The following is a 72,089-nucleotide window of genomic DNA, read 5'->3' as shown; positions in this document are numbered from 1 at the left end:
CTTGAAGAGAACCTCATCTTTTAGCACCTACTGCTTATAATCCTGTAGTAAATTTGGAGAGATTAGATATTGACAAGGCTAGGGAAGCACGAGAAGATAGAATGCTTAAGGCCATAGAAACTTTGGGAGAACAGATTTCATGCTTGATGAAGGATGGAGGAAGGCCTCTATCATTTCAATATGAATCGAGAGCTCATACAACATGATTATGATGTCTAAGTTGTAGACAACAAGGTCATTCAATGCAAAATTGTTCCTATGCTCGACAATCTTAAGATGTAAGGCAAGCTAGTCAATTACTACTACCTTATAGGCCTCTACATCTTCACTAAGGCAAAGAGGCTTCTCAACTACAAAAATAAAGATATCTACTATATAGAACATGTGGAAAATCTCATATTTCTAGTACATGGTGGATAGAAAATGGAGTTAAGTATTCTAATTGAGGAGGAATTCATCCATCAGACTGATGCACAAGACTTGATAAGGTCATTCTATTGTAATCACCAACGGGAGATTATATAAGGCAAGCGGCAGAAAATTTACAAGGTATAAGACAATTGGGGCCTGAATTACAACCAAAAAGACCACCTAATCTATATTATGATAGAAAGAGTGATAAACAAATACATCATCTACCAATGGCTATACAAACTTTATAAGGTGTGATTCCTTTATCACATGGACAAAACTCTCAAGATAATTGTTATATGGAGCCTCAAAAATTGCCAGTACAAGGTGCCAATTTGATATTTGCAGTACCAATTGAAAACTTATTATCCAAGTTACATTTACTAACTTTGGTGGTTACACGAGGAGGTACTAGAATCACTCCTTTAGAACCAAGGAAAGAAGAAGTGGAAGACGTGGAATCCCCATCTTCATCAGAAGAATCACTTCAGTTCTAAGAATTCAATAAGACCACTAAAGAAACAGTAAAAGATGTGTAATTTGAAGATGCATATGAGATGAAGCTATCTGATCATGATGAATTTTAATTTATAAATAACAATGATTTCCAAGCATCCCTCCAATCAAAGACTAAAGCCAAAAAATCCAAGGTGAACAATTCAGTAGACCCTTGTAATTTGTGGAAAGACCTAGCTTGTGTAAAGACAAATATATCTTTTGGGCAACTCATCCAACTAACGCCTTTATTGCGAAAACAATTGAAGGAAGGTGCCACAGTGCCAAGGCAATTTAAGAAGTTTAGAGAATCTCGAAGGATTGAAGAGGAAGAGTTGGATTGGCTTAATTCAAAAGAGAATTATGATGCAGTTGAAATAGAATTGGACATTGTAGATAAATTCATATCAAGTACTATTGTAGATGATGGTAGTAACGTCAATATCATGCTCCTATCTACAATGCAGAAGTTGGGACTCCAAGTCACACACCCTTCCATTTTCAATCTGAAGACCATAGACCAAGGAAGTTGCAAGCCACTGGGTATGATTAAAAACTTAAGGGTTAGGACCGGTGGAGTTGATTATATCCTCAATTTTGAAGTAGTGAGGATGAAAGAAGAAGAAGGCAGTTATCCACTATTACTAGGCTGGAGGTTTTTGAAAAAATATAGAGGTATTATAAACTAATTATCAAAAAGACCATATTTTATTTACGGACATCAAGAAAATAGAATAATTATATTAATTAATCTTACATTCTTCATAAAGAGAGGTAAAGAAAAGGTATTAAGACAAAAAGACTCTCGATCCTTATTGGTGAGATCTTCCAAAGACTTAGGACCTATTAAGTATATTGGACCGAGTTTATATGATTATGAAGATAATGGAATTTTTGCACAATGGTTGGCAAAGAATCCCTATTTGGAAGAAGAACAATTAGTACACTTTTTAGAAGCAATACCAATCATAGAAGAGCCCTCAGATTCTTTTTGTTAGAATATGGCCACGTTGGTTGAGGAGGTCGAAGAAAAAGAAGCCTTTTGATTTGAAACAAATGGTACACAATTAGAAGAATTTAAAACTTTAATGCAAGAAGAAGACATTCAACCCCCTTTGCACTTCAAAAAGACTTCAAGTGGTGTCCAAGTAGGCCATAATCTTTCAATCTATCCTCCGATATCCAAGGATTGGTACCATGGACCTATAAAACCTATGTATGTATGTTCTTCTAATTGGCAAGAGATAAACGTGGCACTAAAAGGAGAAGAGCCCAAATTAATTAAGATTGGCTCTCATTTAATACATGAAGAGGTGTCTCAGTACAAATATTTAATTATGGAATTTAGAGATGTCTTTGCATGGTCTTATTTAGTTTTAAGAGGGATTCTAGCTTACATTGTGTAATATCACATTCTTTTATTTCGTGGTACTATTCCCATGAGACAAAAAGAATGGAGGATGAATCCAAAGTTGCAACTTATAGTAAAAGCGGAATTGAAGCAACTTTTGTAAGTTGGATTCATTAAACTAGTAAAAATCATGGATTGGATGTCTCCAATGGTATTGATAAAGAAAAAAATAGAAAATTCCATATATGCATTGATTATAGAATCTTGAACAAGTATACTTACAAAGATCACTTCCTTCTCCCATTCATTAATACCATTCTAGATGAAGTGGCTGGACATGAGTTCTATACTTTTATGGATGGCTACTCAAGCTATAATCAAATTTTAATAACACTAGAAGATTATCATAAAATAGTCTTTACCATGCCATGGGGAACATTCATTTATGTAGTCGTGCCTTTTGGTCTTTGCAATGCACCATCTGCATTTCAACGAGCAATAACATATGCATTCTCTAACTTCTTATACAATTCAATGACGATATTTATTAATGACTTTAATATTCAATCTAAGGCTATAGACCACTTAAGTTGGATAAAAGAGGCATTAACTCGATGTCGTCAAATTGATATAGCGATTAATCCTGAAAAATTTTATTTGGCAATACGACGGAGTGCATTACTTGGTCATATTGTATCTCAAGTAGAAAAAGAACTAGACCCTGAGAAAATTAAGGTGATAGTAGAATTACATCCACTAAAAGATGTGAGTGGAATACGAAAGGTTTTAGATCATATGGATTGGTATAGTAATACCATGAAGGACTATGCAACTTGAGTAGCCCCGATCACTAACCTAATGAAGAAGAGGAATAAATTCCAATGGACAGAGGAGTGTCAAAGAGGATTTGATGAGTTGAAAGATAAACTCACTAGTTTTCCAGTTCTGAGACCTCTAGATTGGTCCAAATCATTTCATATATATTGTGATGTATCAGCAGTAGCATTAGGAAGCGCATTATGTCAATCAACTAATGGAAAAAAGATAAACTATCCCATAGCATTTGCCAGTAGGTAATTATCAGCAGTAGAGAAAAATTATACTACTATAGAATGAGAATGTTTGGTAATGGTATTCTTGGCAAAGAAATTTCGACAATACTTGTTAATGAATCATGTAGTCTTTTTTGTAGACTACATGGCTATCAAATATTTGGTGGATAAGCCAGACTTAAATGGAAGACTTGCACGACGAGTACTACTGCTAGTAGAGTTGGATTATACAATTCATTACAAGCTAGGAAAGATGCATCTCCAAGCGGATCATTTGTCAAGAATTTCTAACAAATTGGGAATGAAGGATGTAGATGATGAGTTTCCAGATAGTAAATTATTCATGATAAAGGCCATTTCTACATGGTACAACTACTTGGCAAATTTTTTATCATCTCAAACTTATCCTGAAAGATTAAACAAAGAAGAGAGGCAAAAGATTAGGGTGAACAGTACAAATTTCATCTTATTAGGTAGAAAGCTCTACAGGAGGGACATTGATGGAATTTTAAGAAGATGCGTGACATATGAAGAAGTCCCTGCTATCCTAGAAGCTTGCCATGATAGTGCTTGTCGTGGTCATTTTTCAGGAAGACTCACATCACAAAAAATCTTAAGAGTAGGATATTTCTGGTCTACTCTCTTTACAAATACAGAGGCCCATGCTCGACGTTGTAATGCATGCTAAAGATATGTACGTAATGATCTACATATGCAATTGCCTTTGCATCCACTACTACCATTAGCACCTTTAGAACAATGGACAATTGACTATGTTGGACCTATAGTGTACACTTCTTCAAAGAGAAACTAATTTATTATAGTCGCCACAGAATACTTAACCAAATGGGCTGAAGCTAAGGCAGTGAAGTGTGCAGATAGCAAACAAACTACAATTTTTTTATATAAAAATATCATTGTAAGATTTGGAAGTCTAAAAATCTTAATAAGTGATAGAGGAACTCATTTCCTCAATGAGACTGTCAAAGAAATCACATCTATTTTTACCATCCAACATCCAAAAATTACACTTTATCACCCTCAAACCAATGGAGCAGCAGAACGAGTGAATCAAACATTAGTAAGGATTTTATGCAAAATTGTAGTAGACAACAAGAGGGATTGGGATGTGAAGCTCACAGCAGCTCTTAGGCATATAGAACCACATATAAGGTAACTACAAGGACATCACCATTTCCATTGATGTATGAAATAGAAGCCATTTTATCCATTGAGCTTGAAATACCTTCACTACGAATTGCAATCCAGGAAGGTTGGACTGGTCGAGATCAGTGAAAGATAGGATGGAGCAATTAGAAGCTTTGGATGAGTTTAGAAAAATGGCAATCCAAAATATTGAGGCCATTCAATGCCAAAGAAAGGTAACTTTTGATAAAAAGATTAAAAAGAGGGCATTAGCGCCTGGTATGTAGGTCATGCTTCAAGATGCACAAAAATGGAATTCTCAGGAAAATTTGATGCTATATGGACTGGCCTTTATATTGTGGTGGATGTCTCTACCAACAACTCTATACAATTGAAGACCTTAGATGGCTCATTATTTCCTACACAAACAACAGGAGAACATTGTAAGGAATACAAAGTGTGACAATAGGAACAAATTTTTTTTGTGGATTATATTTTTCTAATGTCAAATAGTATGTTGGAGAGCAAAATGGAAGATATAAAAGATCAATATTAATCAACCCTCAAAGGCGGTTGATTGGGGATTTATTAGCAACCACAAAGTTGAAATACTAGCTAAGTGCCTCTTTTTATAATATTCTTATTATATCTCAAATTTTTCTTCTTCTCTTATTCTTTTCTTTTTCTTTATAGTTCCAAGAGAGAATGTTAATATTATGAAGTTAAGCGTGATAGTATGATTTATAGGCCATTCACATATTTATTAAAAATATATAAAATTAAAATATAATATGAATATTCTTCCATGTATTAGGCCCAAGACATAGTGTGGAGGACATTGAGTGAGTAATTTTCATCTTTTGCTCTTACTATTCAATCTTATCTCACTTCTTGAACTTGTCTTAGATGATTTAGATAAGTTAGGTCCAAATTGCTAAGAAAAAGATATTATTTCTCATGTAATAATTAACATCTTTCTATTCTATTATTCTTCCTCTGTTTTCACTTCTTTTTTTTTAATCCAAATCCACTTTGATGGAGGAGGAAGGCCGGTTGAATTAATTTATTATTTATAGGTTAGAATTTGCTCTAAGAAGGGAAGACATAGTTATTTTTATTTTCAACTTTTTAACTTTTAATTATTTTTCTATAGTGCTCCAAATTGACATTACTTTAGGAGAAAGGATGAGTTCAAATATTTTAATTTATAATATTAATAAATAGATATTAGAGTAGAGAGGATTTGATATTTGATTCTATATTATGATTTTATTGTTTTTAAGAACCTTATTCTTCAAATTTCTATTGACCATGTGCCCTTGAAAAAGACACTACCTTCGTTTGCAAGAGTCTCAAGGATCCATTCTATTTGCATGGCAAATAGCCCACGGATGATGCACCACATGTCACCCCTCAATTATACTCTAAAATTTAAATTTTTATTATTTTCCTATTTTACGATAATTAAACATATTAGATTAGGATTATATAAGTAGAATTGAGTTTTATAGAATTTTTAGGATTACAATCTCTCATGGTATAAATCATAGCCTAATTCCTTGAATTAGGTTAATTAGGACTAAAGTGACAAGAGTTAGAAAATTAGAATAGCAACTTAGTTAGTTTAATAATTTAGAGGTTGTTAGTCATTACTATAAGGATTGACTAAAAGCCAATGAGTACGTCTATAATCATTCACATAATTTAGGGGTTGGAATTATAATTCTTTAAAAGATTTAGGGAAGTTAGCAATGGTAATTTTGGATTTTTCCTCCAAATTTGGCAAATTTAAGTGGCATGGTGGTTCTTCTACTTAATGGGAGTCTCTTTAATGCAATGGTGGCACCTAATTTACCTCGTGGAGTGAAGAAAATAAGATTAGCAACCTCTCCTTCAAAATACAAGAGAAGCAATGAAATTCTTATTTTGAAGAATTTCACAAAAAAATTGCCAAGATTCTTGTAAGTAAAAACTTCCATAGAAATTATAATTGAGCATGGATTGGGACATGTGAGTAGTCGAACTTAGCTTAAAAAGGTGTTTTAAACACAATAGTGAAGTTAGATTTACAAAAAAATGCCTTCTTGACCACTTACAAGGGCCATCAGCCTTGATAACGAGATTGGCTCTTGGATGAATGAAGTCCGTAGATCTAGATTAGGGATCTGAAAAATCAAGGGTGGAGATGCAGCCACCCTTCTACGAGCCTCTACTCAATTTTGTAAGAAAGGCTTGGTTTTCCAAGCCCTCTCTGTCTCCTCTTTTGGTGAAGGGCGAAGCCATGCTAAAATTTGGCCAAAAACCCTAATTTTAATTTTATTTAGATTTTAAATCTCATTGTGAATTTTGTGGGTGGGTTTGCATGGATTTTGAGTTGTGAATGATAGTCATTGGGTCTTAAAACACGTTTCATTGTGGTGAATAGCTCCCTTGGCCTCCCAATTATTCCAAGGGTTTCAAGAGCCTCAGATTTCCCTCCATCAGTCATTCAATTGTTTTAGTTCCAATGTGATTTTGTTTTTTGGTTGTAGCTTTTGTTGTTACCTTTCCAAAAAGGTAAGGTTTGCTCCATTTGGAGTTGAACTGAATTTTTGGTGAAATTTTGAGTGTGAGGGGGTCGACTGCCTTCGCAGTTTGGATTAATCAAGTTTGGGAAGCCATTTCTCAATGCTTGATAACTGGATTCGTTGGAAATTTTAGGAGCATCAAGATTTGTAAGCTAAGCTTTGAAAAGCTCAAGTTTTGCTAGATTTGAAGAAAATTTTAATTTTTAGCGAATTTCTAAGTGAAGGGGGTTGGTATCACGGACACAGAAATACAGGCTCGAGATCTAACAAGAAGTTTAAGAAGAACTGGCAAGAACTAGATTAATCAGATGAATATAAGAACAATACCAGAGAGGTGAATTAGAACTCCAAGAGATGTGTTGTCGAGACTGAAAAACTCTTCAGCCTCGATTCCAATATATACTCCTATTTAGGAAGCGTCTCAAGCAACTTCTACCAACTAGGAAGCTTCTAGAAGGTTCCAAAGACTTGCTTCTAGAAGGTTCTAGAAACTTGTCTCTAGAAGGTTCTAGAATCTTATCTCTAGAAGGTTCTAGAAACTTATCTCTAGAAGGTTATAAGAACTATGTCCCTAACATCACCCCCTCCTTTAGCTTTGAGGTCTCTGAGAAGCAATGTTGTTGTTAATCAGTACCAATGCAAGAAAATGAAGATCTGTCACATAATGTCTGTTATAAAATCCAACTGTTGTTCACGAGGTAAGTGGTTTATCGGCCCTTGAAGCCAACGGTAGTGGCCCACTCCTTCAACTTCTGACCAAGCATGAACTTCCGTTGTCGTATTACGTGCTTTCCTGCTCGAGAACGCGCTGGGCGTCTAGCTATAGAAGGTAGTATGGAGATTCGTTAATATTCAAGCAGTCTATCGGTTTTTGATTGTTGAAATATAAACAACTGCAAAAATATACCGTAAATCTATACAGATGTCCTTCGACTGCTCGCCAAAATCCTTTTCTGCCCCAGCCGGTAGGTCTCTAGACGTTACAGAGAACCCCGAACAACTCAAACTGCTAATCTTTGATACCGCTTTATACTCACGATCTTGTATCCACTGACTGTCTCGTTAGATTAATCCAATAAATTTCATTCACTCCGCATACTCAATCCTATAGACACCCTTTTAATTCTTCAATCACAGAGGTAACTTCGATTTCACAAAACAGTCAAGAGTAATCACACCCACTTCATTAAAATCTCGATTCACCAGTACAACTCTGACTTTAGCAACGATTGCCTCAGTCTTCCCAAAACCCTATGAAGAAAAAAAAACCCCAATTCTCTGTCTTTTTTTTCCGCCGAAGCATGAAGCTAGCTCTCCGACCCTTCTTCCCAAAACCTATTCTCTCCCCTCCATTTCTTAACCTATCCTCCTCTTTTTCAAATCCTAGCCTCTGAATTTCTTCAATCTTTCATCTTAGATCCGGAATTGGCTCCACCGTCAAAGCCTTCTCCTCCATTTTTTGCCTTTTAAAAGTTTTTTTTTTTTTTTTCGGAAACAACGTTTCCTGAAATGGCACAGAGAACAGGACAGCCTGAAATGGAATCGAAACCCCCGTAATCGGGAACACATTGAGTCGTCCGACCAATTCAGGTCTCATATTGGCTAAGAGGCCCGTAGTAAGACCTGGATGTTCCCGTAATTGGGTCAAATTGGTCCTTTACGTCAGATTGGCTAAGAGGCCCGTAGTAAGACCTGGATGTTCCCGTAATTAGGTCAAATTGGTCCTTTGCGTCAGATTGGCTAAGAGGCCCATAGTAAGACCTGAATTGGATGTCTTGAAATTGGATCCAATTGGCTCTTCGAACCAGGCTCACCCATCGTGTGAATTGGTCCTTTTTTTTTTTGCTGACTCTCGTTATTGGAATCGAATGGAGCAATTTAGTATGCCCCGGTTGAGTGTAACGGGGTGACCGAACTTGGCCTCTCAGTATTTGCACTGGAATTGGTCATTGCTCCTAATATTCGAGGTAACTGAATATTAATAAAAGTCCCCTTTCTTTATATTTTCACGGTATAGTCGTATTACAACACGACATCCACCCCCTCTGAACCTATGCATCCTCCGGTATGTACTAATTTACCCAATTGCTATTTGATTTAGAATATATTCTCTACGTCTTTGTCTAGTTCGTCTTGGTCACCTTCATTATCCAAATCACTTTCATCTTCTTACTGCGGAATCTCTATACCTTCATTAAGGTCTTCCATATTCATCTCCACGTGTCTTCGTTTAAATATTTTTACTCGCTTCCCTGCAATTAGTATTTTCAATTTTGTACCATCTAACTCCCGTAATGAGTAAGTCACATTATCATGAACAGTTGTTACTACATATGGTCCAAACCAACGTTTTAAAAATTTCCGCAAAGTACTATGTTGATTATCCAAACTATTGTCATAAATAAGTACCCAGTCACCTTCCTCGATTGCTTTAGGTCTCAATCGATGTTACTTATCGAATCGTGCCTTGTTTTGTAACCTTGCGCTTTTTAACCTTTCCAATACTATCTGCACATCTTCTGATCTTTGCTCCAATTGTCAAATTCTAATAGTTTGAAGTTCTTCTCTTGTCAATCCATCTTTCCATGGTAGCATACTCCAAGTAAGTACCTTTTTTTCAATCGGCATAATTGGCTTTTGACCTATCATAAGTTCTACTGGCATATATCCTGTCACATCTTTCAAAAAATTTACGAGCTTCTTGTGCATTTAATTCTCCACGATCTGTAGTGATTTTTCCTACGCATCTGTAGCGGCAAACGACATCTTCAAGCAAAAACCTACAAATTCCCTTTGTAGATTTTATCCTCAATGCTCTTCCTTCTACTTGATTTGATAAATCTTCACGAGCTAAAATCAAATATCTCATCTACCATAACCCAACCGGCATAATAACCAAATCAACAACCCATTTAAAATGAATAGCCAGAGGATACGTAGGATGAAGACCATCTCGATGTCGGATATTAGAATACGATTGACAGATTTCACATGACTCTACAAATGAGAGCAAATCTCGATACATATTTTTCCACCAATATCGTTCCTTGAGTTTAGCAAAAGTAGCCCATATTCCTCTATGCCCTGTCCATAAACTATCATGAAACTCCTTTAATAATTTTAGTTTTTCTTCCTTTTTGCCCATTACTCGTTGTGGCATCCCAATTCCTTTCTTCGGTCTCTTCCATAAGAATCCATCTCGAAGTAAAAATCCATATGTTTTTTTTCTTATTTGTTTGAATTTTTCTGTAGACCAATTCCCCTGCTTAGTCAAGGTATTCAAGTAATGACCAATATCCAATAATTCTCCTTCATTAGATTCTTCAAGAAATAGCTCGTCTTCCCTGTTGAGATTTGATATTGAATAAAATTTCAATCCGACGTCATCAATGTCTTCAACCATTTCGTCCTCCCTCTCGTATCTTGCTCGAGATAGCATGTCTGCTACTAAATTGTCCTTCCTAGTAACATGCTTAAATTTTGGATTTAGTGTCTTAATATAAGCAATCCATCTCAACATTGCAATATCTGTCGTTGAATAGTTAATAATTATTCCAAGCAATGTCAAGCAATCTGTTTCAATTACTACTACTGCCCTAATCAAATAGTCCTTTTCAGCTTTCATAACCGAAACAACTCCCCAAAGTTCTCTTTTGACTTGCGAATATGCACGCTGTCGTGTTGTAACATGATTATACTGTGAAAATATAAAGAAAGAGGACTTTTATTAATATTCAGTTACCTTGAATATTGGGAGCAACGACCAATTCCAGTGTAAATACTGAGAGGCCAGGTTCAGTCACCCCGTTACAGTCAGCCGGGGCATACTGAAATGCTCCATTCGATTCCAATAACGCTAGTCAGCAGAAAAAAAAAGGACCAATTCAACGACGGGTGAGCCTGGTTCGAAGAGCCAATTGGATCGAATTTCAAGACATCCAATCCAGATCCTATTACGGGCCTTTTATCCAATATGAGACCTGACTTGGTCGGGCAACCCAATGCGGTCCAATTACGAGAACATCCTGGTCTTACTATAGGCTTCTTAGCCAATATGAGACCTGAATTGGTCGGGCGACTCAATGTGGTCCCCATTATGGGGCTTCGATTTCGTTTCAGGCTGTTCCATCCTTTGTGCCATTTCGGGAACGTTCTTTCAGTAAAAAGATCTCTTAAAGGTAAAAATGGAGGAGAAAACTCTGACGGCGGGAGCCAATTCTGGATCCAAGACAAAAGATTGAAGAAATTCAGAGGCTAGGGTTTGAAAGAGGAGGGAATAAGAGTTAAAGGGGAGGATAGGTTAAAAAATGAAGGGGAGAGAAGAAGTTTTTTAGAAGAGTTAGAGAACTAGCTTCATGCTTCGGAGCGGGGAAAAAAGACAGAGAATTGGGTTTTTTTTTCTTCATAGGGTTTTGGAAAGACTGAGGCAATCGTTGCTGAAGTCAGTGTTCTACTAGTGAATCGGGATTTTAATGAAGTGGATGTGATTACTCTTGACTGTTTTGTGAAATCGAATTACGTCTGTGATGAAGAATTAAAAGGATGTCTAAAGGATTGAGTATGCGGAGTGAATGAAAATTTTTGGATTAATCTAACAAGAGAGTCAGTGGATACAAGGTCATGAATATAAAGCAGTATCAGAGATTAGCAGATTGGATTGTTCGGGGTTCTTTGTAACGTCTAGAGACCTACCAGCTGGGGCAAAAAGGATTTCGGCGAGTAGTCGAAGGACATCCGTATAGATTCATAATATATTCTTCTAATCGTTAATATTCCAACAGTCAAAAATTGATCGATTGCTTGAATATTAGCGAATCTCCATACTACCTCCTACAGCCAGACGCCCAATGCGTTCTCCAGGAAGAAAGCACGTAACATGACAATGCTGACAAATACTTAAAACTTTAACTCCAAATCGAACTGCAAATCTATTCCCACTTAAATCATCTTGACCCACAGTCCATCCAATGGCAATTGGACTAGCGTCCATAGTAAGAATCACTAGTCTATTGCACTTATAATCAACCTTCTTCAATATTGGAGGTGACATCAATAATTTCTTCAATCTTTACATTGCCTGAATATGCCTTTCTTTCCATTTAAATCGGTAGCCCTTGCGTAACAGTTTATATAATGGATCCGCTATGTGAGCATAATGAGGGATCCAGATTCGATAAAATACACATGCACCTAAAAACCTACGAACCTCTGTTAAAGAATCACAATCTTCTTTCATCCTTTCAATTGCATTAACTTTAGTCGGATCTGATTTTCTTCCATAAGATCCACATAAATGTCTATTAATCACAACCTCTCGTACTCCAAATATGGACTTCATACCAGATAATGTAAGATGAACTTCTCTAAGCCGAGTTAAAACCTTTTCACAATCTTGTATATGATCAACAACATATTTGTGACATCCCCTCTTATCTAAAGTTTCATCCTTGTCTCCTTCTCTGCACCCTTTTATAGGAACATCATCTAGAAAAGGCATAGTCTTTTTCGGAATAAAATCTCTCAATACCTTATTCATCCCATTCATCATATACGCAACTGAGTTGGTCACGCCTTGAAGAAGAGTGCACATTCTAACCAATCCAAGTGGTGTCCTCATCGTTGTCATATCTCTACTTCTTTCGGCAAGTTGAAATTGATCGTAACCTGAATACAAGTCACCCATTGAATAGATCGCCCTTCCAGCAAACACCTCAGCAAATTCATCCACAATAGGTCTAATTCCTACATTCCTGACAGTTACTGCATTCACCGGTTGCATATCTTGAATAAACCCTAGTGACCCATTCTTCTTAGGTATCGTAAAGCATCGACTAAAATACGGCACAAATGAGGGTTCCAATATTTTCATCTTTATCTTTTCTTTTAATAGTTCCACCAATTTAGGTAAATGTGCCCTTAGTACTGGAATGAGTCTTAGATTCTAAGGTACATGCGGTACAGTGAAGATAACCATAGGTGTTATAATATTCGGATCTACACACCCAATTTCATGAGATTCAAAGGCAAACGATCTACCTTGTTTAGCCAACATCTTTTTGAAGCAAGTAATTTCCTCCGACAATAAAGAACCATCAGAACCAATCTTCAATTCTTCAAAAGTCTCTTTAGTAAACTGATGTCCAATACTCATTGGATTTCTTAAACTTGCTTCTTTTGATGCTTCTTCCATTTGTTCTTTAGAATCTTTTGATAATGGTCGGGCAATAGGCTTTACCTTCTTATCTGCCATTTTATATCTCGTCTCTACTGTGACTTCTGGTGCTTGAAAAGATTCAAGTATGGTATAAACCTCTCTTGAATGAATCTCAACAATCTTATCATTATCCCCCAACCCAATAGATGTAATCAATTCCAATGAATCTTCCAGTCTATTTTCTTCATAAACACCTAAAATCCTCTCATCATCTTGCAATGTACCTAACTTACGTAATTCTCCTTCAATATTATATAATCTTTTTTTTTCTTTTCTTTTAAAATCATCAACTTTCTTATACATAATATTTCCATTCTCCAAAATACCAATAAAACTCGCATCAAAGGCATCTTCATCTCGCGAGAGTACCTCCTCTTTTGTACCTCCATAATCTTGCTTTATAGTGGTACCTCCCTAAAATCCTTAAATCCTTCAGCAATCTTTGGCAATGGTTTCTCCCTCAATCTATCTCGATTCTGTTTATGGTTAGGAGGTACTGTTAGAAATTATACAGCTTTCCTCCCATCTTCGCTACGTATCGTTGCATAAGCAAAACCATCGTCAAGTACTTTTGTTTCAATCCGTGTTGCCGTAATATAAGGTTGTCCTAAAATCAACGGATAAGACGTTGTATCTTGAACAAAGAAATGTTGCTCCGTCGCAACATCCCCAATCCGAATTTTGACATCTTGACAAGCTCCATATAATTCACCCCGTATGTTATTAGCTGCTCATATTGCCTATCCATGTTCCATATCAATTGGCCATTTTTGCTTCTTATAAAGATCTTTAGACATGAGATTTATTTCAGAACCATGGTCGACTAAAGCAACAATTGGTTCTTCTATATCTCTTACTTTCACCAATACCTCTGTAGTTGCCCTTGCCCAATGCTTTCGAGTATAATGGCTCAAAGTTTCCATTTCCTTATCACTATAATCTTCGAAACGTACTCGTTGATTATACCCATTCTTTTCATTTGTTGGTTGCTTGTAACCAATATCAACCTCTTCTTCATGTTTATATATTCTTGCATCAATAGCATGACTCATTCCAGTTTCACCTATTAATTATCTCTTTCGCTTAATGTTGTCAATGATAATATCATGAAACTCTTTCTTTGCAATTCCTAAGACTTCTTTTAATGTGAATTCCACCTTAGCGTTTAATATACGTTCTTCCAACACCCCTTTCAAATTTGTTGCCACTTCAATGTCAGAAAGTAGCTTATAAGCAATTGATTTACCCTTATCTTTTGTCTCCCTTGTTTTTTCTTCCAATGATGCTGAGGTATCCTTTATAGGCAATTCTTGTGAAGCTGCCTCTTGAGCCTTGTCTCCTCAAGTTTGCCTCTTAGAAGAATTCCCTTCTCTAGTATCATCAAAATTTCCTCGTCTCTTTTCTTCCATCAAAGCTTCATATTGGCTCTTAGCAATATATGCATGAACTGAAAGAGACTCAACAGGATCCTCCCAACCTGTTGCAGCTCATATTGTAGCTGCAGTCCTCAATAACGCTTCTCGAGATAATTTTCCTTCTTGCATTGTAGGAACGGCAGAAGCCCAAAACTCACTAGTTTCCGTACTTCCACCAAGGTCATCATCTACTCTAGCACCATAACTTGCACTTTTTTGTGCTGCTGTTTCATGCTCTTTTAAGTAATCTTGAACTAATGCTCTCATTCTTCCCTTACCAAAATTGGTTTGAAGAAGATCCTCCCTATCTTTTAATGCTATCTTCCCATCTTTCCATCAAATAATTCTTTGCCGTATCATATTATTAAATTCATTGCAATCTTTTCTAGTGTGTGAAGCGTCATCACACCAAATGCATCTTTGTACATATCCTTGTTTTGAAACATTCTTCGAATTGTTTGTAGAAGTATTTTCTTGAAGTCTTACCAATTTGATTTGAAGATTTTGCATTCCTCGTATAATTTCTTCAATCTCCATATCTGCTTTCTTTGATAAGGATGTCGAAGGTTGAACTGTAGGCATTGTTGGTGGTGTTGTACGTATTGGAGCTTTGGGTGCTTGTATTGTTTTTGGAATATTACTCCTATCCTTCTTCCTTTCTCTTTTTGTAAGCAAAGCCACTGCATCTTCAACATTCTTCCACTTTGTTGTCAATCCTTCATCTTCTTCTTTATCTTTAAGAAGGAATTCTAATTTCCCTTGCAATTCTCCATCAGCACCTTGAAGAAATAGATCAACTTTGTTCAGCTCCAATGTCAATTTTTCTACCTTCGACAATTGAGAATACTGCCTCTCAAATTCCCTTAATAGCTTTGTTGCTTGCAAATTCTTATTGGGCCATTCAATCCATTCCAAAAATGACTTCTTAGTAAGGCAATCAACATCTTCCAAGAAATATTCGTCTTTCAATGTATGTGAAAAAACCTTCCATGAATTTCCATACCAATCTGTAATCAATGTAATATGGTCTCTTATCTCTGGTATTGTGGCAAGTTCAAATAATTCAACCATTTTCTTCTCAGAAACTTGATTTAATTCCATTTCACGAACATAACATCTTAAATACCTTGAAATATTCCTTCCATCAAATTAATCAATTTTATTGACCATTGCTTGCAATCCTTTGGTTGCCAAAGCTTCCTTTCAATCATTACTTTGCTGTTACTGCATTGATAATGAGAAGGCTTGAAACATACTAGCAATAGATGGATCCATGTGCATACCTTGTCCTTTAGAAGAACCTCCACCAGAAACTCCTCCCAAAGATCCTTCAAAATTTTCATTTTAGTTTTCCATAAAATAAAAATAAAACCAAACAAAATCCAATACCTTCCACCTCAAGCTTTCACGTTGGGTTCACCACTTTATATTGTATTACGTGCTCTCTTGCACGAGAATGTGCCAGGCATCTAGCTGTAGAAGGTAGTATGGAGATTCGCTAATATTCAAGCAGTCTATCAGTTTTTGACTGTTGGAATATTAACAACTACAAGAATATACCGTAAATCTATACGGATGTCCTTCGACTGCTCGCCGAAATCCTTTTTTGTCCCAGTCGGTAGGTCTCTAGACGTTACAGAGAATCCCGAACAATCCAAACTACTACTCTTCAATATCGCTTTATACTCACGATCTTGTATCCACTGACTGTCTCGTTAGATTAATCCAATAAATTTCATTCACTCCGCATACTCAATCCTATAGACACCCTTTTAATTCTTCAATCACAGACGTAATTTCGATTTCACAAAACAGTCAAGAGTAATCACACCCACTTCCTTAAAATCTCGATTCACCAGTACAACTCTGACTTTAGCAATGATTGCCTCAATCTTCCCAAAACCCTATGAAAAAAAAAAAACCCCAATTCTCTATCTTTTTTTCCCGCTGAAGCATGAAGCTAGCTCTCCGACCCTTCTTCCCAAAACCTATTCTCTCCCCTCCATTTCTTAACCTATCCTCCCTTTTTTCAAACCCTAGCCTCTGAATTTCTTCAATCTTTCATCTTAGATCCAGAATTGGCTCCGCCATCAAAGCTTTCTCCTCCGTTTTTTGCCTTTTAAAAGGTTTTTTTATTTTTTCGGAAACAACATTCCCTAAAATGGCACAGAGAACAGGACAGCCTGAAACGGAATCAAAACCCTCGTAATCGGAAAGACATTGAGTCGTCCGACCAATTTAGGTCTCATATTGGCTAAGAGGCCTGTAGTAAGACATGGATTGGATGTCTTGAAATTGGATCGAATTGGCTCTTCGAACTAGGCTCATCCGTCGTGTGAATTGGTCATTTTCCTTCTTGCTGACTCCCGTTACTGGAAACGAATGGAGAAATTCAGTATGCCTCGGCTGACTGAAACGGGGTGACTGAACTTGGCCTCTCAGTATTTGCACTAGAATTGGTCATTGCTCCCAATATTCGAGGTAACTGTATATTAATAAAAGTCCCCTTTCTTTATATTTTCACGATATAGTCGTGTTACAAAACGACACCATATCCTCATTGTGAAATTGTCCTGCAACTATGCCTTCTGGCTGACCATGATAAGCAGGCTCGAACTCAAATACAATCACCAGTGATCGGTTACTCGGTATCCTCCGTTGTCATCATGGTGTACGCAGTTCTTCATCTCGGGGTCGCCTTTGTGGGCTAGTCGGTTGAGATAATCTGACTGGCATAGTATCTATCTCTTGGCTATCCATATTAGAAGACCAAACTATGGCTACTGAAAAAATTCTATTTTATCTTGGAAAAAATAACTACATCAACTTCGAATTTTGGTGGTGCTCTCCCCCTTTCTTATATTCTTGGTTAAGCAAGCTTTAGAAGGAAGCTATCGTCAAACCAGCTTAGGTTTATGAAGATGTTGTTGATGAAACTACTGTACCTTTTACGACGCATTGACAAGATTTTCAGCTGGCTCCCACATTTGCTCATTAATATAGTAGCCGCACCAATGAACAAGATACTCCAACTTGCCCCACCTTCGCCATCAATCCAGTACCTTATCAACCTCGTATTCCTTATGGTTCTCGATCTCAATACTAGATGGCAGACATTGCACTCTTCCAGAAAAAGACGACTCTCAATAAGGCTCCAACAGAGAAACATGAAAGACTGGATGTACCTTCATAGAAGCCGATAATTCCAGACGGTACGCCATTGGATTGATTTGCTTCTGGATGATAAATGGTCCCAATCTTCGATAGTCCAACTTATCACATGGTCGCTTGGTCTTGATATTCCATCAAAGAAGCCATGCTTTATCTCCAATTTTGAAAGTATGTGCTTGATTCCGAAATCTATCTCCAGACGCCTTATAGGATTCTTGAGCGGATTATAATTGAAGCTTCAACATATTTTGAAGCTCTGATAGTTGTTTCGCAAATCCTTCAACTGTTGGATTGTTATTTATTGACGGACTCAATAAATCAAGCTTCGGATGATATCCATAGTTGGAAAAGGATGGTGTGTATTGAGTTGACGCATGGAGGGTGTTGTTATATGCAAACTCGGCTAGCGGTAGATATGCAGTCCAATCGTCATGCTAATAGTTGATGTTGCATCGTAAGTATTGTTCCAAGACTTAGTTCACCTGTTCTCTTTGGCCGTCAGTTTGAGGATGAAAAGCCGAAGAAAGCTTGATATCCACCTTCAGTATCTCAAAGAGAGATCTCCAAAACTTTGATACGAATTGGGTTCCTCGATCTGATATGATATCATCTGATAGTCCATGATATTGATACACATTATTGAGAAAGAGTCTTGCTGTGACTTCACTGGACAATGTCTTTTTACAAGGGACAAAGTGTGCCATCTTTGTAAGCCGATCTACCACGACAAAGATGCTGTCAAATGAGTTTGATGATGGCAGGTCCATGATGAAGTCCATGGAAACTGAAGACCATGGTCGACGTAGAATCAGCAATGGCTGTAGGAGTCCATAAGGGCAATGCCAAGGATTCTTGGATCTTGAACAGATGTCGCAGGAGAGGACAAAATCTTTCACATCCTTCCACATTTGGAGCCACCAAAAATCTCGAGAAATAAACTCGAAGGTCTTGTTAATTCCAAAATATCCCGCAGCTGGAAAATCGTGGCGAGATTGAAGAACTCGGAGTCGTGCTGGTCCTTTTGGGATATACAACCACTCTTCAAAGTATAAAAGATCTCCCTCCACCTTGAACTTGTCGTCATTGGCACACTGCTTAATATCAATGGCTACTGAATCTTCAATGGTCACGGTACGTACCTGATTGAAGAAATCAACATCAATTGGTACAATAATAGCACAAAGCTAAAATTGCTCTGGCTTCAATAATGTCGTACATTCTTGATCAAACGCTGCTTTTCTAGCCTTTGGTATAAGATACGATCTCCTTGATAAGGCATCAGATAGTCCTTGTTGCTTTCTAGGTCGATAAGTGTTAACAAAATCAAACCTAGATAGCTACATATTAGATCGAGCTTGACGTTGATGTAGAACTCGAGCCGACATGAAATACTCCAAATTCTTGTGATCTGTATATACGATCACTGAGTGTGCAGCTCCTTCAAGAAAGTAATGCTATTCTTGGAAAGAATCCACTATAGCAAGAAGTTTCTTATCGTGGATCTCATAATTGATTTCAGTAGTAGAGAACTTTCGAGAATAGAATGTAACAGGATGGAGCTTCTTGTCTTCCACCAGTTGTGAAAGTACAGCTCTCAAAGCAAAATCCGAAGCATCAGTTTTCAAATAAAAGGCCTTTGTAAAGTCTGGATGTACCAAGATTAAAGCCATAGTAAATGCGGTCTTCAGGTCTTGAAACACCTTCTCCGCTAGAGGTCTCCATTCCAGCTTATTCTTGCATGTCAACCGAGTGAGAGGAGCAGCAACTTGAGAGTAATTCTTGATGAAGATTCGAAAGAAGTTAGCATAACTAAGAAAGCATTGTACGTCTCTAACCATCTTTGGAACCTCCCAGAACACGATTTCTTCTACCTTCTTGGGGTCCATCTTCAAGTCTTTCGTAGTCACAACGAATCCCAAAAACTCTATCTCTATTTGGTGAAATAAACACTTCTCTAACTTGGCATATAGTCCTCGCTCGCATAGTTTCTCCAAGACCAAACGAACGTGCTTTTCATGCTCTTCCTCGTTTTTGGAGAATATCAAAATATCATCCAAATAGATGACAACAAAATCATCAAGGCACTCTCGAAAAATGTCATTCACCATATGTTGAAAGACCGCTAGAGCATTGATAAGACCAAAGGGCATGACATTATACTCAAAATAGCCATACCTTATATGGAACGCTGTCTTCTACTCATCTCCTTCTTTGATTCGTACGAGATTGTAAGGTCCCCTTAGATCAATTTTTATAATGATCCTTGCACATCCAAGTTGTTCTAAGAGACCAGAAATCAAGGATAATGGATAACAATTCTTCTTTGTTACCTTGTTGAGGCCTCGATAGTCCACGCATATCCGCAACAAGCCATCTTTCTTCTTCACAAATAAGATGGATGCTCCAATTGATGATTTTGAATGATGGATGAAGTTCTTGGCTAGATTCTAGTCGATGTACTTCCGCAACTCCGCCAACTCTATCTACGATAGATTGTAGATTGGGCGAAAAGGCGATTGTGCTCCTTCTTGCAAGTCTATGGCACAATCATATGGTCAGTGTTCCGGTAACATGTTGGCATTCTTCTTTTGAAATACGTCTTTAAAATCCTTATATTGCTCATGTATACTTGCTGTCGAGATCTTCTCTCCGGTAGTTGGAGCCGCATAAATGACAAACGGTGTACCTTCCTTGTACAATCTTATAAACGCTCTTGCTCTAATTAATAAAGATTTCTCTATTTGGGATTATCTACTAGGCTTGCTCTTGGGTGGTTTTGTGGGAAAGATCATCTTTCCCAACCTCCAATCTATGGATGGGTTATGCTTTTCCAACCAGGAAAGACCAAGAATAACAGGATTTGATGGGGTTCCAATAATATTGAAAATAATATGACTACTATGGCCTTTAAACATCACTTCTATAGGTTTTGATTCATGGATGACACTACCAGATAATAAAGGTCATCCATCTATGACCTCAACGTGAATAGGTTTGGATTTTTGTACTAAAGGGATCTTATGACACTTCACAAATTCTTCATCTAAGAAACAAACAGATGCTCCTGAATCTAATAATGCTAAGGTTCTCAGTTTTTAAGGGCCAATAAGCAAAGGGATTGTAAAGCAAAGGACAGGTTGAGCGAAAAGAAAGGAACCTGGTTGTTGTTGCAATATTTTACTGTCCAGTCGCACGGTTCCTATTGTGGTTGGGCATCTTCGTTTTTCTGAACAAACGTGCCTCTAAAACTGACAATATGTCGATTTTGCTTCTTGGAGCAGTTTTTAACTTTGTGGCCTTCTTCACCGCAATACAAGCATAGACCTTCTTCCATGCGCCGCTTTTTTTCTTCTAGAGTAAGGGATTTGACACGTATCGCATCAATTTGCATGTCTTCTACCTCTAAATGTGAATTCACCCTGCTTGCCGACATAGTTGAGGCGTGGCAAACCATATATTGTCTTGAACGTTGGTCTTGGCAATGTTGGAATAGGCGATTATCACACTTCACAACTTGGCTAATAGCTTCGTTGAGCATTTGCGGATCAGGAAGAGTTAACAGCAAATCCTTCACATCATCCCTTAAACTCCAATAGAATTGACTCATCAACACTTCTTCATCTCAATTGATGTCACATGCTAATTGCCTGAAGTCCGATGCATAGACTGATGTAGAGCGCATCCCTTATCGTAATGACCGGATCTTTGTTGTAGCCCATCGAACCTTGTCATGTTCACCAAATGCTTCCGCAAATGCATCTAAAAAGGTTTCAAAGTTGTTTAGTATGGACGATCATTTTTCAAACAAAGGAGCAAACCATGATAGACCTTGCCCTATAAGTGAGGTTCCAACAAGCCCAACACATGACTCCTCCGTTGGATAGTGTTCGGGCTGTAAAACTATTATCAACCTGATTTGATTGACGAATCCTTGAAACTTGGAATGCATACCATCGAACTTGTCCGGAAGGCTAATTCGGGGCTCCTTATGTTGTAGAACCAGCGGTGCTTGTCGAACCTGAGGTAAAGTTGCTTCTCCAAGTGCAGAAGTTTGAGGCTGGTGCAACCTAGATTGTGCCATCCCAGATGCTCCATCATTATGAAGCCTTGCCACGACTCCTTCAATCTCTGCAGTTCTTTTCCATAACGTTACGAGGGCATTCATGATAGCATCCAACTTGGACTCCGAACTTTCTGTCATACTAATGTCTTGGCCTCCGGCCATTCTAAGAGAAGGACAGAAATGATTCTACAAGAATACAATATTGGTTTAGAGGAGGGTACTCCACAACCTCTAAAATGCCTTAAGAGCTTCAAGAAAAGGGGTAATCCACTCTCTCCAAGAAGAATAAGACTCCAATATTATAACAAAAGAAGTATCAATTTAGAGGAGGGTAATCCGCAACCTCTAAAATGCTAGTACACTTCCAAGCAGAGTTGTAATCCACACTCTAAGAAGAAAGTAACTAACTCTAATATCTAAGGTGAGTGAGTTTTGACAAACTGTCTCGGACACAGAAATATAGGCTCGAGATCTAACAAGAAGTTCAAGAAGAACTGGCAAGAACTAGATTAATCAGATGAATACAAGAACAATACCAGAGAGGTGAGCTAGAGCTCTAAGAGATGCATTGTGAAGACTGAAGAACTTTTTAGCCTCGATTCTAATATATACTTCTATTTAGGAAGCTTCTCAAGCAACTTTTATCAATTAGGAATCTTCTAGAAGGTTCTAGAGACTTATTTCTAGAAGGTTTTAGAAACTTGTCTCTAGAAGGTTTTAAGGACTATTTTCCTAACATCTTCTATTAACTAAGAAGCTTCTAGAAGGTTCCAGAGACTTGCTTTTAGAAGGTTCTAGAAACATGTCTCTAGAAGGTTCTAAGGACTATGTTCCTAACAGTTGGTCGCTGCGGCAGTTTGGATCACTCAAATTCAAAGGAGCAATTCTCACGATTGGATCACTAGATTGCAATGAGATTTGTTGGAGCAAGAGCGTCTTTAAGTTAACCTTGCAAAAACTTATGAATCATTCAATTTGGAGCTAATGAAAATTTTTGGCGAATTTTGGAGTAGAAGGAGATCGCTGCCTTCAATCCTTGGCATTGTCAAGGCACCTTCGCTTTTACCCCTCTTATTTTATTTTCACTTTTATCTTCATAATAACTCGTAATCTCCACATTTCAACTTTTGACTAATAAATTTTAAATTTTAACTTTTAACTTTTAATATTCTCACTTAAATTTTTAAACTTTGAACTTTAACTTTTGAATTTAAGATTTAACTTTAATTTTTAACTTTTAACTTTAAATTTTAACTTTAATGTTGAATTTAAACTTAATTTTTTATTCCTATTGTGAATTAATAAGAAAAATTTAATTAATTACTTTTATCATTTTTTTTGTGAGGTGAATTTCATCTGATATTTTAATTTAATATCGGTAACCATTGCTTGGAAGGCGTTAATTTTAATTGAATTACAAATACCCACATTTTAATTAACCTAAAAATTTCACAATTGGGAGTTCTTCCATTCTACCTCTTGAGCTCGTTGTGGAGTACTAAATCCATAGAGTGGTGGATTTTAGGCTCAAAGTTGCCCAAGGGCTTATTAGAGATTAGGGTTTCTCTTCCGAGGTTATTCAAACTTTGGAGTCTAGGATCAATAATTTTAGATTTTTAATAACAGATTGGGTGCAAATTTTGTGTGATTTGGAGTTTTTATGAAGGAGTTATTGGCACTCAAAGTTAAGGTATTAATTTTGTACCTACTATCACTCTTTGGCACATAACATATGCTTACAAAAAGAAACAAAAGATTGGCAATTAGGATTGGAGAAATCACTTTTTTGGCTATATTTTTTATATATTATTTGATAAATTTGGAGTTCAAATAAAGATATTATAAAGAGTTGAAGTCAATACATCTAAATCAAATGCAATAAGTGAGTGATTTTATTTATAGTAATAGTTGGAACCATATCTTAAGTTTCTAGACAAATTTTTGGCTCAAATCTTTTGGAAATGATAAATTATTGTATTAAGAAGTTATATATATAAATTTTATGATATTTAAGTACTTAATTTATGAAACATGAAGAAAATTACATATAGGTGTATAAAAACTAGGGTTTGAAGCTATTGTTAGGATTTTAGTGATATCTTAAGATATGCAATGAATTTGTAATTAAAATTTGTTGTTATAGTTGGTAGAAATATATTAGTACTTTATATAAAATTTGAATGTATTTAAATATTCCAATTTAAAGATATAAATTTTTGAAGTTTAGAAATAATACCCTATAAGGATATATAAGGATTTAGAGTTCTTTTATCATATTTTGGGTATTTTTGGGAACTTAAGACTTATATATCAAGGCTTGATTGATCAATCAATGACAACCAAGAGCCCAATGCTTTCTTGAGGTAAATTCTCTCTATTATGACATCATTTCCTTGCTTTATTTCATTATTGATTTGGTGAGTCTTAAGATTATGAATCCACCTTATTTTGTTAATGATTAAATTTTAAAGTTTTGGATGATCTCCGATCTGACAATCTAATTCCCGACAATAAAAATATAATTTCTTTTGTTTCAATATTTGTCATCTTTGTAGTATCAATGATCCTTATAGGGCATCAATCTCTATTAGCATTTATTATTGTGCCATAGTATTAGATAGTGGCAAAGGACTTCATGTTATAGGTCGTACTCCATAATTTTTAAAATCTATAGCATCGACCTTCTCTGCAAACTTAATTGTCTCTTCAAATATTTGTAGATTCTTTAGTTCCACTTCTTGCTAGATCCCAGGTTTCAAACACCATAAAAATCAATCCATCATTTTTGCCTCTAAAACATTGCAAATTTGGAGACATAATCATGCACCAAACTAGATTGTGTAAGATTTGTTAAGTGATCATGTGCTATCTTTTTTGCATTGATGGACTAAAATTGATTCATAAACTCGGTCTCAAACTCCTTTCAATCACAAAATCTATCTTGAGGTCGATAGCTTTGAACTTGATGTTGCCACCAAATGGCTGCCGCATCTCTCAAATAGCTAGTTGTATACATAATTCTTTCATTAATATTTGTTCCAAATATTAGAAGGTATTATTGTATTTTGAAGAGCCATTGATACACATCTTCTTATTTTAAAGTCTTAAAGTATATACTAGGTGTAATTATCATTTTACTTATTCTAAAAATTCCTTTCAGAATAAACCTGTAGAGAGGGATTTGAACTCAAGGAAAGACTAAGCATATGAGCTTACAAGTTAGGGTCACTCAATTAACCATAATCCAAATTATTAAAATACCAAGAATCACAACAATGCTTTCTTCTAATAACAATATTCATTCATCAACTTATAACCACAATGTGTAACCTTGCATTCTTAAAAGACCGCTCAAAACACATAAATTCCATCTAACACCAGAAATAACAGACTTCACTCCAATCAATTTGGATTCACACAATTTCTATAATCACAAACTTCTTTTGTCAAAACACACACACAACTCTCAATAAACAACAATCATAATCTTCCATCCATAATCAATCTTCCAATAACTTCTCATATAATTCAATCACACAATACTCCAATTACATAATCGATAACTCATAAATCAATCTCTGATTTATTCCATAGACTCACTTCTCAATATTCAAAAACTATCCATTATTCTTCAACAACAAAGAAACAAAGAGGTAGCACCAAGCTTACCCTGGCTCATGACTATCACAGTCTAGCCTCCAGACTAACTTCTATAACTCCTATATACTTACTCCCTATTCCCGGATTCTAATCGTAATCTTTTAATTAACTACTTTTAATAACTAAGTTAACCATCTGTCTTCCTGAATTGACTATTCTATGGACTATTAGTCTATTTTACCAATATCTTACAAAAATGAACTAATATCTATTCTACATAGCTCTACTCATGTTTGTGCAGCGTCCTCGCAAACACACAATTGTTACCTTCCTAAAAACTACTTAATCAAACTCTACAAAATTACTATTTCTTCTGGTCCAACTGCGTATTCTAAAAGTCTCTTATTCTTCTCGGCGTCCAACAGATAACTAACTTTATCGGCTCCATATTGGTAACGATTATCACGGAAGGTGGTTTTGATGTGCATTTAGCTTTCACATTTTGGCCACTGTCCTCTTTGTCCATAGCTCACTTTGCACTTTCAATTGCTATGACGCTCCCTCTGTCAAGCACTTAACTGGAACTACTACTCTTGAAAATGCAAGGAACACAAGAAAATGGCAATCCAACCAACCCAAAATAACACCACAGAATGACTTTAATTGATGCCCCACTCCTATTCTTTTACTACCTGGTCATAATGACAACATATTACCCATACTGTCCATAAAAGGTAATAGAAAGTAATCTTTTTTGGTGGCCACATTAAGTTTCCGAAAATCCAAACAAATTCAGATTTTCTTATTCTTTTTTGATACCATTATGATTGAAGAAACCCACTTACTATTCGGTATCGGGTAAATAAAACCAATCGCAAGAAGCTTGTCTAATTCCTCCTTCACCATGAGGGAATATTTAAGATTAAGGCAATGTTGCCTCTACCGTATCAGTTTAGCGTTCTCCTCTAAAATGATACAATGCTCACAGACTTCAGTGAGAATACCTTTTAAATCAGCATAAGTCCAAGCAAAAGCAGACTTATGATGCAAGATAAATTCTCTCTAACAGGTCAACTCCTGCTCGTTAATACTTCGTAGACCTTAATTGTCCGAGGTTCTACAGTGGTCGCCAAGTTGATAGTTTGACATAAAGGTACAACAGCGATGTTCTCTTTCAATCTCCGTGCTAGTTGAAAAATAGTTGATAAGTCTGATATGTGCAAAGTACTAAATTCTGTGTCGAAGGCACTAACATGGTGCACATCATACTTGGTCATCCAATCAATACTAACATAATCAGAGTTTTTTGAGTCCGTCGGGTATATCAAATATTCCATCGGACCTCTACATTGGTACACCACTCCATTGTTAGGAACATAGTCCTAAGAACCTTCTACAAACAAGTTTCTAGAATCTTCTAGAGACAAGTTTCTAGAACCTTCTCGAAGCAAGTCTCTGGAACCTTCTAGAAGCTTCTTAGTTGGTAGAAGATATTAGGGACATAGTCTTTAGAACCTTCTAGAGACAAGTTTCTAGAACCTTCTAAAGACAAGTCTCTAAAACCTTCTAGAAGCAAGTCTTTGGAACCTTCTAGAAGCTTCTTAGTTGATAGAAGATGTTAGGGACATAGTCCTTAGAACCTTCTAGAGACAAGTTTCTAGAACCTTCTAGAAGCAAGTCTTTGGAACCTTCTAGAAGCTTCCTAGTTGATAGAAGTTACTTGAGAAGCTTCCTAAATAAAAGTATATATTGGAATTGAGGCTGAAGAGTTCTTCAGTCTCGACAACACATCTCTTGGAGCTCTAGCTCACCTCTCTAGTGTTATTCTTGTATTCATGTGATTAATCTAGTTCTTGTCAATTCTTCTTGAACTTCTTGTTAGATCTTGAGCCTGTATTTCTGTGTCCGAGACAATTTATAAAAACTCACTCACCTTAGATATCAGAGCTAGTTACTTTCTTCTTAGAGTGTGGATTACAACTCTGCTTGGAAGTGTACTAGCATTTTAGAGGTTGCGGATTACCCTCCTCTAAACTGATACTTCTTTTGTTATAATATTGGAGTCTTATTCTTCTTGGAGAGAGTGGATTATCCCTTTTCTTGAAGCTCTTAAGGCATTTTAGAGGTTGCAAAGTATCCTCCTCTAAACCAATATTGTCTTCTTGTAGAGTCATTTCTGTCCTTCTCTTAGAATGGCCGGAGGCCAAGACATTAGTATGACAGAAAGTTCGGAGTCCAAGTTGGATGCTATCATGAATGCCCTCGCTATATTATCGTAAAGAACTACAGAGATTGAAGGAGTCATGGTAAGGCTTCATAATGATGGAGCATCTGGGATGGCACAATCTAGGTTGCACCAGCCTCAAACTTCTGCACTTGGAGAAGCAATTTTGCCTCAGGTTCGACAAGCACCACTGGTTCTACAACATAAGGAGCCTCGAGTTAGCCTTTCGGACAAGTTCGATGGTACGCGTTCCAAGTTTCAAAGATTCGTCAATAAAATCAGGTTGATAACAATTTTACAGTCCAAACGCTATCCAATGGAGGAGTCATGTGTTAGGCTTGTTGGAACCTTACTTACAGAGCAAGCCCTATCATGGTATGCTCCTTTGTTTGAAAAATGATCGTCCATACTAAACAACTTTGAAACCTTTTTAGATGCATTTGCGGAAGCATTTGGTGAACATGACAAGGTTCGATGGACTACAACAAAGATCCGGTCATTACGATAAGGGATGCGCTCTACATCAGTCTAGGCATCGGACTTCAGGCAATTAGCATGTGACATCAATTGAGATGAAGAAGTGTTGATGAGTCAATTCTATTGGAGTTTAAGGGATGATGTGAAGGATTTGCTGTTAACTCTTCCTGATCCGCAAATGCTCAACGAAGCTATTAGCCAAGTTGTGAAGTGTGATAATCGCCTATTCCAACATTGCCAAGACCAACGTTCAAGACAATATATGGTTCGCCACGCCTCAACTATGTCGGCAAGCAGTGTGAATTCACATTCAGAGGTAGAAGACATGCAAATTGATGCGATACGTGTCAAATCTCTTACTCTAGAAGAAAAAAAGCGGCGCATGGAAGAAGGTCTATGCTTGTATTGCGGTGAAGAAGGCCACAAAGTTAGAAACTGCCTCAAGAAGCAAAATTGACATATTGTCAATTCTAGGGGCGCGTTTGTTCAGGAAAACGAGGATGCTCAGCCACAATAGGAACCGTGCGACTGGACAGTGAAATATCGCAACAACAACCAAGTTCCTTTCTTTCCGCTCAACCTGCCCTTTGCTTTACAATCCCTTTGCTTATTGGCCCTTAAAAACTGAGAACCTTAGCATTATTAGATTCAAGAGCATCTGCTTGTTTCTTAGACGAAGAATTTGTAAAGTGTCAAAAGATCTTTTTAGTACAAAAATCCAAACCTGTTCACGTTGAGGTCATAGATGGGCGACCTTTATTGTCTGGTAGTGTCACCCATGAATCAAAACCTATAGAAGTGACGTTTAAGGGCCATAGTAGTCATATTATTTTCAATATTACTAGAACCCCATCAAATCCTGTTATTCTTGGTCTTTCCTGGTTGGAAAAGCATAACCCATCTATAGATTGGAAGTTGGGAAAGATGACCTTTTCCACAAAACCACCCAAGAGCAAGCCTAGTAGAAAACCCCGAATAAAAAAATCTTTATCCTTTGGAGCAAGAGCATTTATAAGATTGTCAAAGGAAGGTTCGCCATTTGTCATTTATGCGGCTCCAACTACTAGGGAGAAGATCTCGACAGTAAAAATACCTGAGCAATATAAGGATTTTAAAGACGTGTTTCAAAAGAAGAATGCCGACATGCTACGGAAACACTGACCATATGATTCCACCATAGACTTGCAAGAAGGAGTACAATTGCTTTTTGGCCCAACCTACAATCTATCGCAGATGGAGTTGGCAAAATTGCGGAAGTACATCGATGAGAATCTAGCCAAGAACTTCATCCGTCATTCAAAATCATTAGTTGGAGCACCCATCTTATTTGTAAAGAAGAAAGACGGCTCATTGCAGATGTGCATAGACTATTGAGGCCTCAACAAGGTAACAAAGAAGAATTATTATCCGTTACCCTTGATTTTTGGTCTCTTAGAACAACTTGGATGTGCAAGGATCTTTACAAAAATTGATCTAAGGAGAGCTTACAACCTCGTACGAATCAAGGAAAGAGATGAGTGAAAGACAGCGTTCCGTGTAAGGTATGGCCATTTTGAGTATAATGTCATGCCCTTTGGTCTTACCAATGCTCCAACGGTCTTTCAACATATGATGAATGATATTTTTTGAGAGTACCTTGATGATTTTGTTATCATCTATTTGGATGATATTTTGATATTTTCCAAAAACGAGGAAGAGCATGAAAAGCACGTTCGTTTGGTCTTGAAGAAACTATGCGAGCGAGGACTATATGCCAAATTGGAGAAGTATTTATTTTACCAAATAGAGATGGAATTTCAGGGGTTCATTGCGACTACGGAAGGCTTGAAGATGGACCCCAAGAAGGTAGAAGCAATCGTGTTCTGGGAGGTTCCAACGGCGGTTAGAGATGTACAATTCTTTCTTGGTTTTGCTAACTTCTATCAGATCCTCATGAAGAATTACTCTCAAGTTGCTGCTCTTCTCACTTGGTTGACATGCAAGGATAAGCTAGAATGGGGACCTCTAGCGCAGAAGGCATTTCAAGACTTGAAGACCGCATTTACTATGGCTCCAATTTTGGTACATCCAGACTTTATAAAGGCCTTTTATTTGGAAACTGATGCTTCGGATTTTGCTTTGGGAGCTGTACTTTCACAAATGGGAGAAGACAAGAAGTTCCATCCGGTTGCATTCTATTCTCGAAAGTTCTCTACTACTGAAATCAATTATGAGATCCACGATAAGAAACTTCTTGCTATAGTGGATTCTTTCCAAGAATGGCATTACTTTCTTGAAGGAGCTGCACACCCAGTGATCGTATATACAGATCACAAGAATTTGGAGTATTTCATGTCGGCTCGAGTTCTACATCAACGTCAAGCTCGATCGAATATGTAGCTATCTAGGTTTGATTTTGTTATCACTTATCGACCTAGAAAGCAATAAGGACTATCTGATGCCTTATCAAGGAGATCGTATCTTATACCAAAGGCTAGAAAAGCAGCGTTTGATCAAGAATGTACGACATTGTTGAAGCCAGAGCAATTTTAGCTTTGTACTATTATTGTATCAATTGATGTTGATTTCTTCAATCAGGTACGTACCGTGACCATTGAAGATTCAGTAGCCATTGATATTAAGCAGTGTACCAATGACGACAAGTTCAAGGTGGAGGGAGATCTTTTATACTTTGAAGAGTGGTTGTATATCCCAAAAGGACCAGCACGACTCCGAGTTCTTCAATCTCGCCACGATTTTTTAGCTGCGGGATATTTTGGAATTAACAAGACCTTCGAGTTTATTTCTCGAGATTTTTGGTGGCCCCAAATGTGGAAGGATGTGAAAGATTTTGTCCTCTCCTGCGACATCTGTTCAAGATCCAAGAATCCTTGGCATTGCCCTTATGGACTCCTACAGCCATTACTGATTCTACGTCGACCATGGTCTTCAGTTTCCATGGACTTCATCACGGACCTGCCATCATCAAACTCATTTGACAGCATCTTTGTCGTGGTAGATCGGCTTACAAAGATGGCACACTTTGTCCCTTGTAAAAAGACATTGTCCAGTGAAGTCACAGCAAGACTCTTTCTCAATAATGTGTATCAATATCATGGACTATCAGATGATATCATATCAGATCGAGGAACCCAATTCGTATCAAAGTTTTGGAGATCTCTCTTTGAGATACTGAAGGTGGATATCAAGCTTTCTTCAGCTTTTCATCCTCAAACTGACGGCCAAAGAGAACAGGTGAACTAAGTCTTGGAACAATACTTACGATGCAACATCAACTATTAGCATGACGATTGGACTGCATATCTACCGCTAGCCGAGTTTGCATATAACAACACCCTCCATGCGTCAACTCAATACACACCATCCTTTTTCAACTATGGATATCATCCGAAGCTTGATTTATTGAGTCCGTCAATAAATAACAATCCAACAGTTGAAGGATTTGCGAAACAACTATCAGAGCTTCAAAATATGTTGAAGCTTCAATTATAATCCGCTCAAGAATCCTATAAGGCGTCTGGAGATAGATTTCGGAATCAAGCACCTACTTTCAAAATTGGAGATAAAGCATGGCTTCTTCGACGGAATATCAAGACCAAGCGTCCATGTGATAAGTTAGACTATCGAAGATTGGGACCATTTATCATCTAGAAGCAAATCAATCTAGTGGGGTATCGTCTGGAATTACCGGCTTCTATGAAGGTACATCCAGTCTTTCATGTTTTTCTGTTGGAGCCTTATTGAGAGTCGTCTTTTTCTGGAAGAGTGCAATGTCTGCCATCTAGTATTGAGATCGAGAACCATGAAGAATACGAGGTTGAAAAGGTACTGGATTCATGGCGAAGGTGGGACAAGTTGGAGTATCTTGTTCATTGGTGCGGCTACGATATTAATGAGCAAATGTGGGAGCCAGCTGAAAATCTTGTCAATGGGTCGCAAAAGGTACAGGAGTTTCATCAACAACATCTTCATAAACCTAAGCCAATTCAACAATAGCTTCTTTCTAAAGCTTGCTCACCCAAGAATATAAGAAAGGAGGAGAGCACCACCAAAATTCGAAGTTGATGTAGTTATTTTTTCCAAGATAAAATAGAATTTTTTCAGTAGCCATAGTTTGGTCTTCTAATATGGATAGCCAAGAGATAGATACTATGCCAGTCAGCTTATCTCAACCGACTAGCTCATGAAGGCAACTCCGAGATAAAGAACTACCTACACCACGATGACAACGGAGGATACCGAGTAACCGATGACTGGCGATTGTATTTGAGTTTGAGCCTGCTTACGATGGTCAGCCAGAAGGCGTATTTGTAGGACAATTTCACAATGAAGATATGAAAGTTCAAGCTTAGTCAGAAGTTGAAGGAGTGGGCCACTACCGTTCGCTTCAAAGACCGATGAACCACTTGCCTCGTGAACAACAGTTGGAGTTCATAGCAGAAGTTATGCGACAGATCTTCATTTTCTTGCGTTGATATTGATTAACAATAACATTTCTTCTCAGAGACCTCGAGGCTAAAGGAGGGGGTGATATTAGGGACATAGTTCTTAGAACCTTTTAGAGACAAGTTTCTAGAACCTTCTAGAAACAAGTCTTTACAACCTTCTAAAAGCTTCCTAGTTGGTAGAAGTTACTTGAGAATCTTCCTAAATAGGAGTATATATTGGAATCGAGGCTGAAGAGTTCTTCAGTCCCGACAATACATCTCTTGGAGCTCTAGTTCACCTTTGTGGTGTTGTTCTTATATTCATCTGATTAATCTAGTTCTTGCCAGTTTTTCTTGAACTTCTTGTTAAATCTCGAGCCTGTATTTCTATGTCCATGACATCCATGGTGTTGCGCTGCCTCTATGGGCACCTTCGTAATCAGTGTGACTGCACCATCATGAGGGCTAAGTTCATCGTCCGACGTCAATTTAGATGCTAGCAATTGAGACTCTCCATGATAGTGTACTAGGTACATTTGTAATACTATTTTGTCTCCGTCCTTGCCAATTATCAAAGTATCTCAACCTCAATTGTTCTTGGCCTTTGCTTGATAAAGCTAAGGTTGTTGTAATAAAATTGGATATGATAAAGTCAAATGTTGTAACCAAAAGATGATATAGTCGATTTCATATGTAATACCAACAATTATAGTTTGAACAGTCTGTAAAATATCCATTGCTTTAACTCGACTATGATCTGCCATTCACAATATCAATGTCATGGATACTAAATGTTCCAAATCTAAAGCATCCATTGTATCAGTGTTCATTAAATTGACATAGGAACCACCATCTACCTGAACACTTGAGATCATAACACCGTCAATCAAAACATTGATGGTTGGTGCACCTAGGTCAGGGTTCAAACTGACTTCACAAACTTTCTTATTACGTTGCATATGCCATATTAATGATAAATTCAATGTAGAATGCTACTCTGATGCGACGACTAGAAGTTGCTTCATAGAAATAGAAGGCCGAATAGCATCCAGATCCTTCAAAATATCATAGGATTCCATATTTAGGATAATTTTCAATGCCCTCTTTCTTTTTATTGGGTTGAGTTTAACTCCAAGAGGTAAGATATTCTTCCATCTTCAACTTGGAATTGAAAAAGTAGCTGGAGCTTCATTGGAATTCGTGCCCCTGAGAGGATCTTTCAACGGATAGGATATTTTTTAAAATTTTATAGAAAATGAAACAGCTTGAAATGGAACCGAAGCCTCCGTAATCGGGACCTCATTGGATTGCCCAACCGAGTCAAGTCTCATACTGAGTAAGAGGCCCGTAACAGGACCAGGATTGCATGTCCCCGTAATTGGATCAAATTGACCCTTCGCATCAGGCTCATCCAAATGTTGAATTGGTCCTTTTTCTTTTTGCTGACTCCTGATAAGAACGGCTTGGACATATTCCATCCGATTTACTAAAGAATCTTGAGGACCTTGATTTATCTCCTTTATTTTTTCTTAGCTTTGGATCTGCTGATCTCGATTATTGAAATTGAACGGAGCATTATATTATTGATAAGTATGTCCCGATTACTTGTAATTTCCACACACTGGTACATAATCATCATTGGCTCTGAGATTGGAACATTCATTGGCATAATGACCAATCTGTCTTCAACGAAAATAATGAAATGGTCTTCTTGCACTCCCATTTGGCATATTAGGTGTCTCCATCAGTATATACCTATTAGGTTTATTCCATGTAGGGTTAGAAATGTTGAAGGAAAGAACTCTTTAAGTAGTTGCTAATAGTCAATAGAATACAAGTATTGTTAGGGATATCCCATAAGATTAGGTGCTAGTCTATAGTACATTAGAGTACAAGGGGAGGGCTGGTCCTAGGAGATATCCGATATGGGTTGTAGCACTTGGTACCTTGGTACTAGTATATAAGAAAAGGGTTGGCATGGGAAGAATTATCTCATACCACACTATATTTATTAAAGTGCAACCTTACTGGTCCTAACTTACTTGTGTGGAGTATGCTTTCTATGTTTTAATAGGTTATGGACCCACATTCTCTTATCAAGTAAGTTGTTCTTGTATTATTTCTTTGTTGCTTGTTTTTTGGTGGTTGAGATCTTATGGTAAAGTATTGCTAGTAAATTTTTGAAGTCATTGCTCCTGAATTTGTGAGTGTATGAGCTTAGTGCAAGACCTTGATAGTGTCTTTGCTGAAGGAGCACTAGTATTTGAGAGTTTTATGAGAAAGTGAGTCATTTTGAGTGAAGTGACGTGAGAGAGACGTTTGAAAGTCATAAAATCACATTACAAACCATTCTCCACCATTTAGACGTAATTTGGACTCAAAATATGCAAAAAGTTGCAAAACAACGAATTTTGGGTTTATAGTTTAGCACTCTTTAAGTAGTCATATCTTTTGCATTACAACTCCAAATCAAGAGTTTTTTGGATCCACTTGTAGCTTGAGAAAGCATCTTTTGAGGGTGATAGCTTAAGAGTTATTGAAAAGTTTAGAAGTGATAACTTTCACCACTGGAAGGCCAAAATGGAGCTAGTTTTGGCATCATTGGATCTTTGGGAGATAGTAGATGAGGAGGAACTTGCACCTGGGGTAGAGGCAAGCATCAAGGAGCAAAAGGACTTCAAAAGATGAGAGAAGAAGGCTTTTGGCATAATTTCCACCAATTTAGATGAAAGTAACTTTGCTCATGTCATTTCTTGCAAAGGAATAGCAGATGCATGGAAGACTCTTTGTAATATCTATGAAAGTAGGAATCTCTCCAATGTGCTATGGTCAAGGCAAAAATTCTTCATCGTGAAGATGCAAGAAGGTGAAGATCTCATGGTTCATGTGAATAAGATAAAAGTACTTGTAAACCAACTTGCTATTGTTGACAAGCCTTTACTTGAAGAAGATGTTGTAATGACATTGCTCTCAAGCCTTTCGGATTCCTATTCCTCCCTCATTGTGGCATTGGAGTCCATTTCAAGGAAAGACCTTACTTTGGACTATGTCACGGCAAGACTAGCCCATGAAGTGACCAAAAGAAAGCAAAAGGAGTCTATTGGGGAGCAATCAGCACTATTTACAAGACCAAGTAAGGCAAGAGCCCCTTTTCAACGTTATCCTCCTAATACTTGTTACATTTGTGGAAAACCAGGCCATTTTACTAGAAATTGTTTCAAGGCAAAGAGAGGAGAAAGAGAGAATGCCAACAAAGCTTTTCATGACCATGGAGGTGAAGACTTTGCATTCATGGCAAAACAAACTCCTTCCATGTTTGATATGAGCAAATGGATTGTAGATTCCGGATGTACCAAACACATGACTCTATACAAGTGTTCATTTAACACTTATCAACCAATTCCAGCAACCAAGGTTTGATTAGGTGATAATGGTATGGTACAAGTCATTGGAATGGGCACCATTGTAGTAGAGGTGGTGGTGAAGGGCATAAGCAAGAAAATCACTCTCAAGGATGTGTTGCATGTACCAAAGATGAAGAAGAACCTCCTTTCGGTGAGTAAACTTGTAACTCATGGCTGCAAAGTACAATTTAACATGAATGGATGTTTTGTGAGAACCATGGAAGGCAAAGAAGTAGCAAAAGGGACTAGAGATGGCAATCTCTATATTATCAATTGCAAGAGGATCAATAGAGTAGAGGTTGCTGCCTTTGCTGAATTTCCATCAAATGAAGACAAGGTGGGCATTTGGCATCAAAGACTTGGACATTTGAATGCCAAAAGCATGAAGGAGCTTCAATCCATGGTAAGTGGCTTAAACCTTGGCCATTCTACCATGAATCTTGCTTGTGAGGGATGCATTCAAGGCAAACAACATAAGACACCATTTTCTAGTGGAGTTACAAGAAGAGCAAACCAATTGCTGGAGCTTGTGCATTCGGATGTTTGTGGACCCATGAGGACACCATCTATGAGTGGAGTAAGGTACTTTGTTACATTTATTGATGACTTCTCAAGGAAGGTATGGATTTACATCATCAAGGTCAAGAGTGAGTGTTTTGTCAAGTTTAAGGAGTAGAAAGAACTTGTGGAGAAGCAATGTGAGCACAAGATTAAGATGCTACGATCGGACAATGGAGGTGAGTATTTGTCCAAACACTTTGATGAGTTATTGAAGCATGAAGGCATTGCAAGACAAACCTCCACTCCCTACACCCCACAACAAAATGGAGTTATTGAAAGAGCAAATCGCACCATTGTGGAAATGGCAAGGAGTATGATTCATGTTCAAAAACTTGGGTATGAGTATTGAGCGGAAGCTGTGGTAAATGCTGTGTATACAAGAAATAGGTGTCCCACAAGTGCACTTGAAGGAATGACTCCCCAAGAAGCTTGGACTGGTAACAAACCTTGCATATCCCACATGAGGATTTTTGGGTGTATTGCATATGTCAAGGTTCCAGATAGTATGAGAGGCAAACTTGATGCAAAGGACACAAGATGTGTATTCCTTGGTTATTGTGAAGGCACCAAGGCATATAGGCTCATGTGTTTAGATACCAAAAAGATCATCAAAAGTCGTGATGTAGAGTTCTTGGAGCATAAGAGTGGTAGTGAAAAGTGGAAGTAGTAGTGTGTTTGTGGACACATCTTCAATTCCAGCAAACAAATAAGAAGATGAAGAAGAGCATTCTCAAAGTGAAGAAGGAGAGGAAGATGCCATGATAGAAGAGCCCAATACTATGAAGACTTCAATTCCAGCAAGATACAATAAGGACAATGAAGAGAATGAAGATGAAGAATACCAACCAATGAGTAAGACAAAGAACTCCATGAGCCATAGAAGGCAGCAAGAGGTGCATGAAGGCTCATCCTCTTTGCATGAAAGAAGATATCCAATACATGAGAGAAGACCACAAGGTGAATAGTGGAAGAACCACATCTTTCCACAAGTAAGTGAAGACCATGCCAATGTTGCTCTTCTTGATGATCCATTGACTTTGTGTGATGCAATAAGATGTGGTGATGCAATGAAGTGGGAGATTGCTATGCAAGAAGAATACAAATTTCTTATGGACAATGAGACATGGGAGTTCACTCCACTTCCACCAAATCGATCAACAATTGGATGTAAGTGGGTGTTTAGAACCAAGAGAGATGCTATGGGTAATGTTGTGAGGTACAAGGCAAGATTGGTTGCCAAAGGCTACTCACAAGTTGCTGGAGTGGACTTTAATGAGACATTTGCATCTGTGGCCAAGTTCACCACCATTAGAACCATAGTAGTAATTGGAGCATCAATGGACCTTGAGATGCATCAAATGGACGTCAAGACAACATTCTTGAATGGAGAATTGGAAGAAGACATCTACATGGAGCAACCTCAAGGATTTATTGAACAAGACAAACACCACCTTGTTTGCAAGTTGAAGAAGTCATTGTATGGACTCAAGCAATCACCAAGAGCATGGTACCAACGCATTGACTCATTCTTTGTGAAGGAAGGTTTTGTAAAGAGTGAAGCTGACTATTCTTTGTATGTATTGTAAGCCAAGGACTTCTTGCTGGTTGTGATCCTTTATGTAGATGATTTAATCATCTTAAGCAACACTATGGTAAGATTGGATTGGTTGAAGAAGAAATTGGAGAGAGAGTTTGAGATGAGTGATTTGGAAGAGCTCCATTATTATTTGGGTGTGGAATTCACAAGAAATAGAGAATCAAAGACCATCACATTGAGCCAAAGCAAGTACATTGAAGAAATGTTGAAATGATTCAACATGGGAGATTGCAAGTCCATTGGAACTCCTGTGGAGGCCAACTTGAAGTTGATGAAGCTCACAGATGAGGAGTATGCTGAAGTTGAGCATCAAATGCAAGGCATACCATACAAGGTAGCAATAGGCTCACTCATGTATGCAATGGTAGGCACAAGGATGGATCTTGCATTTGCAGTAAGTATTGTAAGCCAACACATGGCAAAACCAGGTCCTATGCATTGCGCAACCAGCAAGAAAATCATGAGGTACTTGAAAGACTCTTTGAACCTTAAACTATGTCTTAGAGGAGATAATATTGCATTACATGGATATTGTGATATGGATTGGACTGGAGATGCAAATGATAGAAGGTCAACAATGGGCTATGTATTCTTTGTTGGAGTGGGAGCCAAATCTTGGAATTGCAAGAGACAACCAACCATTGCAAGGTCCACAATGGAGGCAGAGTACATGGTAGTAAGTCATGGAGCAATGGAGGTAATTTGGTTGAGGTTGTTATTGGAAGATATTGGACTTGTGCAATTGGAGGCTACTCCATTGAGGTGTGACAATCAAGGATGTCTTGCTTTTGTAAAGAATCCAAAGTATCATGCAAGAATCAAGCACATTGATATTCAGCATCATTTCATAAGAGAGAAGATAGAGATGGAGGTTATTGATATGATGTATTATGAAACCAAAGACATGTTGGCTGATTTATTGACAAAAGCTTTAGTTAGAGAAAGACACAACAAGTTGAGTAAGGTATTAGGATTGATAGCTAATTGACCAATAGCAAAGTGGGAGTGTTGAAGGAAAGAACTCTTTAAGTAGTTGCTAATGGTCAATAGAATACAAGTGTTGTTAGGGATATCCCATAAGGTTAGGTGCTGGTCTATAGTGCATTAGAGTACAAGGGGAGGGTTGGTCTTAGGAGATATCCCATATGGATTATAGCACTTGGTACCTTAGTACTAGTATATAAGGAAAGGATTGGCATGGGAAGAATTATCTCATACCACACTCTATTTGTTAATATGCAACCTTGTTGGTCCTAACTTACTTATGTGGAGTATGCTTTCTATGTTTCAATAAGAAAATGATCTTCATTAATCTATTAGAACAGAGAAAACTGGGTTTGATGGTGTCGATGGAGCATATTGCTGATATCTTTGCTGCTCTTTAATGTAATTATTGGGGTTTGATGCAAATCCCTGATTAAAATTGGAACTTTGAAAGTTATTGAATGCTCGATTTTATCGATTAGATCGATTTCCATTCTATCCAAACATATTTCTCGATTGAACTTGATTGACATCTCAATGAGTTGATGGGATCATATGGTCTGATTACTGAATTATTGTTGCCTTTACCAATTCCAGCAATTAACTGTTAAGTGCTTTCTTTCGCAAAATGTACATCGACCCATCATTTGTGAGGGTGAAAGGCATTCTATTACCAAATGACTGTGGCCCTTATAATTACTGTACCATATATTGGTCCTAATATTGGGAGGCTTTTGCTTCTTCTCCTTATTCTTGACCATATTGATAGCCATTTCTTCCATTTTCTTTATCAAGTTCAATAACAAGATTTGATTGGAATCTTTTAGGGTTGGTATTATTGATAACTCTGCCGTAGTTAACGCTTGTTGTTGATACAAAAAATATAGAATATATGTTGTTATTACATTTGGTGGTATAGCTTGCATTGAGGTGACATTAACTAATCTTTGAATATTGGCACTAGAATTGGTTCCTATTTCTAACATCCGTAGATAACTATCCACTTATTTATTCCAGGTCGGATTTTGATAACTGCCTTGAATTGGAATCATCATAGCTCCTGCAGTTAAAAATTGATCATAATGGCATTCCTCCCAAACCTTAGCTCTATTAAGGGATGCAGACACTGTAATAGATTGAGCTTCCTTCACAAACATTTTTAACTCTGATGGGTGTAAACCATTGATTAATATAGATAAGATAAATACCTCCAGCATTTGATGATTTGGCCACTTACTAAGTATATCAGCCATCCGGCCATAATACGATTCAACTTTCTCTCCTAGGATCATTTTGCTGTTCATAAACCTCTCTCAAAGACGATCCTCAAAACCTATTGGCCGAAAATGGGTTAAAAATGCATTCTTCAATGCTTCCCAATTCAAAAATTGTCCCACTGGTTGGCAATTGTACTATTCAAATGCCATGTCCTTTAAGGTTTCTAGCAACCATCGTAACCAAATATCTTTGGTTCTTCCATTATTGGCTACACATGCTATCAAAAACTCAGAAAAATATTGATCGCATCCAAAAAGTTCTTATAAGTAGGTAATGGAGCGACACTGGTTGTGCAATTGCCCACGTCACCTATTTGAACTGCTATTGGAACTGCTAGGCCACTTATCGTCATTGAAGAGGATAATGTGCCACTTATTCTCTTATTAAAATTACCATTGTCTTCTCCAATTATCTTTTCAGGACTTTTCAACCTCCTCAATTTGTTATTATTATCCCTGAATAAGTTTATTAGTTGAATTGGAGGTAAAAATAATGGATTTTAAAATACATTAAATTGGCCCTTATTGGCAAGCAATTTATGCCATTCTACGAGATCAATTTTTACAGAATCGACAATTTTTGCTATTAGAAAGGTACCTAATGGAGTACCCAATTCTTCTGTGTTTCTTCCACTTGTAATTAACGACCTCAAGAGATATGCTAGGCTGTTGAAAAAATTTCTTTCAAGTGCTCTTGGCAATTTTCTTAATGGTATATATGTCTGAAATATTAGAATTTGGTCAGCTTCTGGGTATGCTTGGATATGTCGATAGGCATTCAACCATGGCTTAATCCAACTTTTTTGACGCTTCTCTTTTAACTTGCGTTCTTGCTCGTTTCACAATGATTCACTTGCTTGTGCTCTCTCTTATCTTTCTTTCGACTAACATATTTTCATTACTGCAATGTTTTCATTCTTAATAATCATAATCTTTCATTATATACTGCTAAATTTGCTTCCTATTTCCCATCTACTCATTAGGCAGTTAATTCCTAACACTCAATGTTATTGTCAATCTTTGGTAGCAGTGACAAAATGTAATTATTGTTTTATTTATTCTAAAAAAAAATTTCAGAATAAACCTGTAGAGAGGGATTCGAATTCAAAGAAAGAGTAAGCATATGAGCTTACAAGTTAGGGTCACTCAATTAATCATAATCCAAACCACTAAAACACCAAGAACCATAACAATGCTTTCTCCTAATAACAATACTCATTCATCAACTTATAACCACAATGTGCAATCTTGCACTCTTAAAAGACCGTTCAAAATACATAAATTCCATCTAATACCAGAAATAACAGACTTCACTCCAACCAATCTGGATTCACACAATTTTTATAATCACAAACTTCTTCTGTCAAAACACACACACAACTCTCAATAAATAATAATCATAATCTTCCATCCATAATCAATCTTCCAATAACTTCTCATATAATTCAATCACACAATACTCCAATTACATAATCGGTAACTCATAAATCAATCTCTGATTTATTCCACAGACTCACTTCTCAATATTCAAAAACTATCCATTACTCTTCAACAACAAAGAAACAAAGAGGTAGCACCAAGCTTACCCTGGCTCATGACTATCACAGTCTAGCCTCCAGACTAACTTCTATAACTCCTATATACTTACTCCCTATTTCCGGATTCTAATCGTAATCTTCTAATTAACTACTTTTAATAATTAAGTTAACCATCCGTCTTCTTGAATTGACTATTCTATGGACTATTAGTCTATTTTACCAATATCTTATAAAAATAAACTAATATCTATTCTACACTAGACTTAGTCAATTTTAATCTAGTAGATGGCTTGTCTTAGACGCTGTGGACGAAAAGAGAGTTTGCCTTGAGAAAGTGCTGGGCTTTTGGGTGACATTAAATTCTCAATTAATCATAAGATGAAAAATACTCTAAGATTATTTATAATTTTTTTTTTATTCCTTTTCGTGATTTTAAACATAATAGCAATAAACATCAAATGCCAAGCCTCTAGTAATAGTAAAAGTTGTAGTAGTAAATAATAATTTCCAAACCTCCAATAATAGAAAAAGTTATAGTAGTAAATAATAATTACCAAACCTCTAATAATAGTAAAAGTTATAGCAATAAATAATAATTACCAAAATTCCAATAATAGTAAAAGTTATATCAGTAAATAATAATTATCGAGCCTCTAGTAATAATAAAAGTTATAGCAGTAAATAATAATTATTGGACCTCTAGTAATAGTAAAAGTTATAATAGTAAATAATATTTACCAGACCTCCAGTAATAGTAAAATCAATCAATAATTTCCAAATCTTTCATAATTTCCAAAACCCTTTTTGTGGTAGTAAAATCCTTGTAATACCAAAATTCCTTCAATACCGAATCCCTTTGATGCACTGAACTTTAAAATTTGTTAATTCTCAATCGAACCGTTAGATTGAGCTCAAATTTTTTTGAGAAGTAAGGCAGTACCCTTAACTCTTTTATGTCCAATTTTCAACCGTTAATTCTTTACAAAACTCTAGATAACACAATTTCAGTAGCACGGCTTTTACATGTTGACTTACAAACACCTATGTATTGATTTTGCGATTTCTTACAAACTCAATGCTCAAATGACATGAATTTTTTTTTGTGTAGCTTCTCAATATTATAACTACACCTTTGGCAAGTTTGAGCCAAAATTCATTCAAAAATGCTCAAAAAAAATGGCTCAAAACATAACTATCAACAATTTGGTTCACTTACTTCCTTAATTTGCAAGCTCTAACTTCCACCAGCCATTTCTTCCTCACTTTATATCTGATTTCATCAAATCTTGCACAATAGTTGAAGTCCTTTAAGTTAAATTTCCAACTCCACCTTTCGGTTGTTAAATGCCTTTCTACAACTCTTTGTATGCTTGAAAGAGTGACAGTAGGTACAAATTTCACATCTAGACTTTAAACAGCCATAGCTCTCTCATTGCAAACTCAAAGTTAACAACCCTTTCACAAAAATTGTAGTTCTTCAAACCAGCTTTCCAACGACATCTTTCGTTTTCCAAAAAACCTTCGACAACTTTCTGTATGCTTAAAAGAGTGACAATCGGTAAACAATTCACACCTTAACTTCAAACAACCTTAACTTCTTCATACAAAACTCAAATAACAAACTTTATATACCAAAATTATAGCCCAAAACACAAGCTTTCTGAATCTCTCCTCTAAACCCTCGAGTGCCCCCAAAGAAGTGGCCTCCCCTTCGGTTTTCTCTCGGACAGCCCCTTGTAGCTCATTGATCATGACCTATAGCCAATGAGAGTGAAGATCCTCTTATCCTTGCCTTATCTATCCACGTAGATGGCCTAAGGCCACAATGCTATAATATCAATACACATACCTTTCTACATCTTCCATATTAAATAACCCTAATACTTCTACTTTTACTTATAAAACTTACACAAGTTATTTAAGATTTCTATAAACTATGATCTTTTATAGAAAATAACTCATTACTTTCTAAGGTCATTATTAAATAACATCAATATAATAACCATTATTTTTACACTATGAGTAAATTACAACACGACAATGCTTGTCTTAGAGGCTTCTATTTGCCCTTGCAAAGTAGCTATCTGACCTAAGAGGTGTTGTATTTGAGCTTCCATATAGAATTACTCTGCCATATCTCCCATGCTGTAATTTTCTTATTGGATTCCACTATTATAATGCATTTTCATCTTCCTATTGATTTTTTAGGAATAGCTTGTGATAGCCTCAATATAATATCTAGTGTGACTACAACAATTGACGTTGAATTAAATGATGGCTATCAACACACTACCAAATAATCTAATATTTACTCTGATACAAATGAAATAGGACCAATCTATCTTAAGAGTCTAAGTCTCTTCTAATTCATAGCCACATAAAACCTCATTACAAAGTAAGACAAAATGGATCAGAATAAAACTAAATAGAATTAAACAAAATAAGACACAAAAGATAAAATTGAGTAAATAGAAATAAAATATAACAAAATTAAAAAAGAAGATGCAAAACCAAACTTTACTAAGAGAGAAGGTCCAAAGTCATATCTGACTAGCTGTCTAGAAGGCCTTGGCCAATCCTATTTACACTTTGTTATACCACCCTAGACTTTCTACAATATTCCTAAATGAAAGACTCTACTTAGATAACCAACCAAAATTCTTTCTTAAAGGTTCTATGGTGGGCCTCACCTAAATAACCATTTTAAGCCTTTTTTAGAAGGTTCTATAATAGACTCCATATAAATAACTATCCTAAGCTCTTTTTAAAATGGTCTATGGTAGATCCCACATGATCCACTAACCTAGCCTTAATTCTAGAAACTTCTATAGCTTCTTAAGCATGGTTCCAACTATCTATCTCTATATGTTAATAATACAAATATCTTACGTATATCTTGTTATAATACATATGTACATGTAGTGCGATAGTGCAGATCATTCAAGAAAGAAATATGAGGATTTTACAAAGGCACTACATAAAAGAGTTTTTTTTTAAAGATGGCATGATACACTTAAAAAAAAGTAGAGAAAAATTGTGATAAAGGATGAATGAAGTATTTGTGAGAGATGCTTTTAATGTGCATATAATCTCAAGCAATGAAGTATCAATATATTAGATGGAAGCAAATCTAGATAAATATTTAAGTATAAATATAAAATTTCTAAGAAAATCTAATTCTTTATTGTCAAATGCAATGAATTATGCTTAAAAAAATACTAGAAATAATTTAAAATATATTGGTAATAATATTTAAAAAATTACTCAATAGAATAATCTAGTAGATAGATTATTGCTACTTACTCATATTACAAGAAGTCAACATGAAGCATTAATAGAAAAAAAAAAAAAAACAAACAAACAAACAAACAAAGATAAAATAAAAATAATAAAAGGCTATCAAAAAGAACTACAAGAGAAAAAAAAATATGAAAATGAAAGAATCCTATGTATAAAGAGAGAATAGAGAATATTTCTATAAAAGAAAAGAAAATTGAGAAAAAAAAAAACAAAACAAAAACAAAACAAAAACAAAATAAAGGTTTTTTCTTATAAGTTACAATCAGATATTGAAGCTTCTACAAATTTGAAGAAGATATTGAAAGAGTAAATTTTAAGTAGAAATATTGAATTTATAATTAGATGAATTCTATAAATTATAAAGTATGAATTTTATGAAGTTATTATTTATATGATAAAGAAAAAGTGACAATCTGTAAGACATACTATGAAATCAAATGTACAAAAAATAAGAATAATAGAAAGCAATGAAGGTAAAAATGATGAAATCCAAATTTTTGGAAATTTCTTGTATATAAGATTTATGATTCAAGCTTCTAGTCATTATTCTTGAAGTCATTAGATAAAGATTAGTACAAAAACTTTCATAAAATTAAAAGATTTAAAAAAATTAATTATAGCATTGATTGATCATGGTTTTGAAATCAATTTGATTTCAAAAGAATTATAAAAAAGAAAAAAATGGCCTATTGATATTTAACATGGATGGATGATAAGAACAACAAACATTCAAAGAAAGATTTGGATAGAATTTCTCCAAATATCAAAATGACGATATGAGATATTATTCATGAATAATTTTTTTTATGTAAGATATGTCTACATATCCTATTATATTAGAACAATCACATATTATTGCTATACGAATGGAAGCAAAGGTAATAGATGATGGTTTAGCCTATGCAAAGATAAGAAGTCAAGATGGAAAGAAAGTAGTGTAATTTTTAACAATTTGTGTAAATCATGAAAGAAATTAGAATAGATTGTGGAAGTATCTTTTGCTAAGAATATATAAAAAATTTAAAAATCTTGATGATTTAAAGGATTTTTACTAAAGACCATTGTAAAGTAGGATTGCAATGATAAAAGAAGTGATGGCTTCCTACTTAGAAAAAAAAATGATGCCATTATAGGATTATCATGGAATGGATATATTACATTCAAAAATATAAATGATTTTGAAAGAATAGAAAAAAAAAATTTAAAAATATAAAACATGAATTTAAAAAATATGAAATGATTGATAAAGATGAATACATATCAAAGGTATTTGAAAAATCTTGCTTTGGTAATACTACAGATAATTTATAAATATTATTGAATTTAAAATTTGAAGGTGGTAATAAAGTAATAAATATTTATTTTAAGAAATTTTATGATGGAATGAAAGAATATGTGAATAAATATAAAATGAAAGTGAATATCAAATATAAGACTGTTGCAAAGAATGTTAAACTAGTAGCATTGCCACTATCATTAGATTTTGAGAAAATAAATTAAAAATACTTCTAAATAATGTAATTTAAGACATCTAAAAAACATTGATCATGAATTTAATGATGAATTGATATTGGATGGTTTAAAAGTTGGATATGAGAATTTTTTGACAAGAAGTGAAGAAAGATGTTCTAAAGAAATGCTTTCACGACAATGCAACATACTTATTATAAGAATTTGATGGTATAAAATTGAAGATATCTATAGCAGACAAGTGAATCAAGTTGTTTAAAGAAAGAAGTGAAGATATTTATTGTAACGAAGAAAAAAATCCATTCTAAGAGATTAAAATGGCAGTAAAAGAGAAAATTAATGATCAAGAATTTGGCCAAAATAAAGAATATTTTATATCAATATAATGAAGAAAACTTAATATATGCTAAAAGATGTATAAGTTTAGGGAAGAATGGAGGTTGTGATATAACATAGTTAATAGGTAAAAGAATAAAGAAAACATTATATTATAGAAGATCTTATTTCAAAATATTATAAAAAATTATCTTAGAAATATAGATAATAGCCAAAAAATAGTAAAACTAAAAGTGTAAATATTGTCTTTTTACAAAGTAGGCTTTTATTAATTTTATAAGGCTAAAAATAAGATAAAATAAGATAGATTAGAAAAAACTAAAGAATATAGGCATATATACAAGGAAGTTAGGAGTTGATTTTAGAAAAAATTACCTCAAGAAAATAAGAATCAATATTCAAAAAGGATCAATTACCAATTAGGATCAAAATTAGATCTTGAAGTATAAAACTATACTCATATCACAACTCAAGATTCTTTTATAAATTACACAATAGAATCTGAGAAAAGTCTTCATAATTTTTTAAACATTAGATTTGGAAAATTTGAATTTGTAATGACTTTGTAAGATCTTTGTAAATTCAAGGTTGTTTTGGTAAATTTGGTTTTATAAAATAATAAAAAAGATTTATATTTGAAAGAATTTTGTAAGATTGGTAGTAGATTTACAAAAAATAATAGTTGTTCTTATCATATGTTATAAATTTGAGCATTATCAAATGGATAGATTGGAAGTTATTGAAGTTCAAGTAGATTAGTATCTCAAAAATAGAATTTTAAAGGTTAATAAAGATTTCTAAATTCTTTAGCAATTTATTAGTTGAATTGACATAAATTTTTTATATTCAAGTAGTAGATTTAATTTTTAATATATATGTAAATTTTAAAAGGTATTTAATAGTAGAATTAAGAGATTTTAGCTCAGAGAGATTAGCATCAAGATTAAAAAAGGGGGCTGACCAACATCTCAGTAGATTTTAGGATTTATCTTTTATTTGGAAAATTGGATCTTTTTTAAAATGATTGTATTTGTTTTCAGCTTTATTATTGAGAGGTTTATAAAATTTGAGTTAAAATCAATGATTTTATTGTTAACTATAGAGATTTTAATTTGCCATAGGATTTTTTAAGAATTTATTTAAGATTTAGAATTGATTTAAGATCTAAGATTTAATTAGAATTTGTCTAGGATTTATCTAAGGTTTGATTAATATTTTTTTAAGAATTATTTAAGATTTTATTAAGATTTATTTAAGATTTATTTAAAATTTAATTAGAATTTATTTAGGATTTGATTAAGATTTATTTATAATGTGATTAAAATTTATCTAGTATTTATCTAAGATTTGATTAGAATTTGTCTAAGATTTGTTTAGAATTCAATTAAGATTCATTTAGGATTTTTTGTGTTTTTTTTATAATTTATTTGAAAATTTAATTAGACTTTATTAGTGTTTGATTATTTTTATTAAGCTTTAATTATAATTTATATATGATTCTATTAGAATTTTTAGGACGTTGTCATGATGTAATACAATTATATAGTGAAATAATAATCAAAATTGAATTTCTAATTAATATCTAATTATCTTAGTTCAATTATAATTTGAGGTATTTAAATATGGCTTTTATAAAAGCCTTTTAGATTATTTTCTTATCTTAATAGTTAGTAGGTTGAAGATTAGTTAGTAATTTTACCTTCTAGGTTGTAGAGACTCTTCTACTACCTTAGAAAGACCATAAATTGATAAAATCAGGTTAGAAGAGGTAAATAATTAGTATAGTTGGTACTAGGGTCAAGTTGAGAGTAGGATTAGACTAAAAAATCCTTAAGATAGGTTAGATTGATATCGAGGGGTCGATCGTTTGTCAGATAGGATTGAAATTAGATCTTTGGCCACTAAAACGACGGCCTAGGACAAAATAGGGATTCATTTGAAGATCAAAGGATAGGATTTGAGAGCTAACTTGAAGTTCTTTCCAAAGGCATAAGGATTTTTTTTGGAAGATTTTTGAGGACTTAGCAATTATTATTCAAAATCAGGATTTGTATTAGTGATTTGGATTTTATATAATATAATTAGGACTAGCAATTTTGGCTAGTTCGTATAATTAGTATTACATTTATGATTGAAAATTTGAGACTATTTGGATTATTAGGTGTGCTAAGTGTATACAAAATTTTGAGATAATCTAATGATGTGGCTTAGAGATATCTAGTTTTTAGTACAAGAGGGCTTTGGAAGTTGGCAGTTTGAGGTTGAATAGGATTTCTATGATATCTGAAGTTCTATGAATCGGATCAAGGTGAAATTTGGCATGGTGTTGAAGGATTTAAATATCAAGCTACATATCAATTTTGAATCAAATTTAATGTTTGAAAAGAGAGAAATCACTACTAGGATTTTTGTTTTACTTTTCAAGTTGGTGGCTGAGTGACATCAGAGTAATTTTTGGAGGTTTTCTCACAATTTGTAAGTTGGATTGGACTAAAAATTCTTAAGCATATAGAAGACTTACATTGACAATTTATTACAAAATTTTACATTAAGTGGACACTTGGATTGGATGTTACATCTTGTTAAAGCTCACTGATTAGGATTGGGACTTATAAGAAAAATCTAAATTGCTTAAATATAAAAGTAACAAGATAATTGGAATTTATGTATGGTTAAGGCTACTAAGAAGAGTATTTTTAATACTTTTGAATTGAAATTCAGATTATATTCTTCTTATATGGATGAAATCTATTAGGGCTTCTTGAATACTTAAAAAACATAACCTCACCTTCCACAGCTAAGTGCCCAGTGCATTCCCAAGCAAGACAACACGTAATACGATAACCTATTGTAGAAAATTTCTTTTATCTTCCACAGATAAGTATCCAATGCATTTTTAAATCAGACTTTATATAATACAATAATGTACATGACATTAAATATAGCCAATGATAGCAAATCAATGATGAAATCTATTGATATTGAAGACCATGTTGACTTTGGAATTAATAGTGGCTATTGAAGTTCATAAGGATGATGTTAAGAATTCTTAGATCTTTAAAAGATGCCATATGAGATAATAAAATCCTTCATAGTCTTCCATATTTGAGTTCACCAAAAAATCTCAAGAGATAAGCTCCAATATTTTATTAAATCCAAAATGTCCTACAATTAAGAAATCATGATAAGATTAAAGAACACAAAGTCATGTTGATCTTTTTAGAATATATAAATGATCTTCAAAATATGAAAGATCTTTTACAAACTTAAACTTATTATTCTTAGGATGCTACTTGATATTACAAACTAATGAGTCCTTAGTTGATGCTAAACAAATTTATTCAAAAAAACTTAAATCAACATGTAGAATTATAGAAGTAATACAAAGACAAAAAAAAAAAAAAAAAAAAAAAAAAAAAAAAACTTTAAGAGAGTAGTATATTGTTGATCAAATGTTACTTCTTTAATCTTTAAAGTAAGATATAATCTCCTTGATAAAGCATATGATAGTCTGTACTATTTTTTTGGCCAATATTTAATTACAAAATTAAAAGAAGATATTGATATATTCCAATGAATTTGGTTACAATTTAAAATGTGAGTTGACATGAAATGTTTCAAATTTTTAAGATTTATATATACAATTACAAGATATATAGTGCCTTCCAACTAGTGATGTTATTTTTGAAAAGAGTCTATACTTACAAAAAAATCTTTATTGTAAATGTCATAGTTGATTTCTGTAGCTAAAAACTTTTAAAAATAAAATACAACTTAGTAGAGCTTTTCATCTTTTTCCATCTTTGATAGTATAGCTCTTAATGTAAAGTCAAAAGTATTAGTTTCTAAATAAAAGACCTTTATGAAATCTGATTGTATTAAGATTGGAGCTATAGTAAAAGGTGCTTTTAAATCTTGAAAAGTCCTTTGATCTTAAGATCCCTATTCTAATATGACTTTAGATGTCAATCAAATAAAAAGAGCATAAATTTGGAAATAATTCTTGATAAATATTTGATAAAAATTAGTAAATTAAAAAATTATAGAAATATTATATATTACTTACTATCTTTAAAATTATCTACTTTGTTATAGCTTGAACTTTCTTTGGAACCATCAATAGGTCTTTATTAGATATAATATATCTAAAAAATTCTACTTTTAGGTGATAGAATATATATTTATCTAGTTTGGTATATATTCTTGCAACTTGTAACTTTCACAAGACTAATCTCATATATTCTTTATACTCTTTAGAAGTCTTATAGTAGATTAAGATATCATCAAGATAATAGATAACAAACTTATCTAAGAATTCTTAAAAAATATCATTCATCAAATATTAAAATATAGTTGGAACATTTATTAATCTAAAATTCATAATACTATATTCAAAATGTCTATATCTTTTCTAAAATAATGTCTTCTATTCATCTCCTTCTTTAAACTCTATCAAATTATAATATTCTATAAAGATCTACTTTGGTGTAGATCTTGGTTTAATTGAATTACTCCAAATGCCTTAATATCAACCATAATTGGTAACAATTCTTCATTTTTATTTTGTTGAGGCTACAATAATTAATATACATTTGCAAAGATCGATTTTTTTTCTTCATAAAAAGTATTGGTATACCTATTGGACATTTGAAATATCAAATAAAATTCTTTGCAAGATTTTTGTCAATATAATCTTTTAATGGCAAAAGCTTATTTTATAATTAGATGTAGATTAGGACAAATAGTAGATAAGCCTTTTTTTAAAGATCCATGGCTTAATCATACAGTTCATGCTGTAGTAATATATTAGCATTTTTTTCCTTTGAAGAAATTTTGAAATTCTTTATACTACTATGAAATAGCTATTAATAAGTTTATTTTTTCATAAATTGCAGTTTTATAAATGAAAAATGGTATTTTTTTTTTAGTTGTCTTTATAAAAGTCTTTGCTTTAAAAAATAAAGCCTGTGTTGTAGATGACTTCTTAATAATTTTTTTCCAAAGGAATTCTATAAAAAATTCAATCTTATAAAATCTCCAATATATAGATGGATTATATCTTTCTTGCTACAAAAGCCGTAGAATGATAGGATTGGATAAGATTCTAATAATATTAAATATTATTTTGCTACTATGGCCTTTAAATGATATTTCTAGCAGTATAGTTTCCTAAGTAGTATTGCTTAAAGATAAAGATTGATCATCTATTACTTCTATATGTATAGATTTTGACTTCTATATTAGAAGAATTTTATGAAGTTTGAAAAACTCCTCATCTAAAAACATAAGTGGATGCTCTTGAATCTAATAAGACATTTTTTTGAAGTTTTTTGTGGGCCAAAAAATAAAAGTATAGTAAAATAATAAGCAAGTTAAATAAAAAAGAGAGACCTTGATAAATTTGAAGTGTTGAAATTTCTAACTACATGGTTCTTATTGTAGCTACGTGTGTTTATTTTCCTAAATAATTATACTTTTAGTCTTAGTTGTACATTGTTTCTTTGGACAATTCTCAAATTTATTACCTTCTTCACTACTGTACAAGTATAGGCCTTATTCAAATCAATGCTTCTTTTCTTTTATTATAAGAAGTTTAAATTATATTGTATCAATTTGCATATCTTTAGCTTGAAAGTATACAAATAATGCATTTATTGAAACAGAATATAAATTTTTAGTGTATTGCTTTATCATAGCCTACAAGCATTGATATTGATAGAATTGAAATAATTGATTATTATACTTCACAACTTGGCTGATAGCTTCATTGAATATTTAAAAATCGGGTAATGATAATAATAAGTCTTTTGCATTATCTCTTAGTTCTCAATAGAATTGATCCACAAGAGCTTTTTCATCCTAATTGATGTCACAAGTCAATTTTTTAAAATCAAATATATAAATTAATGTAAAGCATGAATTTTGATATGATAAAAAAATATTATTGTTGCCCATCAAGTCTTGTCATGTTTTCCAAATGTCTTTGCAAATGCTTCTAAAAAAACTTCAAAATCATCGAAGATTAGAGATTTTTTTTCAAATAAAGGAATAAATTAAAATAAGGCTTGTCTTATAAATAAAATTTCAACCAAACCAAATCATAATTCTTCTATTAGATAGTGATTAGATTGTAAAAAAATTATCAATTAAATTTAATTAATAAACCCTCAAAACTTGGAATGTATGTCATCAAACTTTTTTGAAAGACTAATCTAAAACTCCTTATGTTCTTAAATAGGTGAGTTTTTTTTATTAAAGTGTAGATGCCATCACCTCCTTGGATGTACAAGCTTAAGAAAGTGATTGCATCATAAGTTGAACTACTCCAAGTCTTGTATCACCATAAAAACTTATAAAATATTCTTCAATTTCAAATATTCTAAAAGATAAAGTATTCAACATGTTCATAATAACATTGAACTTGGACTTGAGAAGCTCAACTATATTAATATCTTTACTTTTAACCATCTTGAAAGAAAAAAAAAAAATAGAATTTCCAAACAATATCAATTTAAAAGAGGGTAATCCACAATCTTTAAAGTACTCAAATATCTAAATAAAGAGGGATAATTTACTCTCTATTAAGAAAGATCAAGCTCTAGTATTGATAAAAGAGTTAGTTTCAATGAATTATTATAGATATATTATATGAAAGATGAAACAAAAAGTTGAATTGAAGAGTTTCAAGAAGAAAGCTAGTAAGAACTTGATTAAATCAGATGAATATAAGATCAACACGAAGAGAGGTGAGCTAAAGTTCTAAGAGATGTATTTTGGAGATTGAAGATCTTCTTATCCTTGACACCAATATATACTAGATATTAAGAAGCTTCTTGAGAAGTTCTTATATTATTTGAATACGAAGCAATTCTATGAAGCTTTTCAAAGAACTTTCTTAATCCTATTAGAACTTTCTATAATTTATTGGAATATTTTGAAAACCTTTTAAAAGCTCCTATTAGAATATTCTAAATTTTTTTAAAACTCAATAGAATATTTTTAAAATATTTCTAAAATATTCTTATTAGATATTTGTAATACTAGTTTCAAGAATCTATAGATTTTTAATCTTTGATAATAGCCATTCTAGTTTTTTTCTTGAATATATATATCTTTTATTATTATTTTATTATTTCTTAATAATCATCTCATTTATTTATGTATCTTCCTTCAAATTTTATCCTTCATAATGGAAGAAATTAATAATAATATTCAATGTCTATACCAAGAAATTATTCAATTGAAAGAAGTAAGTAGATCAACTTCAAAATTGAATCCAAAAAGTCTAGCTACTTTTTAATACAAATATGAAAGAATAAATATGCTAGAAAAATTTGATAGAATAAGATAAAAAAAATTGAGAATTTCTACAATAATTCAAGTTCTATCTAAGATTACATTCTTTTCAATATTTTAATGGATTTACTCAAGTTAGATTCATAAAAGTATTCTTATCAATAATGGCTCTTTCTTGATCTGTACCTTTGATGAAAAATATTTATGACTTTTATATGATTTAAATTCATTCTTAAAATTTTTTATACCGATATTTAAAAAAATTATTGAAAAAAGATAGTAAAGACTAAATTCTTATCTTTATAATAAGAAACATGTTTATCTAATAAATATGCTTTTGAATTCCAAAATCTTGCTTACAATGTAGATTAGAATGACAAAGTTCTTATGAGTCAATTTTTATATAGATTAAAATTTAATGTCAAAGACTTATTATTAAAATATCAAAATATTTTTTTTGAAATAATTCATTATTCAAGCCATTACATGTAACAATTGAATTTTTGAAAGACACCAAGAAAAAAGATTTAGGTGGAAAAAAAATCAAGTTATTTCAATAATTTTTAAGTTAATAAAAAATTATTTATTAAAAGATAGGTGTCATGTTGTAATGAAAAGAAAAAAAAATTTTGCTTAAAAATTGAAATGTAAAAAAATATTTAGTCAAAATTAAAAATTCAATTAATAGTTATTGAAGTTTTAAAATAACTATAGAAATTAAGTTAAGATTTTTTTAGGATATTTTTAGTATTTTATTATGATTTATTAAAGATTTTTTTATTATTATATTTCATTAGGATTTTATTAAGGTTTATTTAAGATTTATTTTAATCTTAGATAAATCCTTAAACAAAGATTTGGTTACAATTTCTATATTATTTTTTTAAATTTTTTATTTTCAATATGTCTTTAAATTTTGTTTATGACTTTTTAACGATTTCTTTAAAAAAAAATCTTATAATTTCTTTATGATTTTTTTATAATTTCTTAAAAATTTCTTAAAAATTAATTAATTTTTTTTTATAATTTCTAAGGTTTAATTAGGATTTATAGATTATGTTAGAATTATTAGAACCTTTGTTGTTGCAATTTCCAATTTACCTTCCAAAATCAAGTGCTCAATCTATCCTCAAATAAAGTAATATATTATATAACAATGGAATCTATACAAATTGATACAATATTTTTTAAATCTCTTAATATGCCAAAAAAGATCCAATTTTGTCAAGAATAATAGTCCTTGTATTATAGAGAACCAAAGCACATTTCTCAACATTATCCAAAAAAATTTAATTACAAAATAAAGAGTATAATTACCAAAGTAAATGATGTAATAAAAAAACTAATTTTTCCAACTATAATAAAGACCATGCAACTAGAATCTTGTGCAATGCCTAATAATGAATCTTTAAGAAAATATTTATTACATAAGATCTTTCATTTTACTATGAAAATATTTTTTTCTCAGATCCTTCACTTTACTTTACAATAGATACTTTTTTAGGACCAAAAAATTACAAAGCCTTTACCTTATTAGATTTAGAAATCTTAGCTTGTTTTATAAACAAAGTTTTTGTTAAAAATTATAAATTATCTTTAATCAAAAAAATTTAATCCATGCATTTAGAAACCAAAGATGGTCCTTTGTTTTTTTTGGAAATATTATCAAAGAAACTATTTTTATAGAAGTAGAACCTAAAGGTCACAATAATTCTATTATATTTCTCTTTAATTAAGCTATTTTAGATTTATCATAGCTAAAGAAGTATAATCCTCAAATAGATTGACTTTCTTATAACGTTGATCTTTTTTATAATATAATCTAGACTATTATTATCTAAGTAAAAATTCATAAGTCCAATACAACCAAATCCTTATTGATAGATACAAAAGCTTTTATGCATGTTGCAAAAAAATGATTACTTTTTTTTTTTTTATTTATGCCATTTTTAATTTTGATGGTAGAAAAACTATGAGAAATATTTTAAGCCAGTATCAAGATTATTAAGGTTATTCATATGTTTTTGAGAAAAAATACAAATATTCTTCTAAAGCATTACTCTTATGATTGTTTAATTGAACTTTAAGAAAAAACTCAATGGCGATTTGGACTAATCTATATCTTATTATAAAGTAAGTTGGTTGAATTTAAAGATTTAATTACTAAGAACTTGGCTAAAAACTTTAAATGCTATTCAAAATCTCTAACATGAATTACTATATTATTTGTGAAGAAAAAATAAGTTACTATGGATGTATGTGGATTATTAAAGATTCAACAAGATTACTATTTAGAATAGGTATTTTTTTTTTTTGATATCAAGATTTCTTGATCAATTAAATTAAATAAATATTTATACTAAATTAGGTCTACAAAGTGCATAAAACCTAATACAAATTAAAAAAAAAAGATCAATAAAAGATTGCATTTTGAACCACATATGGACATTTTGAATATAATATTATTCTTTTTGGACTCACAAATGCATCAATTTCTTTTCAAAATCTAATAAATGATTATTTTAAAGAATTTCAAGAAAATTTTGTTGCAAATTATTTAAACAATATTTTAATATACTCTAAGAATACAAAAATGCATGAACTTTATGTTTGTTGTATATTACAAAAATTTGGAGATTTAGGACTATACATCAAAGTAAAAAATTGTATATTTTATACAATTCAAGCTAAGTTTTTATAATATATCATTTCAAATGATAGCCTTAAAATAATTTAGACTATTATAGCTTGAAGGATTTTAAAAATAATAAGAAATGATAAATATTTTTTAAAATTTAATAATTATTATTAAATATTTATCAATATTTTTTTAAAATTATAACTTTACTTATATATTTGATATTTAAAGACAAATTTAAGTAGAATAAAGAAACAAAAGTATCATTTGAAGCTTTAAAAATAATTTATACTTTTGTACCAATTTTATATTGCATTGAATTTTTTAAGGTATTTTTTATAAAAAAAATACATTGAACTTTGCTTTGATTGTGATATTGTCAAAAATAGAAGTAAATATCAAAATTTATCTAAAAATTTTTTATTTAAGAAGATCTTTAGCAATTGAAATCAACCATAAGATCTACAACAAAAAAAAATCTTGCAATTATAGATTCATTTTAAGAATTGCACCAATATCTAGAAAGCACTTTTTGTCTAATTATTATGTATACAAAGCACAAGAACCTTGAGTATCTCATATCAATATATGTTTTAAATTGTCACCAAGTCCATGGAATATGTCTTTATTAAGATTTAAATCTAAGATCACATATTGACCATAAAGACAATAAGATTTGTCAAATACCTTTTTTAGACATATTTATCTTATATCAAAAAAACAAAAGATGTAGCTTTTCATCAATAAAAAACTATTCTTTTGAAGCTAAAGCAATTTCATTTTCAAGAAGTGATATCAATATTAATTATTGAAATAATTTTATTTTAAGCAAATCTAATCAAATATGTCTTCAAATCTTTATATTTATGATATTTAAAACAACTTATATAAATTTTATAATATAAGAAAAATCTATTTTATGTTAAAAAATACCTATATATTTTAAAAGGTAAATATAATTATGTTGTCTTAATAGGTGAAGTCTTACTTGAGAATGCTCTGGCACCTGTGTGTGGAAGGTAGAATGGAAATTGCAACAACAAAATCTCAAATCTAATAGAATACTAACTAAACTCTAACTAGATCATAACAATGCTAAGTAAGCTTTAATCAAATTCAAAGAAATCTCAAAAGAATTACATAGAAACAACAAGAAATCTTAAAGAAATATTAAAATGATTACAAATATATCTTAAATACATCTCAATTTAATCTTAATTTAATATTAGTTAAAATCCTATTAGACTTCATTCAAACTTTAGGCCAAAAACTAATTAAATCTTAAATCCTAAATAAATCCTAATAAAATGCTAAATCAAATCCTAATCAAATCCTAAATCAAATCTTAACCAAATCCTAAATCCTAAATCAAATCCTAGTAATTCCTACAACAGATTTAAACCTCAATTACTAATAAATGAATTATTGATCTTAAGTCAAAATTTGCACACTTCTTAACAATAAAGTTGAAAAAAAGCACAAAAAATTTGAAAATGATTGGAATTACCAAATAGATGATAGCCTCAAAAACATGCTTAGATATTGGCTAGTCTCCTTCTTTGACCTTGATGTCAATCTCCTAGAGCCAATATCTCTCCTTTTCACCATTCGGTTCATCTCAAAATTCTCATATACATAAAAAAACAAGTCTAATATCTTCATATATAAATTTCACTCCAATCCAATAAGTAAATTGTAAGAAATCTTAAAAATCCTTATTAGACCTAAAATTCTACTTTCTAAGACCTTGACCCACTTAAACCTCAATAATCCTCAATTCAACCGTTAGATCAAGCTAAGATTCACAAAAAATATTAAGCAAAACTATAACCATTAATCTACAAAATTATACTCATAGATCTACTACAAAACTCTTGAAATTGCTAAAAACATTAACCCTATTTTATTTCACAAAACCTAAGTAATCCAAAAAAAAAATTGAATTTGTAAAGCTCTTACTATCACGGACACAGAAATACAGACTTAAGATCTAACAAGAAGTTCAAGAAGAACTGGCAAGAACTAAATTAATCAGATGAATACAAGAACAACACCAGAGAGGTGAGCTAGAGCTCCAAGAAATGTGTTGTCGAGACTGAAGAACTCTTCAGCCTCGATTCCAATATATACTCCTATTTAGGAAGCTTCTCAAGCAACTTCTACCAACTAGGAAGCTTCTAGAAGATTTCAGAGACTTGCTTCTAGAAGGTTCTAGAAGCTTGTCTCTAGAAGGTTCTAGAAACTTGTCTCTAGAAGGTTTTAAGGACTATGTCCCTAACATCTTCTATCAACTAAGAAGCTTCTAGAAGATTCCAGACACTTACTTCTAGAAGGTTCTAGAAGCTTGTCTCTAGAAGGTTCTAGAAACTTGTCTCTAGAAGGTTCTAAGGACTATGTCCCTAACATCACTCCCTCCTTTAGCTTCGAGGTCTCTGAGAAGCAATGTTATTGTCAATCAGTACCAACGCAAGAAAATGAAGATCTGTCGCATAACGTCTGCTATGAACTCCAACTGTTGTTCACGAGGTAAGTGGTTCATTGACCCTTGAAGCCAACGGTAGTGGCCCACTCCTTCAACTTCTGACCAAGCATGAACTTCCGTGTCTTCATTATGAAATTGTCCTGCAAATATGCCCTCTGGCTGACCATCGTAAGCAAGCTCGGACTCAAATACAATCACCAGTGATCAATTACTTGGTATCCTCCGTCGTTGTCATAGTGCAGGTGGTTCTTCATCTCGGGGTCGCCTTCGTGAGTTAGTTGGTTGAGATAATCTAACTGGCATAGTATCTATCTCTTGGCTATCCATATCAGAAGGCCAAACTAGGGCTACTGAAAAAATTCTATTTTATCTTGGAGAAAATAACTACATCAACTACGAATGTTGGTGGTGCTCTCCCCCTTTCTTATATTCTTGGATGAGCAAGCTTCAGAAGGAAGATATCATCGACCCGGCTTAGGTTTATGAGGATGTTGTTGATGAAACTCTTGTACCTTTTGCGACGCATTGGCGAGATTTTTAGCTGGCTCCCACGTTCACTCATTAATGTCGTAGCTGCACCAATGAACAAGATACTCCAACTTGCCCCACCTTCGTCGTGAATCCAGTACCTTTTCAACCTCGTATTCCTCATGGTTCTCGATCTCAATACTAGGTGGCGGATATTGCACTCTTCCAGAAAAAGACGACTCTCGATAAGGCTCCAACAGAGAAACATGAAAGACTGGATGTACCTTCATAGAAGCCGGTAATTACAGACGGTACGCCACTGGATTGATTTGCTTCTAGATGATAAATGGTCCCAATCTTTGATAGTCCAACTTATCACATGGTCGCTTGGTCTTGATATTCCGTCGAAGAAGCCATGCTTTATCTCCAATTTTGAAAGTAGGTGCTTGATTCCGAAATCTATCTGCAAACGCCTTGTAGGATTCTTGAGCGGATTGTAATTGAAGCTTCAACATATTTTGAAGCTCTGATAGTTGTTTCGCAAATTCTTCAGCTACTGGATTGTTATTTGTTGATGGACTCAATAAATCAAGCTTCGGATGATACCCATAGTTGGAAAAGAATGGTGTGTATTGAGTCGATGCATGGAGGGTGTTGTTATATGCAAACTCAGCTAGCGACAGATATGTGGTCCAATCGTCATGCTAATAGTTGATGCTGCATCGTAAGTATTGTTCCAAGACTTGGTTCACCCATTCCGTTTGGCCGTCAGTTTGAGGATGAAAAGCCGAAGAAAGCTTGATATCCACCTTCAGTATCTCAAAGAGAGATCTCCAAAACTTTGATACGAACTGGGTTCCTCGATCTGATATAATATCATCTGGTAGTCCATGATAACGATACACATTATCGAGAAAGAGCCTTGTTGTGACTTCACTGGACGATGTCTTCTTGCAAGGGACAAAGTGCGCCATTTTTGTAAGCCGATCTACCATGACAAAGGTGTTGTCAAATGAGTTCAATGATGGCAGGTCCGTAATGAAGTCCATGGAAATTGAAGACCATGGTCGACATAGAATCGACAATGGCTGTAGGAGTCCATAAGGGCGATGTCGAGGATTCTTGGATCTTGAACAGATGTCGCAGGAGAGGACAAAATCTTTCACATCCTTCCACATTTGGGGCCACCAAAAATCTCGAGAAATAAGCTCCAAGGTCTTGTTGAATCCAAAATGTCCCGCAGCTGGAAAATCGTGGTGAGATTGAAGAACTCGGAATCATGCTGGTCCTTTTGGGATATATAACCACTCCTCAAAGTATAAAAGATCTCCCTCCACCTTGAACTTGTCGTCATTGGTACCCTGCTTAATATCAATGGCTACTGAATCTTCAATAGTCACGGCACGTACCTGATTCAGGAAGTCAGCATCAATTGGCATAATAATAGCGCAAAGCTGAAATTGCTCTGGCTTCAACAATGTCGTACATTGTTGATCAAACGTTGCTTTTTCAACCTTTGGTACAAGATACAATCTCCTCGATAAGGCATCAGATAGTCCTTGTTGCTTTTCAGGTTGATAAGTGATAACAAAATCGAATCTAGATAGCAACATACTCCACCGAGCTTGACGTCGATTTAGAACTCGAGCCGACATGAAATACTCCAAATTCTTGTGATCTGTGTATACGGTCACTGGATGTGCAGCTCCTTCAAGAAAGTGACGCCATTCTTGAAAAGAATCCACAATAACAAGAAGTTCCTTATCATGGATCTCATAATTGATTTCAGCAGCAGAGAACTTTCGAGAATAGAATGCAACCAGATGGAGCTTCTTGTCTTCTTCCATTTGTGAAAGTACAGCTCTTAAAGCAAAATCTGAAGTATCAGTTTCTAAATAAAAGGCCTTTGTAAAGTCTGAATGTACCAAGATTGGAGCCGTAGTAAATGCGGTCTTCAAGTCTTGAAACGCCTTCTCTGCTAGAGGTCCCCATTCCAGCTTATCCTTGCATGTTAACCGAGTGAGAGGAGCAGCAACTTGAGAGTAATTCTTGATAAAGATCCGATAGAAGTTAGCAAAACTAAGAAAGCATTGTACGTCTCTAACCGTCTTTGGAACCTCCCAGGACACGATTGCTTCCACCTTCTTGGGATCCATCTTCAAGCCTTCTGTAGTCGCAACAAACTCCAAAAATTCCATTTCTAGTTGGTGAAATAAACACTTCTCTAATTTGGCATATAGTTTCTCCAAGACCAAACGAACGTATTTTTCATACTCTTCCTCATTTTTGGAGAATATCAAAATATCATCCAAATAGATGACAAAAAAATCATCAAGGTGCTCTCGGAAAATGTCATTCATCATATGTTGAAAGACCGCTGTAACATTGGTAAGACCAAAGGGCATGACATTATACTCAAAATGGCCATACCTTATACGGAACGTTGTCTTCCACTCATCTCCTTCCTTGATTCGTACGAGGTTGTAAGCTCCCCTTAGATCAATTTTTATAAAGATCCTTGCACGTCCAAGTTGTTCTAAGAGACCAAAAATCAAGGGTAATGGATAACGATTCTTCTTTGTTACCTTGTTGAGGCCTCGATAGTCCACGTACATCCGCAATGAGCCATCTTTCTTCTTTACAAATAAGATGGGTGCTCCAGTTGACGATTTTGAATGACGGATGAAGTTCTTGGCTAGATTCTCGTCGATGTACTTCCGCAATTCCGCCAACTCCATCTGCGATAGATTATAGATTGGGCCAAAAGGCGGTTGTGATCCTTCCTATAAGTCTATGGTGCAATCATATGGTCTGTGTTCCGGTAGCATGTCGGCATTTTTCTTTTGAAACACGTCTTTAAAATCGTTATATTGCTCCGGTATACTTGTTGTCGAGATCTTCTCCCCAGTAGTTGGAGTCGCATAAATGACAAACGGTGTGCCTTCCTTGGACGATCTTATAAACGCTCTTGCTCCAATAAATAAGGATTTCTCTATTTGAGGTTTTCTACTAGGCTTGCTCTTGGGTGGTTTTGTGGGAAAGGTCATCTTCCGCAACTTCCAATCTATGGATGGATTATGCTTTTTCAACTAGGAAAGACTAAGAATAATAGGATTTGATGGAGTTCTAATAATATTGAAAATAATATGACTACTATGGCCCTTAAACGTCACTTCTATAGGTTCTGATTCATGGGTGATACTACCGGACAATAAAAGTCGTCCATCTATGACCTCAACGTAAACAAGTTTGGATTTTTGTACTACAGGGATCTTATGATGCTTCGCAAATTCTTCGTCTAAGAAACAAGCAGATGCTCCTGAATCTAATAATGCTAAGATTCTCAGTTTCTGAGGGCCAATAAGCAAAGGGATTGTAAAACAAAGGGCAGGTTGGGCAGAAAGAAAGGAACCTGGTTGTTGTTGCGATATTTCACTGTCCAACCGCACGGTTCCTATTGTGGCTAGGCATCCTCGTTTTCCTGAATAAATGTGCCTCTAGTCTTGATAATACGTTGATTTTGCTTCTTGGGGCAGTTTCCAACTTTGTGGCCTTCTTCACCGCAATATAAGCATAGACCTTCCTCCATACGCCGTTTTTTTTCTTCTAGAGTAAGAGATTTGACACGTACTGCATCAATTTGCATGTCTTCTACCTCTGAATGTGAATTCACGTTGCTTGTCGACATAATTGGAATGTGGCAAATCATATGTTGTCTTGAACGTTGGTCTTGGCGACGTTGAAATAGGCGATTATCGCACTTCACAACTTGGCTAATAGCTTCGTTGAGCGTTTGCGGATCAGGAAGAGTTAACAGCAAATCCTTCACATCGTCCCTTAAATCCCAATAGAATTGACTCATCAACGCTTCTTCGTCCCAATTGATGTCGCATGCTAATTGCCTAAAGTCCAATGCATAGACTGATGTAGAACGCATCCCTTATCGTAGTGACCGGATCTTTGTTGTAGTCCATCGAACCTTGTCATGTTCACCAAATGCTTTCGCAAATGCTTCCAAAAAGGTTTCAAAGTTGTTTAGTATGGACGATCGTTTCTCAAACAAAGGAGCAAACCATGATAGAGCTTGTCCTGTAAGTAAGGTTCCAACAAGTCCAACACGTGACTCCTCCGTTGGATAGCGTTCGGGCTGTAAAATTGTTATCAACCTAATTTGATTGACAAATCCTCGAAACTTGGAACGCGTACCATTGAACTTGTCCGGAAGGCTAACTCGGGGCTCCTTATGTTATAGAACTAGCGGTGCTTGTCGAACTTGAGGCAAAGTTGCTTCTCTAAGTGCAGAAGTTTGAGGCTGGTGCAACCTAGATTGTACTATCCCAGATACTCCATCATTATGAAGCCTTGCCACAACTCCTTCAATCTCTGCAGTTCTTTGCGATAACATAGCGAGGGCATTCATGATAGCATCTAACTTGGACTCTGAACTTTCCGTCATACTAATGTCTTGACCCCTGGCCATTCTAAGAGAAGGACAGAAATGACTCTACAAGAACACAATATTGGTTTAGAGGAGGGTACTCCACAACCTCTAAAATACCTTAAGAGCTTCAAGAAAAGGGATAATCCACTCTCTCCAAGAAGAATAAGATTCCAATATTGTAACAAAAGAAGTATCAGTTTAGAGGAGGATAATCCGCAACCTCTAAAATGCTAGTACACTTCCAAGCAGAGGGGTAATCTACACTCTAACAAAGAAGAACTAGCTCTAATATCTAAGTTGAGTGAAGTCTCGACAAACTGTCACCGACACAAAAATACAGACTTGAGATCTAACAAGAAGTTCAAGAAGAACTGGCAAGAAATAGATTAATCAGATGAATACAAGAACAACACCAGAGATGTGAGCTAGAGCTCCAAGAAATGTGTTGTTGAGACTGAAGAACTCTTCAGCCTCGATTCCAATATATACTCCTATTCAGGAAGCTTCTCAAGCAACTTCTACCAACTGGGAAGCTTCTAAAAGATTCCAGAGACTTGCTTCTAGAAGGTTCTAGAAACTTGTCTCTAGAAGGTTCTAAGGACTATGTCCCTAACACTTACAAAGTCATTACAAATCCAAATTTCCCAAAACTAATGCTTATAGAAACCCTGTTTAGTTTGCTATCAAATCCTACTCTTTGATCTGCAAAAAAACCTTTGAGTCCTTGTAGGTACTTGGTTTTGTGCCTCAGGGTCTGATTTCAATCTAGGTTGATAACCGGCCCTCCTTGGATATCAATATCTAGTTTTTCTAAATAATTTTTGCTAGAATTTACTCTTAACTTTCTTTTAAAGATGTTTATATCATTTATTTTTCCAATCTATCTTATTTTGCCTTATTTTTGGCCCTACAAAGTAAGTAGAAGCTGTTTTTTCTAAAAAGGCAATATTACTACTAAAAGTTTTACTACCTTCTTATCTTTTATCCATATTTTTCTACTTTTTCTTTTAACTTGGCTCTTCTATAATAAAATCCATATTATTACCTTTCACCATACAGTCGTGTTACAATACGACAACGTACTCTTTAAACTCATCATAATTTTTGTACTATAAGATATTTTGGATACAATAAAATCTTAGAACTAATAATAAGAGATTTTGGTGGCTTCAAGTGTAAAAGATAATTAAAGACTTTGTGTGATTGTATGATATTTTTTCAAGATTAAAAATTCCTTTTCATTGACCTTATGGACTTTTTTAGCTATTACATATACTAAAACAATCATAGTCTTTTGTTTCTATAGATTTTATCATAGAGATTCTAATTTCAAATTCTTATGATTTTATATTTGTAATAATATATTATTTTACTAAGATGATATATTTTACACCATATAAAAAAAATATCACAAGTGAAAAAAACAACTAAACTTTTATTTGACAATATTTAATGCTATCATAGATAAATAAAGCATATTGTATTAAATAGAGAGATTCAATTTGTATCAAGGTTCTATAAAATCTTTTTCAAAATATTAATATTGGACTTAAAATTATCTTCAACTTTCTATCTTTAAATTAATAGGAAAACAAAATGGATGAATTAAGTTTTAGAATAGTATTTGAATTGTATTATTAACTATCATTAAAATGATTAAATAATTTTTTTATCATATAATAATATATTATATTTTTTTACATAATAAATATTTTTTATGCTAATTATAATTATCATCTATAACTTGATATTTTTTACTTTTAAAAAGTTGATAATTTTATAACAAAAGTTATCGCAAATTATTAGATCTATATACAACAATGAAGGCACAATAAAAAAAAGCTCAAGAACAAAAAATTATCAACATAGATGCCTATCATAAGGAATAACATTAATTCCATATTAGCAATAAGATATGGTTATTATGTCATAATATTAAGACTATTTTTCTTTGTAAAAAGATTAATTATTATAAACTTAAATAAAAATTTATTTGTAAATAAATAAATCTAGTTGCTTATTAATTATACTAAAAATAATTTCATATATTTATTTTTATACCATTCAAAAAATAGATATATAAAAAAAATAAAAATATTACTTCTTCTTATAAAAATAATTAATAAATAAGAGTTTAAAGTTTAAGAAGTTTTAGATTTAAAGCAATACCAAAATAGGTTGAAATGTCTTATATATTGGTACAAATATTATATTAGAAAACATACATTAGAGTTAGCAAAGATGATTGATATTATTCATTAACTATATTTATCAAAACCAAGATAAAGAATCAAATAATATTTTATCATAAAAGAAACAAGATTCAGTGAAAATTATAACCTATCTTCTATCCTTGATTATAATTTGTATCTATTTGAAGAGTCAAGAAGATGGAGAATTAAAAACCAATAGATTCAACTTAAGAGCTATTGTTTATTGAATTATTAGATAATACATTGAGATCATCAAAGCCTTTATAATGACATAATAGAGATAATGACCTTCAATAACAATATTTTCTTCTTTGAATAAATGGTGAGATACAATGTGTTTGATATTATAACTTCAAAAGATACTATTGGAGATAGTATTGTTTGATATTATTGGAGATAGAAATTACTTCCAATGGTATTGAAAATATTATATTTAAAAGGAGTTACAAATGCTTCAAGAATGATGAAATAATAGGATGATTTTTTTTTCTTAGTATTAAGCACTATTAATGGTTAAAAGATCTTATCAAATATCTTTAAAGAGAATAAAAAGAAAATACAATTTTTTGCATCTTGGACTTCCTAAATATGTAATTACTACTCTTGATAGACTTTGCTTCTACAAAAGATGATAATGTCATGCACATACATAATTACCTAAATAAAGAGTCTTAGATTAAAAAATATATATATATAGATAGATTTGATAACATCTTAAGAAAAAAATTCTTAAAAACTTTATAGATATGGATTTTATTTTTTACATATTTTTAGGTGATTGATAGATTAAAAATTTAGCAAAAAAGTTATATTTTAGAATTGAAAAATATACTATTGTCTTTTAAAGTTCTGCATATAACATTTCAACAAGTAAAATATTAATAATCCAATATATTTTTATTTTATTGATTAAAATTTAACTTTAATATGAATATCTATCAATGGATTTAAATTTATTTATATTTATTTTTTATTATAAATTAATATATAAATTTATGATAATATTTTTTTCATAAATTAATTTATAATATTTTTTTATACCACTAATATATTTTTTATTTGATTCAATTAATCTCCAATCAAAAAAAATTATAATATTATCAAAATATATTAAATAGATAAATTAATAATATTTATTATATTAAAAAATTAAAAATTAAAATACACAATTCTAAAAAATAATTTAAATATTTATATTAATATTTATACACAACTCTTAAAAATATCATACAAAATAAATCAAAATATTCAAAATCAAAGATATAATTTAATTTATTTTATAAATAATAATATTTAAAATTTTCTATTATATCTTTTAGTTAAAAAAATTTAATGCTAAATTTTTATTTATATTTACAATAGCTTTTGTTTAAAATGAGAGTATTTGAACTATTAATAAATATTTGAAATAGTAATCTAATTTTTTTAACATATAAAATAAGAATAACTAAAAATCATACTAATATTTTTAAGATAAAATATATCAAAAATATTAAAAATTATCTAAATTCTTTAGGAAAATTAATAGCTTTATAGATAACTAAAAATATTTTTAAAATATCATGTAAAAGAATAAAATATGATCTAATTGAAGTTATTACTTTCTATTATAATTGATTTTAATCTAATATATATATATATATATATATATATATATATATATTCATACATATACATACTTACATATATACATACATAATTTAAGAGTGTTATGTGCTTTTAATTTCTTACTTATTTTTAAAAAAATAAAATCTAGATAATAAAGCAAAAAGATCTTAGGCATGTTTAAAATAGCCAACTTACTTAAAAACTAGACATTTAAGTTAGATTAGATTAAAAAAAAAATAAGAAACCATTAAATGAAAATAAGTAGCTGCCATAATAAATTAGAAGTAGTATAAGTATTCATTGAGATTTTTTTAAAGAGATTTTTTTTACTTCTTTTGTTACTATTTTTTAAAATTAAAAAGCACTATTTGGATTGCTTGTAAAATATCGTGTCTGCATTTTGTTTTATTTTATCTTTTCTTTTTGCATTCTAATTGAACTTGAGTTGTATGCAATTGAGCTTGAAACAATAGTCAATAGAAAACTCTTCTTGACATAGATTCTATCTACAATCCATTAACTTTGATACAAGAAACTATATTGATTTTGTATTTACAAATTGAAATTTGATAAGAAATAAAAATATTTAAAAATATTTGAAAGTAGAAATCAATTTTTTTCCAACTTGTAGCAAAGTTTGGTTGACCTCGAAATTTTTAAATCTCAGAATAATTTGTGTTCAAATTAATAAATTTTAAATAATAGGATTTATTTTTAAAAAATACTAGAATTAAAATTGTAGACAATAAGTTTTTATACCTACTTTTTGTTAGTTTTTAATATTTTTAATCAAAATTAATTAAATTAATAGAATATTTTTTCAATTGGCATAGTATCTAATGTTAATAATAGTTTATGAATCAACCAACATCAATACCTTAGTTTCTATAAATTAAATCTTTAAATAATTTTTTTTAAAAAATTTAATTGAAGTATTTTTTACTTTTAAAGTTGTTTTTCTTAGAAGAATTCTTTAATTTAGAATTATAATTATTAATTGTCAAAAATCCACTACTTATAAAATTTTGGAAGATGCATCTAGATTTGAAATTTTTCTCACTAAGTGTTATAACTTTTTTTTTTAAACTTTGACTTATTTTGGTGGACTTTGACTATATGCTATTTTTTTTTACATGTATAACAAGTATCATTATTGTAAAAAATCTTCATTTTTCTTTTATTTTGGCTCAATGTAATAAAAAAAGAAATAAAATAAATAAATAAATTTTTCTTTCTTTTTAAAAATATTTTTTACTTTTTACTTTTTTTCTAATTAAAAAAATCTTTAGCTTTATCTTCTTTTTTTAAATTAATAAAATTATAAAAAAATATCTTAAAATAATTTTTAAATACTATTTTTAAAAAAAGTCTTTATCAATTCTTCTATTATACAATAGTAGTTAAATATATATATATATATGTAAATTAAATATATGATACTTGATTTTAAAGATCTATTGTATAATTTTATGATATTATTTTTATTTGTAGAAGTTACAATTTTAATACTAGCAATCCATCTATTAAAATAAAGATTTGTTACAATATATACTTTTGTCATTTAGATGTAAGTTATATTACTATCATTTTGTACATTATACCTCAAAATATTAATTTTATAAATATTCTTAGATGCACTTTTATTTTATTTTTTAACTGATCTTCTAAAATATCAAGAAAAAAAAAAAAAACAAAAACAAAACAAAAACTATAGATTATTATTATCATTATTCTTATTATTTTCTACTTAATTTTTCTTTTGTTAATATTCTACTTCTTTTTAGAATTACCAAACTATCATTTTATATTTGAGATTCTTGTGCATCTTATATTAGTCATTTTTAAAATTAATTGACTTAACATCCTTATTACTTATGGTACTATCTTAAAGTCGTAAATAGACTTAAATTATTCAAAATAAAAACTTTTTTTTTCTTGTATAATTTTCTTGATCTTTGATAACACTTTCTTCATAGTTCCATTAAACACATCTTTTATTAAAATTTAGGTCATTTTTATAATTCTTTAGGATTTAGGATTTATGATTTTTGTGCAACTTTATTTTTTTTTTTTTTTTAAAAAATTTTTTTTCTTCTTTACTATTATCATGTAAGGATTTTAAAAATTCTACTTCTTTTTCAATATCTTTAAAAAAAAAATCTTCTTCTTTAAATGATGGAAAGAATTATATGGGATTTTTTTTTCTTATTTCTTGTCTATGAAGTATCTAAAACTACTTATTTTTGAACCATTAATAAAAGATCTATTTCATTCATTTCTGTTTAAAGATTTTACTGTAATATTATTTTATGGTAAACTCTATATGTTTTTTATTTTTATTTTTATTTTTACCATCTCAATCCTTTTGCAATATAAATTACTGCATTTTTTAGCAATCTAAAATAAAAGTATTTTATTGTACAAAGTTTCATTTAAACTAATATAATATGTAATAATCAGATGTTTAATCTTTAACTTGTAATACTTAATATACACAAATAGTGCAAACATCCAACTAATATTTGAAAAAGTTATAATATATGTTCCAATAAAAGGATACTTATCATCTTTAGTTCTTACTTTTAAGTAACTTCTAGCCTTTATTATCTTTTCTATGACTAAATTTTATATTAGTCCTTAGTATCTTTTACTCTTTATTTCAATTTTTTATTTTTTATAAGTCACCATAAAACACCTCAATTTAAGCTTACATCTAAAATCAAGAGTCTTTATTTGAAGCATATTGTGCAAACACTAAAATGCTTTTTTAAACCCTAACAAAAGCAATTTTAGATCTAGAAACTTATATTTGCTTACATTTTTGTGAAGCCCTTCTAGTAATAATAATTTCTTTTCAATTTTTACATATCCTGGTATATTTTTTATTTTTTAATATATGAATAGTATTCATAAATAATTTTTATTTTTTATATACACTACATATTATAAATTTATATTGATTTTTTTTACTTAAACTTTAAAAAGAGGTTCAAAATAAAAATTAAAAAATTAAAAAAATATACATATATATATATATATATATATATAAAAATATCACTAATCAATTAAAAAAAATGAAATAAAAGATGCTAGACACTTAAGAGTGGTTAAAAAGTATATATATACTATAGTAAACATAATATAATTAAAGATGAAAGATAGAATGTAAGTACTTGTTAAGTAATCATGATTAAAGAACATAGTTGCTTCTCTTTGAATATAGACCCGACAAAAAGAAAATTAACTAGTCAAATCTAATTATATTTTTTAAATTGGTTCTAAGTTGTTTAATTAATTTAAATATAATTGAAACCAAATTGGTTCAAAAATAAATTTAAATTGATTTAGAAATAACTGAAAACCATTATTAATATTTGTAGAGTATATAGACTTATATTATTGTACCAAATTATATTATTTTATAAACTTATTATAAGAATGTAATTCTAATTATTTAAAATAAGCATGTAATTGTAAGTGCATATGATTCTAGTATGAAAATCTATGACACTATACAATCTTTGATGTAACATTATAGACAAAGAAAAAAAATTGTATTAAATATCTTTAAGGTCATTAAATTTTAAAACTTGTCATTGATAGGTAGTAATATTAAATCTTCTTGTGCTTTCAATATTAAGGTAAGTTTTATAAATATTTAAAGTTAATAAAATATTATTTATAAGAAATATGTACTTATATATTAGAGTAGCTAAAGAATAAGTTTTAACACCAAAATAATATTTATATTATGCAAAAATCTAACTATTTATGATTTGAGATGCTATTGCTAAATTACTTTATTTCTTTTAAATCTTTTGTATTATTTTTATCATTTATAATATCTCCAATAAAAATTAATT

The sequence above is a fragment of the Physcomitrium patens genome, chromosome 5, assembly GCF_059467195.1.
Source record: "Physcomitrium patens ecotype Gransden chromosome 5, ASM5946719v1, whole genome shotgun sequence".
In the NCBI taxonomy this organism is placed as follows: Eukaryota; Viridiplantae; Streptophyta; class Bryopsida; order Funariales; family Funariaceae; genus Physcomitrium; species Physcomitrium patens.
This window is presented reverse-complemented; position numbering follows the sequence as displayed.